Consider the following 72,089-nt stretch of genomic DNA (forward strand, 5'->3'; position numbering starts at 1 on the left):
CCTATTTTGGCAGAAACCAGAGAGAAGACAGACCCCCATTATAGTCTAAGTCGTCCCTGGGTATCTGCTTTTTTTTTTTAAGCAGATTAAGTTTTGTTTGGGATTCCATTTGGGGACCCCCCCCCCCCCCCTAACCCAAAGGCATGTGTGAACCCAGTGTTACCTGCATGACACTACTGCCCACCTGATAATACAGAGCCTAAATGGCACCAAACCTAGATCACATTTATTTATCAGTAACAATGAGAGCTAGAGAAAAATTCCAATTATGCCAGAATTCGTGGAGGAAGTGCTTGGAATTGGACTTGGTGGAGGTAGTGAAAAGTCTTTAAGGCCGGGGCCCTCATGTGGTGTAAACAAAAAAACGCAGCGCTTTAGACTCTCTGCAAAGTGGATGTATTCTGGTGTTATCGCTCAACCCCACAAAATTTGTCGCTATAAAGATGGGAAATTGGGATGGACTGGTCATTCAGGAAAATTATTTTCTTTTGGTGGAAACATTACAATCAGAGAAGCTTGACTTAACACAAACTAGACCAGATATTTTTGTATAATATTTTTATTAAAATTTTAATAAGTTACAAACCTTTCTAGATTTCACATAATAAGTAAACAAATAGAATATTCACTGATAATAAAACAAGTATTTGTAAAAATGTCTGGTGGAATTTTCCCAAGATAAAAAGGATGTTAAAAAAAAAAAAAAAATAATAATTAGCTAGAAGTAGGGGATTAAAGGGATGTTGCTCATGGGGTAAGTTAAATTAGGCCGCTCCAGGTTGGTCTAAACTTCACCTGTATCCTAGAACATGGAGCTCATTTTTATCTTATATTTTTATTATTTTATTTATCACATATAAGGGAAAGAAGAATCTAGATGTTAGAAAAGTCCAAAGTTGTTTTTTTCCAGGCAGCTACTATAGTTTGTTTGCCCTCATGAATCACCTGTTAGCAGCAGACGATACTGATTTTACAGAGTGCCCGAAAATTACATTTTTTTCACCTCCCAGTCATTTCAATGGGAGTTATCAGGTACAATCCACCTGAGGAATGAGCAGGACTTGGGGACGGTTTGCATATGGTCAGTTTAAAAACCTCTCATTTCAATGGGTATTTAAACCAAACCGCCAGTGTTTGCATGCAGCCTCTGCACCTTGAAACGGGCTTTCTTGCATGGAAACAAAGTCCTGCATGTCTGACTGTGCAAAGAGAAAAAAGGTTTTACAGGGGGAGGTTGCATATGAACACTGGCGGTTTGCTTTAAAACCCCCTTAAACGCTCAATTTGCTTTGAGGAAGGGCACATCAGATGCATTAGCAGCAGGAGGATGGCTTAAATACAGAGTAAGGGTTGATTCACATCTGCATTCCGTCCTGGGGAGTCCAGTTATTCAAGTTTTATGAGTCTATAGGAGGGCACCAAGAGACCAGCTCTGTGTCCTCAGTGAGGAGGAGGACAAGGTGGATCTTGTGCAGGACCTTATTTCAATACAATGTGGCAGCCATCATTGGTTTCAGCTGTAACAAGAAAAAAAAAAAAAACAACTAAATATTTAATAAAATTTTTTATATATAATATATATATTCCGTATTTTTCGGACTATAAGACGCACTGACTATAAGACACACCCAGGTTTTAGAGGAGAAAAATAGGGAAAAAAAATTTTCAGGCAAAAAAATGGTAAAATATTTAATATATGGGAGTTGTAGTTTTGGAACAGCTGCAAGGCCACATTGACAGGTGACCCTGCAGCTGTACGGGGATGTATAGAGCGTTTTTTTGTGGGGCCCGGTGTACTTTTTAGATACCATTTTGGGAAATGTTTATTGCTTAGATCACCTTTTATTTAATTCAGAGGCAAAACAGAGAAAAACCCGGCAGTTTAGCACTTTTGATTTTGACGTTCACTGTACATAAAAATATTAGTAGACCGGGCATTTTCAGACACAGGGATACCTAATGTGTATGTTTCACAGTAATGTTATACTTTTATATGTATTCTAGGGAACTTTTATTTTATTTTTTATTATATTTTTTTGTGTTTTTTTTTTTTACTATTTTAAATATCCCCCGACTAGGGGGCTTGAACCTGCAATCATTTGATTGCAAGTCCCATAAACGGCAATACAAGTGTATTGCCGTCTATGGGAGACTCTATACATTACTATCGCGGAGGGTCATAGACCAGCCGCGATAGTAATATATATCTATGACAGGCCTGGGAGCCTTCATTAGGCTCCCGGCTGTCATCGGAACAGGTCGGCTCCTGCGGCCTCGCCGTGCAGGAGCCGGCCTGCATCACTAAAGGTATGGGGCCGGTGGGGGGGGGCTAACTGACTGCTGGGACCTGCGGAGGAGGAGTGGATTTGCAGCATGGCCGCGCTACTGCCACCACTGGTTTTCTTCAGCGGCAGTAGCGCGGCCCCGGCAGCTAAGACAGTCCCCGGCATCTGCTGTAATAGACCGGCGGATGCCGAGGAGTGTCTTAGCTGCCGGGGCCTGCAGTATTGTCACACTCCTGCCGCTGAAGAAAACCAGCGGTGGCAGTAGCGCGGCAATCTGCAGGCCCCGGCAGCTAAGACACTCCCCGGCATCCGCCGGTCTATTACAGCAGATGCCGGGGAGTGTCTTAGCTGCCGGGGCCTGCAGATTGCCGCGCTACTGCCGCTGAAGAAAACTAGCGGTGGCAGTAGCGCGGCCATGCTGCAAACCCACTCCTCCACCCACATTCAGACTATAAGACGCACCCTCATTTTCCTCCGAAATTTTGGGGAAAAAAAGTGCGTCTTATAGTCCGAAAAATACGGTAATTTTTTTCATTCTTAGGAGCAGTGGGGGTCTCAGCAGTCAGGCCCCACGATTGGAAATTTGTACTCAATCCATGAATAGAAAATTTTTTTGGCCCCTTTAAGTCACACCCCATAGCATGGATATATCCTCAGGGTTTTTTGCCACAAACTAAACCAGAATTCCAACACATTTAATATATGCTCGAGTATAAGCCGACCCTAATATAAGCTGAAGGCCCACATTTTACTATTTTACCATAAAAAAACTGGGGGGGGGGGGAAATTTAAAAAAAAAAACACATTAAAGTTCAATACACCAGCAATGTGTGCGAAAAGAATCTTATACAGAATTAAGCTGTAGTGGCTTACTACAAGAACAGGCCAAAATACAGTAATACAGGGACTGAGGCATTAACTAGAGCAGCATACTAATAAACTGCGACAGTGGGAATAAATAAAAAGGCAACTGATACAATGTGACTGGGCCTCCCTGTAAGATGACAAGCACAAGATATAGCACCACTGAGGCATTTATGAGGACTGCTGATCTTCCAGGAATGGCCACTAGGTTTATTACTAGAATGACAATACACAAGCACTCTCCTTCTAGCTGAGGGGCTTATTCGGACCTGTCATGCCCAAGCTGGATAACCTCTCCTTAAAAGGGTCTCCCAAGGAACTCAACCTATTCCCTAAGCCCTGGGTTCCTAACCTTTAGCTCACTGTGAGCTACATTAATCTTTGACAATAGTTGAGGGCCACATTAAAGGAAACATTTGCAATTTCATAATTTTTCTCCACATTTATATTAGTGGTATCCTATTATCCCATCTAAACTGGCACTGCTACGAGGATTGGATAGATATTCAATATTGCCAGCCATGTTTATGGCCATAATTGAGGGTTTGCATGAGCAACCACACAGACTGGGGCGAGACAAGAGCTACTGGTTGGGGGACCACAGTGATAAATGAATAAGCTTCTAATTGCTATAAATCCATCCCCCACAGGGCATGGGAGCCAAGCTAAAACAGCTCAGCACAGCCACCTAATAGGGATGGGCTATATCTAGATATGGGCTATATCAGTGGGAGACGCCATATACTAAGACTTAGGTAACTACAGAGAATTGTGTCCTACCTTGTATTGTTTCCAACACAAAGCATGCTTCATCCTGAAAATTTTGGATCATCTAGTAAAACAAAAGAAAACAAGATGTTGGCTATGAACATAAGATATTCCATGGATTCCACGGCTCAATACACACTCCTGTTTACGCCCATTAATTCAGGCCTAATCAGGAGCGGGTTACTGTGACGAAATGCCAATGTACTACATCGGCATCCCATCGTAGATGCCGTGCCAAAAAAAAACAAAAAAAACCATACAAGTGGCAGAAAGCTTTTGCACCATGTGAACTAGCCCTTAGGGTCCCAGTTACTGATTCTCACCAAGGAGACCCATTAAGTGCACGAAGACCTATATTCAGACAATACTCCGTGGAAAATGTATGCAATTAGTTCATGCCAGCCCAACCAGGGACAAATTACTAGCATAAACTATAACAGAAGAAACGAAACCTTACGTATCGTTTGCTCCCCTCTAGCGCTGTGCTCCAGTCCTCCCTGCAGATGTTTATAAGGTACAGTGATTGTGTATGACTGCAAGAGTGACATGGTGTATACCATCATTGGCCTCAGCACTAAGGCTTGGTTCACATCTGTGTTGGAGTCTCAGTTGGAGACTACATCAGAGTCCCGAATGAAGATTTTTTTCGTCCTCAGCCGCTTTCAATTTAACCGGTTAAAGACAAGGAATACCCGATAGACCCCATTACAGTCAAAGGGGTCTGTTGGGCTCAGTGTGTAACCGCCGTTCTAGCAGAGGCAGTTTTAGTGTGAACCTAGTGTAACATTTATTTTCCCCATTTTGACACCACTGTCTTTCAAGGTGTGTTATTTGTGAGACGAGTTCTGTTACCAGCATCCTTTCAGGGAACGGATAACGGATTAGCTTGACAAATTTTGCCCCATTCACTGCAGTATAAATAACACTAACTTTATTCTGCAGGCCGTATAATCATGGCAGTGCCCAACATGTATTTTTGGGTTACCATTTTTAAGAGACAATTTTAGGGCATATAGAATTTTTTTTTCTTCAAATTCTGTATTGTGGGTAATGGAATACAAAGATAGCAGTTTTGGTAGAAACCACTGTGAGGCTTAGTTAATGTGATTGCAAATGTTATTACAATGCAAACTAATATGCGTGATAATATGAAAAAAAAAAAAAAAAAAAAAAAAAGAGTTTGTGGTCAATGAGAACACTGGTCAGGATCATAGTCTCTGCATGGCAGTCAGTTATAGCTGGATCCCCCTGCAGTAATCACATGGGCACAGCTTCTATGCCGAAACAAGTCAGAATAATAATGTACATGTACAGCATTGTGCCAAGGTGTTACTAGGATTTGTACACAGTCTGGCACTAGCAGCACCAATTGAACAGTGAATGTGTAGGGACATACTGCCACAATGCAGAATGGAGGAAGAAAAAAAAAAAAAAAAAATCATATTTCTTATATGTATTTGTATTTCTGGCCCATCACAATATATAGCCACCTTTTCCAAGCCCATCTCATGGTTTATGCCCCCATTTCCTAGCCCATCACACGGTATGACTTAGCCCCTACACAGTGAAATTCCATAATACTACTACACTATATAGGCGTACATGAGTCTACTGTGACCCTATCCATTTCCTTCAGGGACAGAAAAACCAACACTAATGTGTGCAGGAGCTACACCACCAGTGCTCATGTCCTCTGCAGACTCCTAACAGTGCTTTGATATGTCAGAATAGGTTTATTTTTGGAACGTGTTGTGCTATTATAGGTCAGCATACAGGACCTGTCCACCCAGTGAACCAAGACAACTTTCACACGGCTGAGATTGGGCTGTGAGAATCGGCCCATATATCAATTGGAATTGGTTTCCTAAACCCTGCTTAGCCATGCTGAAATCTTCCAGATACATGAACAGAGTGTCTTATGTCAAACTCAGCCTAGGCAAGCAAAGATGTGAATTTACTCTAAGGCTTATAGCTAAAGGGTTTATATGAGATACACAAAAGTGATAAAGTTACTTACAAGCCCCCCCCCCCCCCCCCCATCTCTCATCCATCTGTGACTTACCTGATCAGTCATAATAACACGAATGCCTGTGGGCCCCTGCTTGTAAATCTGGTTAATCTGATGAGGAGAAATGTTGAAGAGTTGGGCAAGCTTTTCACTTAATTCCATACATGTCGGTTCTTCCAGGTAGATGGCATGATACACTGTTGAAAAAAAGGTCAGAAAATGTAACATGTACCAAAATGCATTGTAACAAATAAGTCATTGGCCTCAGGCATGGGTCAGTGCTGCAGAATCATATGTTACCATTACCTTGCTCGCTATTTTCACGGTTCTGCTGCTCATGTCCCCATAGCTGCTGTGACTCTTTGCAGACATAAATTGTGAGCCTGGACGGTATCACCCTATGGTGTAGAATGAGGAGATGAGGTCATGTGTGACAAACCTTAAACTGTATCTAATTTAGCCAAATGATTATCCCCCTGAGAAAACAAGCAGCTTCTGCGAATTTCAGTCATTTATGACTCATCATGTGATATCTTATTCCTTTAAGTTATTATTGCTTTCCCAAAGAAACCCTTTAAAGAGTAGCTGTCACTTTAGCAAACTTCTTAAGTGTCAGAACTTTGGATTGGTGGGGGTGTCCAGGTGCTCACGCACTTTAAAGGGTTGTTTCTTCCAAATACTTTAATTATTTAAAGGGATCCCATCAGTCAGACAATTTTTTTTTGTAGGTACCACGTCGGAATAGCCTTAAAAAAGGCCATTAGTCTCCTAGCTTTCGTAGTCTCCGTCGCGCCGCTGTTCACCTACAATCCCGGTTCTTGTCGGCATGCAAGTTAGTTCTTTCGCAGCACTGGGGGCATTCCCAATGCTGTGAGAGAACTCCAGCGCCGCCGCCTCCTCTTCAGCAGTGTCATCTTCAGCCTCTTCTTCCGGCGATGGCTTGTAACTTCAAGGCCTTGGGCAGAGCAGACTGCGCATGCCCACAGGCCACGAGAAATGGCCGCTTACAATACTGTGCAAGCTGCCATTTTCTCGTGGCCTGTGGGCATGCAGTCTGCTCTGCCCGAGGCCCAGAAGTTACAAACCATTGCCGGAAGAAGAGGCTGAAGAAGAGGCAACGCTGGAGAGTTCTCTCACAGCATTGGGGACGCCCCCAGTGCTGTCTGAGCGTTGGGGCCCACCCCAGTGCTGCAAAAGAACTCATTTACATACTGCCAAGAACTGGGATTGTAGGTGAACGGCGGCACGGAGAAGACTACAAAAGGTAGGAGACAAATAGCCTTTCTTAAGGCTATTCTGACATGGTACCTTTAAAAAAAAACAAAAAAACGGATATGATCCCTTTAATACTGTTAGTGGGGCCTTAAATAAACCACTAGTCTCTCCTCAGGCCTCCATTTTCAGTGATGGAAACTTTCTGTATCCACTTCACCAGTAGCATCAGTTTGTGCTAGCAGACCACTGCAGCCAAATCACAGGCATCAGCAGTAAATTCTTCAGTAATGGCACTGCCATTGTGAAGAGGTCACCGGTTACATGACTGCTGAGAACTGATTTGCTGCAGTGGTCACCTGGCACAAAGACAAAATGAAGTGACAACACTGGAAACAGACCTGGGGATGAGAGAGTACTAGTTTATGTGGCTAGATCTTGAGTATGAAGATTTGATATGGTGCAAGAATACCCCAGCAGAACTATTAAAATGCTAAAAAAAAAAAAAAAAAAAAAAAAAAAAAAAACACAGACAACCCCTTTTAACAAAAGGGGCAGAATTCCTTAACAGCACTGCCCTTTCAGCTCTGTCCTGCCTTCAGTGGCAGCTGAAGATGTCCTCAATCACTTCCTTAGACCCATCTTCAGCTGCCAAGTAAAGCCAATTGGAGCTGAATGGGTCTCAATTTGAGACATCAGCTGAACAGCCACCCTATTGAGGGAGAATAAGCCATTTGGTCAGGTAAAACACCCAATGCTAAAGCCAAGGACATTAGTTCACCTTTCTTTCAGTGCGTTGAACAGCCGAATCCCATCTGCAGGGCCACAGATCTGAATTACATCATCCTTAGTTAGCTTTAATAAGTCTGTCCCTGAAACAAATGGAAAATGTTACATTGGCTTAGCATCTTTAGCAGTTGGTAGGATTAGATTTAGTGGCTAAAGGTATTGGATCCATCATCTACAAACCTATATACAAAAAAAAAAAAGGGACTAATGCCAAGAATAAAACACTAAGCCAACCACATATTAGGCTGCCGGTCTGTTGAGTCATGGACACAGATGTGAAACTCAGCTTAAGAAGAAATAATGCATATTTTAGGCCAATTTTTATACATTTCTTGTTTTACTTCTATGGCTTGTCAATTAGAATCAATGTGAACAGGACCATTGGGAAACAGATAAATGCAAGCGCTGACTGCAGATCTACTCTATATAGTGGCGGTGTGACTGTCCAGCCGAGGACTCGAGCCTGAACCCCATCTACCACACAGTTTATAACTTGTCTAATTGATAGGTCACAAAAGTAAATCCTTTAAGGGTACATCCGCACAAGACTATTTTGTTGCTAATTTTTTAGTCACAGAAAATCAGCAGCGAATTCTTGTGAAGGATCAGTTTTTGCAACGCCATTGCCTTTACTCTGAAAAAGTTTGCAAGCTGTGACTTAAACCCACAAAATAAATTGACATGCTAAGGGTTAAAATCCTGCAGGACAGGTCAGAGTAGGTTTTAGTCACAGAATGAGGGAGAGATTAGGTAAACTAATCCACTATACTATGCCAGTACGGTACAAAGCTGAGGATAGTCGCCAAGACTAGACTGGCGGGTAACCTGCTGTAAATCTTGTGTGGATGAAGCCCGAAGAGAAAATGTGGGCAAGTTAATTTCCCATACTGACAACTGGATTCATTTTGTTTAGTGGAGCTCTGTCCGGTTTTCCTTGTTAAACATTATTTAATATCTATAAATCTCTATCTCCAAGCACAGCCTAATTTCCATCGCTGGGCTTTGAGGACTGCCCCCTTCAAGGGTCCATCCAGGCATATACCCAATCTATCCATACAGAGATGCAATTATGCAGTTTTATACAGAGATCCTATTACAATTATTAGGAACTGGCACAATACTCGCTGAGCACCATACAGTTGTAGGGGGAGCTGCTCTGCCCAATGTGCAAGAGCATCTCTCCATGTCCGATATCAGGTTGGATGAAAAAGCATTGCTGCAAGGACACTTTAAAAAGGTATTCTTAAAAGGAGTAAGCAAGAGAGATCCGCTACTTCTCCATTCAACTTGCTGGTCTTTGGCAGCCTCATAGAAAAGAAAGGGGCAGAAGCACACGACTGCTGCTCCATAGACACTGGAGGACCTGGGACCCTCCCACTATTATAGGGACCCTCAGTGGTCAGATACTCATGCCTATATCGTGCAACATAAACCATAACTTGGTATTTGAGGAGTCTTCAAATCTGACTGGGGGGGGGGGAATAAAAACTGAGGAGTGATCATAAAGGGCTTTATGACTTTATGGGGGGGGGGGGGGTGAATAAAAATAAAGTCATCATAAAGGCCAGTCAGATTTGATGACTCCTCAAATAACTGGCAGTTTATATGTATATGTATAGCAATCCTGCCAAGGTCTGGGACAGTGAGGAATGACTTGCTAGGATTAACAGGAGCTGCCTCTGCTTATAGTAAAGTGTGTCTAGAGCATTTGCCTTTCCACCCAGAACGCAGTATTTTATGCTCAGACATTTTTCACCCATGTGAGAGAGAAGTATACACAAGTCTATTGAGCAGGGGAGGGAGAGAACAGGTTGCGGGAACGTGAGACAGCACTGCATTAACACTTTTCCTCCTAAGGAGTTACCTGAGAAACCTGTGAATAGCCACGAGAATGCAGAAAATCTATTTCTATGTAGCCACTGTTGTGCCTCCTCAGGGGTTGATGTAGGCAAGAGACTCTGCAAGACAAATACATCGAGAGCTCCAAACTCTATTCTGTACATTACGCAACAAAACCAGTGTCTCACTGAGAACGGCATTTTCTCTTTTAGAAGATTTTGTTCAACCTGCAATAAGGTTCAACTCTAAGGCAAATATTATTTTGGTAAAACTGCTCAACCTGACCTTAGGAGTAGAGAAAGCTGCACACCAGACAGGTTATCAGCACAGGAGGTGTGCACAACACTAGCCGTGTGTCAGATCATTGAACAACCCTTTTCATGCGATACATCAGGTTTGTAATTCTGCAATAGACCATACCCATAATGGTAGATAGGTGGACAAGCAGGACTGTAATCTCACTCCTGTAATATATTAGTATCCCTGGACTTCATCTCTCCTAACACCCATTGTGCTATTTCTGCTATTCCTCCAAGAAACTTATACATAAAGCTTGGTCTATGTGCCAACATGTGTTGAGCAACAAAGTCACACAAATGTCAGAAGGAAAAGTGTTGGCTGTAAAAACAGTCAAGACGCATGCAACTTCCATGTCTATGGTATAAATAAAAAATTCATGTGACTATTAGAGATGAGCAAACACTGTTCGGATCAGCTGATCCAGACAGCACGCTCCCATAGAAATGAATGGAAGCACCTGTGACGCCGGCAAAGTCAGCGTCACAGGTGCTTCCATTCTTTTCTATGGGAGTGTGCTGTTCGGATCGGCTGATCCGAACAGTGTTCGCTCATCTCTAGTGACTATCAGTCAGAATCAAACACATTCCAGTCTGCTGAGATTGTTACAGCACATGGTACAAAATAGCACTAGAGAGATACACTGAACTTTTTGAACACAACATGTGTCGCTGTGCAGTCCGGGGCTAAACCGACAGCGTAGGGTGTGCCCCTGACATCTCACACTATCCTGTCAGACCTTACAGCCCTTTGGCAAGGTGAACAATAATACCCAGTAGTCAGTTTATTCACTGAATTCTAGGAGGAAGAACAGAGAAACAGCACAACATAGTTATGAGAGAATTGAAAGTTGCAAGCAGAGGACCTCTATTGATCCTGTGTGTTTTAGTAAAGAAGATCCCACTCGTAACTGGATCTTGGCCAGAGAAGCGAGTAATATCCCATGGGCTTTAAAAAAGTTATATAATCTCAACACCCTTTTAGCTGTTCGTAATAGGCATTCATCATGCAAACTGTAGTAACTGTTACTTTGCTCACACATTCTCCATATGACAACTACAGAAAAATATAAAATTGACTAGCGCCATAAATGCAGTGTAAGGCTGCCTTCACACAGTAACACTCCGCTCAGACACGTATACACGTTCACAGTGTGAGTGCTCAAAACAGATCCCATTCACTTCAATGTGTGCCAGCTTATGTGTGCTACACAGTGAAAGCAATGGGAGGCTTTTTAACCCATTGATTTCAGTGTGTAGCATGCGTAAGCCAGCACACATTGAAGTGAATAGGATCTGTTTTGAGCGCTCATACTGTGAACGTGTATACATGTCCACCACCCACGTCCAAATCTTACAGAAATGAAATCAGTACCTGAACAGCGGTCATTCCTGAACTTACATCCACCATAGGTGTGGGTGGCTCAGGTAGATTCAGAGAACAGCTACTGGAAAACAAAAAAGAAACTGACCTTACTACCATGTTACATACAGGATCATCATACTGGATATATAGGAGCGTTTCAACACTAAGCATGAAGGAAAAAAAAAAAAAAAAAAAAAAAAGAAATGGATGACCATAAAACCTTTTAGCTTACATAGCATGAACTCACTGTAGCCTAATGCTGGGTATGATTTACTGTATCTTCTGGACTATAATATACACTTTTTGGCAAGGGGGGGGGTTGGGAACCCTTCTAAAAAGGGCCTTATAATCCAAGGTCAGGAAACTCCTGCAATGGCAGACTACCATGACTGCTTACACAATGATCAGAAATAACGCTGATAAATCGTTTTAGCTGATCAACAGCAATCGGTCAGATCAGTGCAGGAGAGGAGGCTGCATATTCCATTCAGCATGGAGGACTGCATGAGGACCACAGCCCCACCAACATGTAGGTCCTAACACCGGACAAGAAGCAGAGACAGGAAAATGAGGTGGAAGATGTGAAGAAAATTAGTTGATGTAATAAGCATGTGATCTATCATTTGCACATGACATTATGATAGGCCCCTTAGACATTCATCTTGTTTTGCTGCTTCTTCTGACTAGCATGCTGAGAGGGGCTGTTGGAGTAGAGAATATATATATATATATATATATATATATATATATATATATATATATATATATATATATATATATATATACAAAAATCCACCCTCTATAATATGTAGTAAGGCTTTGTATAATGTGTGCTACAGAGCATTTTATTCGCCTAGTGTCAGGGAAATTTTTATTTATTTTTTTAATACAACAGTCACCACCACCAACTTACCTATCCTAGACTACCAAAAATAAGGCAATAGACCAAAGGATAGTTATACTGACCCCTCCACTTCCTTTAACCACCAAAGAAGTTTTAAAAAGTAATTTATTTTTTTTTTATCTATATGTGGTGTCTCCTCTAGGAGTTTTGAAAAATGCGATAAAGACAACATCTGCAAGGCGTTTGTATGTTCTCCCTGTCTTTGCATGGTTTCCTCCGGGTACTTCAGTTTCCTCCCACACTCCAAAGACGTACTGATAGGGAATATAGATTGTGAGCCCTATAGTGACTCAACACGTTTGTAAACGCTGCAGAATATGATGGCGCCATACAAGTATGGAAAATATTTATAAAGGAAATGTCAAATGGTATATTACATAACATATATTGCATAACTTAACAGACATTAAAATGGTCAGAAAGTACCGTTATGTGAGAGCTATGAAGAGGAGAATATTGTGGTTGGCTAGTCTTAGGTTAGTGTTTATGAGCAGCTATACAATTCCCTCCCATATATAGGTCAGTGTACGTTCACAAGGATTTAGAGGTGAAAAAAAAAAAAAAAAAAAAAAAATCAGCATCATGTGAAATGAGCTGCAGATCTGTCCTTTTCAGATGAAGCCTGGACAGTAGTGCCATCGAGCACATGTACAGACTGGGCATCTGCACGACAGCTCAGCAGAATTTTCTCAGCTTATGAAGAGCTCAGCACAGTCTAAATTCACTAGATTCCATGAAAGACAAAGCTACGACAGACATAGCCCTGTAGAGATCAAGAATAGAAGGATAATACAAGTATAGACTGCAAGCTTAGCTAAGCAATTTATGCCCAAAATAAATTGTGATGTCTCTTATTTAAGGGGGTTGTCCCCTTACCTGGTCCAGGGATTGCTTATGGTTGGTTGACCTGGGGAGTACTGACGACATCACAACCCCCAGGTCAAATAATCTGAAGCAGCATTTTCTTGGACTAAATAGGTTGAATAATTTGGCACAGGGAGAGCCACTCATTTTATGTAGGTGCCCCATCCTACCACCTAACTGCCAACTACAGGGAAGAAACTGTTGATCATAGAAAGGACAAAGTATGCATGGAAGATATCAGACTCCAGGGAAAGGTTAACAGTGATCTCATGATTCTGATAAAAATCCTAATGACTGAAATAAATTTATCAAATTCCATTACAAGCACAGCCCTACAGTAAACAGTGATTTTTTAAATTTATTTATGTAAAGGTTACAGTTTGAACATTGCTATAATATCTATGTGTAAGGCTCCTGCACACAGAACACAACTTACCCTTCGCCAACTGTAAAACTACTGTGTGCACTATTAAATCTAGGGGAGAGAGCATTTGGGACAAATGCGGTATCAGGCCACGGTGAGCACTGCAAACACAGAAGTAATATATAAGAATACTGAAAACCTTTTCATAAAAAAAACAAAAAAAAAAAAAACATTCTTTGCTAACACTGTACTAACCCATCACCTCCAGGTTTGCACCTAGTCTTTCTGCTGCATGAGGCAAGAGCGAAGGAATCCCCTTCCCCCTCAATTAAGCTCAGTTCATACTAAAAATTTCACCCAACACAGAGGACTCGGGAAGTGGTAGTGTACACTGCCCATAAACCCAAAGTAATAGATACTGAGAATTATATCAAGCATATAGCATAAGAGGTGGTACAGTGGAGCGTCCATGTATACAGAATAAGACCAGATACTGAGAATTAAACCCAGCATAAAGAACAAGAGAAGTAGTACTGTGCAGTGCCCATACAGGGGAAAAGTAGTACTGTGCAGTGCCCATACAGGGGAAAAGTAGTACTGTGCAGTGCCCATACAGGGGAAAAGTAGTACTGTGCAGTGCCCATACAGGGGAAAAGTAGTACTGTGCAGTGCCCATACAGGGCAAGAGAAGTAGTACTGTGCAGTGCCCATACAAGGCAAGAGAAGTAGTACTGTGCAGTGCCCATACAGGGGAAAAGTAGTACTGTGCAGTGCCCATACAGGGGAAGAGAAGTAGTACTAATAATCAGGACTAGAAAAGTGGTACTGTATACAATGCATTACACAGAATAAGAGCAGATACTGAGTTACCCCCAGCATACAGGACTAGATAAGTGGTACTGTGCAGTGCCCAAATATATAAACAAAGAAACACAACACAGATAAGAGATCAAGAATTACACCCAGCATGCAGGACTAGTGGCAGTGTGTAGTGACTATATCCAGGGCACTATGAGTGCTATGCCATTGTGCATCAGTTGTAAATACAGGACAACAGAAATAGTACTGTACATTGTCTACATAAAGGACCGACATACTGTACACAACACATACAGTTCATAACATACATGCAGTACATAGTAATGTGCATGGTCTAGAGACATCATACTGTAGACAACAAACAGCCCACAACACACATACACTCAGGACTTCGGGCAGAAACAGGTGCGTGTTCCATCTTTGACTCAAGGCCCGTTTTGGTCATGTGACATTATCACAAAGTGTTCCATAAAGGTCGTTCAGGCTACCAGACAGAAGGCTCCAGCACACCAGTGTACGTGGGGGATTTCTATAGATTACAGTTATGTATAGTTTTCCCAACATACACAGATATGTGCAGGGTAGCAAGTTTAACTGCAGCCCCCGCAGTATACTTTGCTGAACCTTAGTGTGATGTCCCACACTTCAGAATCCTTAATCAATACTTCTGGCACATTCACAGGGAGGAACATGGAGCCAATTCTGTGGAGGTTGCCAATTCCTGAAATCTGTGCAGATAGACGTGACTGTCACAGTGTCCTGCTTGATCTTGCCAAGGTTTCCGTGGCTGAATCACAAGGATTGCACTTGATCAGCGTCATATACATTGGGACTAATAATCATGGAAGCCTGCAACAAAGCCGACTCTAGGCTTCAGATATGCACCATGGGACAGTTTTTGTAGAGGAATTTGAGGTGAAAGATCACCACAAATTCCTCTGTTGAAATTGCCCCTAGGGGCCTTTTACTTATGACATAACATATCTTCTCAGTCCAATTTTTAGATTTACTGTCCCGTGGCAGCTATAAACTGGATAGGGATAGTATTACTATTTTGATTTAAGCAACCATTCACCTCTGTTAAAATTGTGGTGTCATAAGAAGGCTGATATTTCTCCTTCTCTTGTGGTGTTCGCTTTGCCATCTTTTCTCGATCCATTCTCTGCCTTCGGTCTGCTCCTTTAGGCTGCAGAGTAATAAGACAAAAAGAACAGCAATAAAACAAATGTGTTGATTCAGACAAGGCGGTCACTGATGGGGGCCCAGAAATTAAGATGGGCAACGAAGTTCTGAAGGACTAGAGCCCAACACTTACTGTCAACATGGACATTATAGATACCAGTGAGACACCATGAATTGTGGGAGTCAAAAAAAAAAAAAAAAAAAAACACCTTACTGTCAAAAATCTTGTTTCAATATTCCCAACGTTACCATAAGAGGAGTTAAAGGAGCTCTATCATTGGGAAAAGTCATTTTTAGCTAAGCAAATTCTTGCATAGCCGTTAGAAAGGCTATTCCACACCTACCTTTTGTATGTAAATTGCCTCAGTCTTTGAATAAGCCCGTTTTTTACTCATATGCTAATTAGCCTTCTCCATGCACCAGCAGTCTCACATATGAGTGTGTTGTTGGCGCCAATCTGCATGCTCCAGCGTTTTGGCAGCTCTCAAGCTGGCCTGCCGCTGAACTTTTTTCTTGCGCTGTGCCTGTGATTGTTCCGGCATCTCAGCACCACGATGAAACATCATATAATGAGCGTGTTGGTGTTGATGATCCGCCTGCTCCGGCGTTTTGCCAGCTAGCCTGCTGCTGAACTCTTTCCTCACGCTGTGATTGTTCCGGCACATCAGCAGCTCGCTGGGACGCCATATAATGTGTGTGTTGTTGAGTCGATCCCCCTCAGCTCCACGTGGAGAGCTCTGTGACTTCTGGCTACCTTCATCGCTTGCAACAAACTAGATTTTCTTAATCCAAGCATGTTTAAAATTGACAAACTGCCAACGTGGATTAAAGGCGTTTGCCCATGTCTTTTTGTCAGCACCGGAGCAGATCAGATAATATGCAAATGTGCATACACACTGTGGGTTAGCATGTGTTTACACAGAGATAACAGCCCTGGCTTTCTCAGAAGCTGAGATCAGAGCTGTGTAATAGAAGGATAATAAAGTGAATGATATATATATATATATATATATATATATATATATATATATATATATATATATATATATATATATATATATATATATATATATATATATATATATATATATATATATATATATATATATATATATATATATATAATTTCACTGTCCTTACACAAACATCTGCCAAAACAGCCATTTTCACCTGATCTCCACAACCTCTGAAAAACATTTGTAGGATGTACTGAAGTGAATTTTTCAGTAGCAAGGCTGCACTTCGTAGCACAGTGAATTATTATTATTATTGTCTTTGTACGGGTTTAGAAAATATTCTGTGGTGACAGACCCAGTTTAAGATAAAGCTAAGGGTATGTTCACATGGTGAAATATGGATTACATGTGTGAACATACTACGCGGCATTCCACTCCGGATTAGGTCTGAATGAATGGGCCTAATCAGCCTGCTGTGTAAGTGGCCATTTTCTTGTGGCCAGCAGGCATGCACAGTGAGCTTTGCCCGAGGCCTAGAAGTTTGAAGCCAATGCGTGAAGATCCAGTTGCTGAAGATGGAAGCGGTGCTGAGAGTTCTCTTGCAGCATCGGGGACGCCCCCAGTGCTGCGGGAAAGCTAATTTGCATGGTGGCAAAAAACAGGATTTTACCCCATCAGCAGCCTGGAGAAGACATCTAAAGGTAGGAAAAGAATAGCCTGTTTTAAGGCTATTCCTACATGCTAGGCAGAAAAAAATAAAACAAAAAAAATTTGAGTTTAAATGATAGGATCCCTTTAAGAATAAAACACTGAAGATAGGGGAGAATTACACTCCTTTGGGAGTGTGTACTTTTGCAATCATATGGAGTCTTACAAAGCCTTTTTTGCTCCACTGGGAGATTATGGGAAAAATATGAAAATAAGATCTAGGGCTTGGTTCACACATACTTGACTAGAAGACAAGACGACTTGACTAGAGGACAGATAAGGGATTTAAAGTAGAAAATTGTAAACAGTAGAGATAAGGACATTATATGTCTCTTAATCTCTGAGAAGACTTGACTAGAGGACAGATAACGGGATTAAGAGAAAAGAAAAAAAAAAAAAAAAAAAAACTAAAGCAAACTGACATTTTAACCCCTTAGTGACCAGCCTGTTTTGGACCTTAATGACCAAGCCAAATTTTTGAAATTTGCCCTGTGTGACTTTATCAATGAATAATTCTGTAACAGTATATTGCATCCAAGCGATTCTGATATTGTTTTTTCGTGACATGTTGTACTTTACTGAGAAGGTAAAATTAGACTGATATAACTTGTGTAAATTTATTAAAAAAAACTCAAATGCTGAAAATTTTGAAAATTTTTCAATGTTTTCCATTTTTAGCTGCGATATCTCACATATACACAATAATACAGGGCAAAAAAAGTTAGTAGTTATATATTTCCAAATGTTCCTTTTGTGTTTCAAGCATATTTGAGATAATTTTAGCATATTTGAGTAACTTAGACAATTTACAAGTTTATCAAGTTTATAAGCAAATTTTGGAAATTTTGAGTGTGTGATTTTTTCCTGTACCAAGCTCTGTTTGCAGACAGGAATAGGTGGCATAATGACAAACTCCCATTAAATGACCCAATTTGGAAAACTAGACCCCTTCAGGTATTCTTTGAGGGGTATAGTGAGCATTTTGATCAAACAAATATTGTTTTGCAAGAATTACTACAAATGATGAAAAAAATTTCATTTTCATTTTCTTCAAATATGTGTCATATTAAAGCCAGTTTTTTTGCACACAACACATCAAAAAGAAGAAACACACCCCAAAATATATCACCCCACTTCTCCCGTGTTAAAAAATGTTCACTTTGTGGCCTTAGTCCTATGTACGCACATATAGTAGGGCCTAAGAGGTAGGGAGGGCCAAATGGATTTCAAAACACAAATTTTGCTTGCAGATATTTTATGTCCATTGCACATTCAAACAAGATTTGAGTTACCAAAGCAATTGAAAACACCCATAAATGACACTTTTATAAACTAGACCCCTTAGGGTATTCATTGAGGGGTATAGAGAGTACTTTGACCCTATAAGTTTTGAGAAAATTTGCGTCAAACAAAAAAAATTTCATATTTTTTACACAAGTGTCATTTTATAGGACGTTTTTTTTTTGCACATAACACAAGAAAATGAAGAAAAACACCCCAAAATAGATGACCCCATTTCTCCCGTGGTCAAAAATGTACACTTTGTGGCCTTAATCCCATGTACGGACGCACAGTAGGGCCCAAAAAGAAGGGAGCACCAACTGGATTTCAAGACACAATTTTTGCTTCTAAATGTTTCAGGCCCATTGCGCATTCAAACAAGATTTGAGTTACCAAAACAATTGAAAACCCCAATAAATGACACCATTTTATAAACTAGACCCCTTGAGGTATTCATTGAGGGGTATAGTGAGTATTTTGACCCCATAGGTTTTAAAAGAATTTGCGTCAAACAAAAAATTCTCATTTTTTTACACAAGAGTAATTTTAAAGGCAGTTTTTTGCACATAACACATGAAAATGAAGAAAAACACCCCAAAATAGATGGCCCCATTTCTCCAGTGTTCAAAAATGTACACTTTGGGGCCTTAATTCTATGTACGGACGCACAGTAGGGCCCAAAAAGAAGGGATCACCAACTGGATTTCAAGACACAAATTTTGCTTGCAGATATTTCAGGCCCATTGCACATTCAAACAAGATTTGAGTTACCAAAACACTTGAAACCCCTCATAAATGACCCCATTTTATAAACTAGACCCCTTAAGGTATTCATTGAGGGGTATAGTGAACATTTTGACCCTATAGCCGTTTCACAGATTTTACTAACTTAGGGATGTGTAGGTTAAAAATTAGTAAAATGTCCCTTTATCCCCAAAGTTTTCATTTTCACAAGGGGTTAAAGGAGAGAAAGCCCCCCACAGTTTGTTACACAATTTCTCCTGAACATGGCAATACCCCATATGTGGCCATAATCTGCTCTATGGGGACATGGTGGGGCTCAGAATGGAATGAGCGCTATTTGGATTTTGGAGGGCAGATGTTGCTGGAATAGTTTTCAGGTGCCATGTCGCATTTGCTGAACCCCTAAAGTACCAATACAATGGAAACCCCTCAAATGTGACTCCATTTTAAAAACTACACCCATCAAGGAATGTATCAAGGGGTATCATTTTGAGCCTAAAAATGCTTCCCAAAAATTAATGTACAAAATGAAAATTGAAATTTTTAAAGAAATATGCCATTTCGGTGCCCAATACGTTGCACCCACTTTGTGTTGTCAGAGACCTGCACTCCTAAAACTATTAAGGGGCCATCCCGAGGGTCAAAAAATTATATATGTGGGTGTAAACTGCAGCTTGGGCACACAGCAGGGCTCAGAAGAGAAGGAGCAGTGCGCTTTTTAGCTATTGGGGTACAGTGTTAGAGGGACTTTCGGGGCGCCATGTTGCTTTTGCAGAGCCCTGAAGGTGCCAGTAAACTGGAATTCGCCAAGAAGTGACCCCATTTTGTAGGGGAAATTTTAGGGTCTCGGCAAATATGACATGGTGTCCAAAAACCAACAATCTAAATCTGCACTCCAAAAGCACATAGCGCTCCTTCACATCTGCGCCCTGCTGTGTACCCAAATGGCGGTGTATGCCCACATGTATGACACTGGTGTACCCCGGATAACGGACTTAATGCCATATGTAGGTAGAAAGGCTGTTTGGGCACAGAAGGAAAGGAGCGCTATATTGGTTTTTGGAGCACAGTTTGGTTTTAGGACACCATGCCACTTTTGCAGAGCCCCTGAAGTGGAATCTGCAGACATCTCACCCCATTTTGGACACTACCCCACTGATGGCATTTATCAAGCGGTGTAGCGAGCATTTTAACCCTTGAGGGTTGCATTTATTTGGTTTCCAGAAATGAAATTGCGGCTGATAATGAGAAGTTAAAAATGAAGTTTTCCAGAGATTCGCCATTTCAGTATCTGATATGTTGTGCCCAACTTATGTCAGCAGAGATACACACTCCAAAAACTGTTAAGTGGGTATCCCGGGCATAACAGCTTTCAGAGCGTTCATCTCTGATACGAGTCGGACACAACATATTACGCACTGAAATGACCGATTCTTGGAAAAATTGGCATTTTCACTTCTCACAATCAGCTTTGTATTCATTTATGGATAATGTTATAGCAACACTTGGGGGTTAAAAATGCTCTCTGTACCCCTGGATAAATCCTTCAGGGGTGTAGTTTCCAAAATAAGGTCACATATCAGGGGATTCCACTTTACTGGCGCTTCAGCTCTGCAAAAGTGTCATGGCATCCAAAAACCAAACCGTCTGCGCTCCAAAAACCCAATAACCCTTCTGTGTCCGGCTGTGCCCTAATATCAGTTTATACCCACATATGACATTACGTCCGTTATCCTGGGTACACCAGTGTCATACATGTGGCATAAACTGCAGTTTGGGCGCACAGCAGGGCGCAGAAGGGAAGGAGCGCTATGCGACTTTTAGAGTACAGATTCAGATGTTTGGTATCCGGACGCCATGTCATGTTTGTAGAGCCTATAACGTACCAGAAAACTGGATTCCCCAAAGGAGTGACCCCATTTTGAAAACTGCACCCCTGAAAGAATATATCAGGGGGTGTAGTGAGTATTAGTACCCCGGATGTGATTGCAGAGGGGATGGCGAAGAGGGAATATATAAGCGGTGTGGAGGACATTGCAAACACCAAATTCCCTACTATGTCCCATGATTGGGGGAGTCACTCTGGGGTCACTTAGGGGGTCACTTCCGGTGTCTTTTCCCTCGTAAGCTGTAAATCTGGGGTGTCCCTTGATATCCGCTTGCACAGCTTATATATTCCCTACCTGACGCCGCCAGTGGTATTCTAATGATTTGGCGATTTTGGGGTTGTTTGTCTTCACATTACTAGATGCTATATTTTCTTTATTTTTCTGGTGACGTGGCCATATAAGGGCTTGTTGTTTGCGGGATGTGATGCATTTTGTAATGACACCATTTTTGGGTGCCTACAACTTATTGAATACATTAACCCTTTTTTGCAGGATTTTTTAAAGAAAAATCAATCCTGGCATTGCATTCTACCTTTTAAATTTTTCGCCATGCAGCGTACAATATAAGTAACATGTTCCCTTTATTCTGCGGGTCGGTACGCTTACGGCGATACCTCATTTATAGTATTTTTTTATGCGATACTAATTCTGTAGAATAAAAACACATTTAGGGACATAAAGCAATGTTTTTTGCATCGCCATCTTCTGAGAAGCGTAACATTTTTATTTTTTGGTTGACAGTGTTGGTTGAGGGCTTAATTTTTGCGGGACAATGTGTGCTTTTTATTGGTACTGTTGTGGGGTGTATATGACTTTTTGATCACTTTTTATAGCATATTTTGTAAGGTGAGATGGCAAAAAATCACTACTTCCGGCTGGTTTTTTTTTTTCGACGTTCACCGTATACATTAAATATTGTTGGAGTTTTATTGTTCAGATTGTTACGGACGCGACGATACCAAATATGTATTGTTTTTATTAAGTTAGTTTTTTTAATATAATTCATTTTTTATAGAAAAAAGGAAGTTTTGGGGCTTTATAAGTTTATTCATTTTTATCAGACACACAGCTGTCAGTGTCTTGCAGCGTCTGGAGGAAGTCAGACGCAGGGGCTGCCTGCGTCTGACTTCCTCTTAAAGCGGCAGGATCAACCAGGTATTGGGGGTCTTTTGGAGCGTGGGGTCACTGGCCAGACCCCAGGCTCCATGTTAGAGACATCGGCACCCCTCGATCTCGCCGCGGGGGGGGGGGGGGGGGTGCCGATTCGGCCGGCACCGTCACGGAACCGCTTCAGTTCCGTGATCATGTTTGATCACGGAACTGAAGGGGTTAAAACCCCCCGATCGGAGCCCCCTCCGATGGGGGTAATGGAGCAGGGTCTTAGCTGTCAGATACAGCTAAGATCCGCTCCAATTACATCGGCACTGACAGGGAATCCTTCCCTGACTGCCCGACGTAATTTTACTATAGGGCAGTCAGGAAGGACCTGTCAGTGCCGACGTAATTTTACTATGGGCCGGTCGTTAAGGGGTTAATAGACAGCTTTTGCCATCAGGATAAAAGGTGTCAGTTTGCAATAAGTATGTGAATTCAGTTTGAGACTAAAAATGACTGATGCAAACGAACTGATCACATAAGCATGTGTGAACCAAGCCTAAATAGGAAAACCGTGCCTCTGCTTGCTGCCCTCTAGTGGCAGCCCCCTTAAACATCAAGTACGATTTTTTTCAACAAGTCTTTATGCTATGATGCAATGTAAATGTTCTCTACAGTTGCTGCAGGCTATAAAAACCAACATACCTTGAACACTCTGATCTGACAGCTCGCTGAGTGTAAGTGCTCTATATATTCTCCATTCTCATTCTCTTTGAAAGTATCAATTTGGATTCGGAAAGGTACACCTTTCTCACCCCCGTGCTTCTTCATTGTAAATTCTGTACTAATGCAATGAACCTAACCATAGAAAATACAGAAAATCCCATATAATGCTACAATTATTCTTAAATGGTTTGATTTTCTGGTAGTATTTGTGTCAGTAACAAATTTTGTAATACACCTTATTAAGATTTTGGTTGTTTCCATAAAATCTGCTCTGTCCCTTATGCATTCCTTCTCCAGGCCCTGACTGCTGTACAGCTTTGGTATAACACAGGGAAGCCGAGTCTGGGGACTATTTCAAACATTTATACCTCAGGCAATATAAAACATAGAACTGTGGTTATTGTGTCATATTAAAGAGGAGAATCTTTCACATGACACAAACAGCACAGATTTCCCTTGGATTCCAGAGATATCAGTTGAAGACAATTGGGATTGACATTTCTATACAGCTGCTCCCAATCCAGGCTTTGTGATCAACTGGTGATAACTCCAGAAATAAGGGTTAAACTGTGATCTGAGTCCGATGACTGAAGAGAATCTCATTTACTAGAGCCACAGTTCTAGATTTTATAACCCCTGTATTACTCCTGCACTCACAGAAGAAGGAGTGAGGATTGCTGCAACTAAGAACATAGAAGGGACAGAGTGGGTTTCAGTGAAAAATATCCCATAAAGGAGCCAAAATGTACTTTACAAAATTTATTTATGACACAAATATGCAATGTTTGAAGGTTTAGGTCCAATAACATGTACAGTAAGCAGTTCTGTGGGGAGAAAAAAAAAAATAAAGTCAGTAAATCCGTGTTGCACTTTGCAAAAAGCCAGATCGAGAAGCAAGAGGACCTCCCATCCACTCTTGGTTGACATCTCCAGGGGATCTGTACACTATAGCAGTTGTGTCAGGGAGGTGCAGTTCTACTAGTCGATTTAATAGAAGAATTGCTTCTGTCCAAGAACACTATATACACCTGAGAACAGCCGATTGACACAGGGCTTGGGGAGGACGTCGTGTGGCACAAAAGATATCAACCAAGATTGGAAAGGTTGTTGCCAAGAACTCAAGGCGCTTCCTGGGTGAAGGAAAGCATCTGCATATGGCGCAAGTGATTAAAAATTCACTTTCATCATAAGGTTATCAAAGTGACATCAGTATGCCTAAACAAATATGCATAGTGTTACACATGCTATGTACTAAAAACCCTTACCTGTATAAAGACAGATGTACTCTTGGAAGGGTTCCAGAGAAGTTCAACAGTGTTGAGCTGAGATGGATTCGCTCTTGCGTCAAAAATACCCACAGACATGGGAATATCTGAGAAAAAATAAAAAAAATAAACCACCTTTAAAAACAGGGATAAAAGAATAACATACATGAGGGATATTGTACGGGACCTCCTACTCACAATGAAGGGACTGAGTCGTGATTTCTTATGAATGGATAAATGGAATGCATGGCAAAGATGTGAACAAAGATGTGTTGTCTGTTACCTGTGTCTTTGGTACTATTTATATTGCTGAATTAATTATCTTGTTATGCCATTTAAGACCCTTTATTAAACAAAAAGTCCTTTACACATGTCATTGAAAAAAAAAATCTCTGATCAAAATTAATTTTTTTTGTTTTGGTCAAAGATGTGAACAAAGTCTTTGGTTAAAAGGGGATTTCTGGGCAAATTAAAGAACAGAACAAGTAGTAAGCACAACCAAATACCTTGAGCAGTGTTTTGACCACTTTGTGAGAGGTCCTGGCATCTTCTGCATTTGTTTACAGGAGTAGCTTCCAGTTATTTTATCCTATAACAACGACTTCACTAAGAGCTGACTCGTACCATTTCCCCCTCTCACTCCTCTTTCCCTAGCTAGTCTACCCACTACTAGCCCTTCCCAGCTAACTAACCTTCATTCCATCATACTTACCAGTCTTCCTGTCCAGATATTCTAGGCTCAGATCACTTCTTTCTGCCCCCTCAGAAGGAAGTGATGTTCTGTGCCCAGAAGATCCAGACTGGAAGACAGGCATGTATGGATGGGGAAGGGTTAGTATTGGTGACGTTCATCTGAAAAGTTGCCTGGGACACCTTGTAAGCTAAGCAAGTTAAAGTTTAACTTAAAATGTTATCCACATTAGCAGAAATTTTCTTCATGGAAATATTTTACCCCTTCGATAAACAGGTAAGACTCATAGCGCAATCCCCATGTAACAAATTTTGCTGTGGAATAGTCAGATTTGCTGAGAGCTCTACCATTTGTGGCCTTACTCTTACAAAAGTTAAAAAAAAAAAAAAATATTGGAGGAGTTGCCCATATGAACACAGGTATTAAGCAGCGCCATTTGTATCATTACCAATATCAAGTATTCTGTCTCCAGGCCTGTTCCACCTCCAGCCTTCCAGCTGCTCTTGCTCCGTGTACTGCAGACGCCGGTCATGAAACACCACTCTAAAGATACTCTGAAAAGGAAGAAACAAGGAAACTATGTGACGTCCACACACTAGTAAAGCTGGGTTCTCACACACAGATTTCTGATCAACTCCACTGAGCTAACAGATACTGAAGTGAGCATGACGTGACCAGTTTGTAAGGAGAGGAGCAAATTTCTTCCTAATCTATATGAAACCCCCCCCCCCCCACACACACAAACTTTCCATTTACAACAGAGTTGTCTTTCAGATGTCAATTCCATTTGCATGAACGTAGTCAAGCCAGAAGATATGAACCATACACATATGGAGTGTCAAGGTCATGAACCCTAGGGTCCATTCACACGGAAGAAAATGGTGAGTAATTTGGGAGGCTTTTTTGGAGGCTGATTTTGAGGCGGATTCTTAACCAAATCCTGACCAAAAATGTCCATGTGAACTCAGTCTTAGGCAAGACCGATCAGTTTCCTGAAAGCTTGCCCATCACACAAGTCCATTATAGGAAATGGAAATATATTGACAGAAGAGCATGATGAGAGTTCTTGTATCCCAGTATATCAATTTTATTATCTATACAATACGTCTGATTGATCAGCAGGGTTTACACACAAGGCTTCTGAACACATTTTTCTTATAAGCACTTCACATCCCTCAGTACGTCTACACTTTTCTCAGTCTGTCACATGTATCCATAAGTCTCACAAACTACACAAGATATAGTCTGCCTGTTGAGAGTTTTTTTTGTTCCCCCCCCCCCCCCCCATGTTTCTATTAAAATTAGCAATACAACATCCACTACTGTAGAATGTGTTTTCTTATATGACCTTCCCATGGTGAAAATAAGGCAGTCTGCCAAAAATGGGCCCATAATCAGTCTGGACATCAACATAACCTGCCTTAAAGGAGCTGTTCAAAACACCAAGTTTCAGATACTGATTACTTTTCTACCACATAGGTCATTAATATCTGATCGGTGGAGGTCCAACATCCAGCCCTGTATCAATCAGCTGATCCCAGGTGTATATAGTGTACTTTGGCAAAATAAATTCTTCACCTATTAAACTGAAGGGAGTAGAATTGCAGTCCTCTGACAACTGCTACAGTGTACTGATCTGTAGCGGTTACACAAGTGAACTGCAACTCTGTTTCCATTCACCTGTAGAGGAGCAGAGCTGCTACTGTCCTACAGAAGGCCCTGGACAAGCTTCAGGCATCTTGGATCAACTGATCAGAGCAGGATCCAGAAGTCAGACCACCATTGATCAGGTACTGATGACATTCTGTGGATAGGTCATCAGTATCCAAAACACATGGGGTTTTGGACAACCCCTTTAAGCTGGCCATAGACAATATGTTTATATTTGCCAATGATCTGCAGATTAATATCTTGTGCGTGACCAACTATAGTACGTGGCTATATTCCAACTGGAAGAGAACCAAATAACCCATGTGGAATACAACGCCTTGGGCTAAGCTGGGTGTTTGCGGAGTGTAACTAAGCCTTAACTAGAATTATGCATTTAGAGCACTTACCTTAACTAGTTTGCCATTTAACTCGGGCAATTGTCCTAGTTTTCTATTGTCCAACATCCTGATTTCATAGGACTGGCCTGTAGGTAGTAAATGGTTTAGGATTAAGTCTTAGCAATCCGGTAAAAGGGTTACTGGAAACATTCCCAAAAAGGCTTTAGGTAAAAACAAGAAAGTAAACCCCAAGAAAAAAAAAAAAAAAAAAAAAAAAAGGAATATTCCAGTTACAGACATTTATGGAATTGGCTAGGTTCAGGTCCTACCCATCTATTGAACAGCTTTCCTGATCTTTATTCCACCTACAGCAATCTCCATTAATTTCTGTGGAGTTATGGAAACAGTCAAGTGTGCCAAGGATACGCTATGAATGTATAGTCCCCTATGATGTGGACCTACTCCATCTGTTCAGCAGATAGGGATCTAATGGGTCTTTTTTGTCTGAGAATTAAAGGGGTTTTCAAGTAACCAGTTGTTTACACTGATGACTAGAGATGAGCGAACACTAAAATGTTCGAGGTTCGAAATTCGATTCGAACAGCCGCTCACTGTTCGAGTGTTCGAATGGGTTTCGAACCCCATTATAGTCTATGGGGAACATAAACTCGTTAAGGGGGAAACCCAAATTCGTGTCTGGAGGGTCACCAAGTCCACTATGACACCCCAGGAAATGATACCAACACCCTGGAATGACACTGGGACAGCAGGGGAAGCATGTCTGGGGGCATAAAAGTCACTTTATTTCATGGAAATCCCTGTCAGTTTGCGATTTTCGCAAGCTAACTTTTCCCCATAGAAATGCATTGGCCAGTGCTGATTGGCCAGAGTACGGAACTCGACCAATCAGCGCTGGCTCTGCTGGAGGAGGCGGAGTCTAAGATAGCTCCACACCAGTCTCCATTCAGGTCCGACCTTAGACTCCGCCTCCTCCGGCAGAGCCAGCGCTGATTGGCCGAAGGCTGGCCAATGCATTCCTATGCGAATGCAGACTTAGCAGTGCTGAGTCAGTTTTGCTCAACTACACATCTGATGCACACTCGGCACTGCTACATCAGATGTAGCAATCTGATGTAGCAGAGCCGAGGGTGCACTAGAACCCCTGTGCAAACTCAGTTCACGCTAATAGAATGCATTGGCCAGCGCTGATTGGCCAATGCATTCTATTAGCCCGATGAAGTAGAGCTGAATGTGTGTGCTAAGCACACACATTCAGCACTGCTTCATCAAGCCAATACAATGCATTAGCCAGTGCTGATTGGCCAGAGTACGGAATTCGGCCAATCAGCGCTGGCCAATGCATTCTATTAGCCCGATGAAGTAGAGCTGAATGTGTGTGCTAAGCACACACATTCAGCTCTACTTCATCGGGCTAATAGAATGCATTGGCCAGCGCTGATTGGCCAGAGTACGGAACTCGACCAATCAGCGCTGGCTCTGCTGGAGGAGGCGGAGTCTAAGGTCGGACCTGAATGGAGACTGGTGTGGAGCGATCTTAGACTCCGCCTCCTCCAGCAGAGCCAGCGCTGATTGGCCGAATTCCGTACTCTGGCCAATCAGCACTGGCTAATGCATTGTATTGGCTTGATGAAGCAGTGCTGAATGTGTGTGCTTAGCACACACATTCAGCTCTACTTCATCGGGCTAATAGAATGCATTGGCCAATCAGCGCTGGCCAATGCATTCTATTAGCGTGAACTGAGTTTGCACAGGGGTTCTAGTGCACCCTCGGCTCTGCTACATCAGATTGCTACATCTGATGTAGCAGTGCCGAGTGTGCATCAGATGTGTAGTTGAGCAAAACTGACTCAGCACTGCTAAGTATGCATTCGCATAGGAATGCATTGGCCAGCCTTCGGCCAATCAGCGCTGGCTCTGCCGGAGGAGGCGGAGTCTAAGGTCGGACCTGAATGGAGACTGGTGTGGAGCGATCTTAGACTCCGCCTCCTCCAGCAGAGCCAGCGCTGATTGGTCGAGTTCCGTACTCTGGCCAATCAGCGCTGGCCAATGCATTCTATTAGCCCGATGAAGTAGAGCTGAATGTGTGTGCTTAGCACACACATTCAGCTCTACTTCATCAGGCTAATAGAATACATTGGCCAATCAGCGCTGGCCAATGCATTCTATTAGCTTGATGAAGCAGAGTGTGCACAAGGGTTCAAGCGCACCCTCGGCTCTCCTACATCAGAGCCGAGGGTGCGCTTGAACCCTTGTGCAGCCTCGGCTCTGCTACATCAGAGCCGAGGGTGCGCTTGAACCCTTGTGCACACTCTGCTTCATCAAGCTAATAGAATGCATTGGCCAGCACTGATTGGCCAGAGTACGGAATTCGGCCAATCAGCGCTGGCCAATGCATCCCTATGGGAAAAAGTTTATCTCACAAAAATCACAATTACACACCCGATAGAGCCCCAAAAAGTTATTTTTAATAACATTCCCCCCTAAATAAAGGTTATCCCTAGCTATCCCTGCCTGTACAGCTATCCCTGTCTCATAGTCACAAAGTTCACATTCTCATATGACCCGGATTTGAAATCCACTATTCGTCTAAAATGGAGGTCACCTGATTTCGGCAGCCAATGACTTTTTCCAATTTTTTTCAATGCCCCCAGTGTCGTAGTTCCTGTCCCACCTCCCCTGCGCTGTTATTGGTGCAAAAAAGGCGCCAGGGAAGGTGGGAGGGGAATCGAATTTTGGCGCACTTTACCACGTGGTGTTCGATTCGATTCGAACATGGCGAACACCCTGATATCCGATCGAACATGTGTTCGATAGAACACTGTTCGCTCATCTCTACTGATGACCTATCCTCACACAAATTCATTAGAATCCAATCGGAGAGGGTGTGACAATCCAATCTTGCGGCCTTCTGGTGCTGGAAGCTACTGCAGTGAATGGAGCCGGGAGCAGCTCTACTGCTATTTAAGAAATAGATACAGATATAGTACTCTGCCACAACCACATACAGTGGATGGCCCAGCAGCTGTGGCCCTATTACTGGATAAGGAACAAAGCCAACTGGTATGAGGTCCAAGGGTCAAACCCCCGTTGTTCAGCTCTAAGATAAGCCATCAGTATGAAATCTATACTGTGGACCCAGATACCCCTGAAAGAAATATAAGGGGATAAATTGTGATTCTCGGTTAAACATCATAATAACCCTCTCCCTTGCTTGGAGTAAGACTAACATTCACTAGGATTGGGCTGTACATTTTCTAAAAATCAATCAGGGAACACTACATAGAAGTCAGTCAACACGTTAGCCCCACTTCAGATGACTGACAGTGATAACCATGTGCAGAGAAGTAGAGGAGGATGTCTGTACTAGGTGAAGGGAAGAAATAATTCATACACAAGAATTCAGATTTACCCATAATGGCTTACAGGCTGGGATTCCCTAGTAAGAAAGATTGTGACAGATCCTGCATCATGACATGTGCACACAAGGCAGCCCCTGCTTGTCAGTAACTCATTAACCAAGTCATGAGCAACCCAGGGTAAAGGAATCCCTTCAGCAATACAGTTAGTTCCTAGACTCGCTAGAATAGAGTAATAGAATAGAGGAAAAAAACTTTACAGCACCCAATACTAATGGGATTCTACAGTCTGTAAGAGCATTCATGAACAGCTTCATAAATATATATATACCTGTGTCAGGCAAGCACAAATGTATAGCATTACAAAAATATAGAATAAAGAGAACCTTTCATCAGATTGGGCACAGGCAGTTCTATATACTGCTGGAAAGCCGACAGTGCGCTGAATTCAGCGCACTGTCGGCTTTCCCGATTTGTGCCCGGTGTAAAGAGCTATCGGTCCCGGTACCGTAGCACTTTACAGTCAGAAGGGTGTTTCTGACAGTTAGCCAGGGACACCCATCTGCCCAGCAGTGCCTAACTGTCAGAAACGCCCTTCTGACTGTAAAGCGCTACGGTACCGGGACCGATCGCGCTTTACCCAGGGCACAGATCAGGAAAGCCGACAGTGCACTGAATTCAGCGCACTGTCAGCTTTCCAGCAGTATATAGAACTGCCTGTGCCCAATCTGATGAAAGGTCCTCTTTAAATTTAATGTCATTTACCTGGTTTATCAAATCATTGCCCTCAGCTGTTTTGCTTACAAGCTCACCACCCCGCCTTTTGAGCAATTCAGCCAGCAAATGAAACATTACAGCAGCACATGACCTCTCTGCTGCTTGTAGCCACATACTGACCTAGGACGTGATAGTGATTTATTATTGTTTATGTGCATGATGCTGTACCAACTCAACAGATCACATTATGTCAAAAGAAGGATCAGGTATATGGCTGGGTGATTTTTGCCTAAAACTAGAAACCTAAATTTTTAAGATTTTAGGGACAATTCTCAATTTTAATGCTTTTGCTTGAAGAATCTGTCACAAAGTAGAAAATGCAATTGAACTACACCAATTCATTCTTACTGTGCCAGAAACAATTTTTTAAATAGCAAATTACAGGTAATTTCATTATTTAAACCGGTCTACTCAGGCATATTGAATTTCATCATGCCTGATCCTTTCCAGTACATGAGCCACTGCCAGAGATGTCTGGAGGTAACACTTAACGCTCCATTGAGAACACATTTTGTCTTACCAAGCTTATGTGCATGGGGGAGCCGGAGGGGGAATAGCTATGGGCCACTCAAGGTTTCCCCCAAAACACGTTTCAGGTATGTGGGCACCTTTAGGGGTATCCATCAACTGGCCTAATGTTTTACTATTTGGGCTTTTTTTTCCCCCTAAATTTTGGAGAGGATAGGAGAGCAGCAGGTTCTATTCACATTGTGGTGCAGAAGAAAGACTGACCAGAGGAGAAAAGGGGCATCACTGCAAGTAGTACAGTTCATTACTATATCGTACAAGAAGAAATAAGTGTATCAAACATAACCCAGACTTATTCTTAATAAGGTTGTATCACAGTAGTGGAAATAAGACAACATGCAACAGTGTGAGCAAATCCAAAAACAAACTGTAGGCCAACAAGTCGCTCAATAGCCAGATCTACGTAGACAGAAAGTGTACAGGCAGGCTAGTCCTGGAAGGTCACCTTGATTGAGATAGGTAAGGGTCTCTTCGTGAAGCTTCATGGCGGGGGAGGTAGCTGCATACAGAACATACTGGAAAGGTAGGCTTTTGTTTTCATCTTCTGAAGGCAGACTTAACTCTTTTTGCTTGAAGATAGGAAGGGCAAGTACATCACTAGAACAAAAACAAACAAGGTTTAGCTAGCAAGACAAGAAATGGCACAAGTCAGGGTAACATTGCTTTCTAATGACCATAATAGGGTGCTTTTTGAAGGTGTCGTAGAGTCGGAGTTGGGACCAGTTTTGGATGGGGGGGGGGGGTCGTAAAAAGTTTAGACAAAATTATTTTTTTATTACGATTATTAATATTGTATAATGCGATGTATAGTGTGTGCTACATATTTACTTTCATAGGAATCAGTCACTAAGTTTCAAAACAATAGAAGATCTTTAGTTGTTTTTTTTTTAGACCATTATGGAGTGTGGACTGCACTGGCTTTCTTCTTAGGACCATTATTAGGGATCCAGTCCTAGAATTCAGCAAAACTGAAGGTATATCTCCCCAGGCCAGGATGGCAAACCTTTTAGAGAGAGTATCCAAACTGCATCCAAAACCCACTAAATTATCACAAAGTGCCAACATGGCAATTTAACCTAAAGTTTACACACACACACGTGCAGTACAGACTTCTCCCTATAACCTCTATTCAGCACATTAAAGGCTCTTCTCCATATGCCCAGGGAGTTGTGGGAAAGGAGCACCACATTGACCTGTTGAGAATCTTTGACATGATGCACAACTCAGCACAAGTTGCCAGCACATGAAGAAACAGAAGTAAAGAAACAATAAGCCATCTTATGAATGTCTAGTATGACAAACTGACAACTTATACACTGAATAGGTGATATGTGACTGACAGATGGATGTCCATATGTTGGGAATCCCTTCAATCATGAGAAAGGGGGTTCCTTGTACCCCCCCCCCCATCTGTATGAAGCAGCAGGCACAGCAGATCCACTCATTTCTATGGGAGAGGTAGCCTGCAGCGCGACTCTGCTCCTCTTCAAAAGTCCCAGAAGAACAGAGCGGCAGTGAACTTGCATGGCTACTGCTCCAATACACATGGGTACAAGATCTTGTGATTAGTGGGGGTCCCAGCAGACACAGCTGATACTTATCCTCTATAGGAGTCAATAATCATTTAGCATATCCCACAAGTAAGTCAAAATCACATGTAATACACAGAGTTTTCCCCTCTGTTCGTTATTTATCTTGCAAATTAGATCTGTGGAGTAGTGAGGACATTGACGCTTACTTCTTTGCAGCAATAATAATGTCCTGATTGCTACAAAGAGTTCATTTGCACACTGACAAAACCAGTGATCTCAGCAACAGCGATTTACAAGAGAAAGAGGATGAGTCAGGTGACCATAAATGGTCTATCTTTAGGGCTGGGTTGATAAATGAAGTGGGTAAGATAAGAGGACTCCTGGGACTTTTTGTATCAGGCTCCACATGCTGTGTCCATGTCAAACTAGGCAGGTTAAGGTTGCATTTAGGAGAGGCATTGATAGCCTCTACTCCAACAATGCAACACCCAAAAAATTTTTTTTGGGGGGGGGGGTATAGATGTCTGCACTCGGCCACCTGGATGATTCCTACCATAGGCGATTGCAGTGGAGCAACCTAGCTATTCCTGCCACCCTAATCTATATTAGTAGACTATCCCTACACTTCCTTCCCTAACACCAACACAACAGCTAGTCATCTAAATTGCCATCCTGTATCATGTATAGGGTGCCCTCCCTACACGTTTGTCCATATAAACTGACACGAAGGTGGCCACCAGCCAGTGACACCAGCCATCCGCCTAGCTTCAGTGCTGTGATGACCGCACTCGCAGCTGTCTAAAATGCACTTGATATATAGATTAGCACATGAGTAAACAAGCCCATTTTGAGCAATGGACCTTGAGATCATAGTAGACTCCACACTATACCGCTTTAGCCATCAACCCTTCCCTCACTATGGGGCCAAAGACTATGGCCTTTTATCAGCACAGTGCTCGTGGTACACAATTTAACTAATATGTTATTATAGCCATCAATATACACGTACAACATTTAGAGTACCTAGTAATATCGCAGTACTCAAAAAAAAATAAAAAATTGTGCGGGCATCCTGAGCAGTTCACATGAATAGTAGTAGACACCAGAGATACTAAAATAAGAGCGGGGTTTTTACTAATTCCCACATTATGGCCTCTCTCCAGGGTCAATGTTATCACCTGATGTATGGTCAACATAATCTAGTGTTTTTACTAATGCCGGTAACTTAATGGCTTTTTCTATTTTCACTAAATGTTACGCACCCCAAATAAAATAAGCGCTTTTTCCATTTGTTCACCATTTATTTTTTTATTATTTTATTTGTTATTTCTTGTGGCCAATCCAGTCTCAGGGAGCCTTCACACGGAGTAAACGCGGGTATTTTTGCAAAATACAAGTGTAAAAATAAGACTCCGATTGATTTCAATGATATTTTTTACGCCTGTAAAAAGCCATTGAAGTAAACGGGAGTCTTATTTTTACACGTGTATTTTGCAAAAATACACATGCGTTTACTCCGTGTGAAGGCTCCCTCAGGGTTAAAACATGTTCAGAATCAGCGCGTATAAAGCAGATCCCATTCATTTCAATGGGAGCCGGCAAACGAGCTCTCCCCATTGAAATGAATGGGCTGCTTTTTCCTCTATGGGCCCCTTCACACAGCGTAAGCGCTTGGCTCATTCCGAGTCATACACGCGAGCGCTTCCCATTCACTTCAATGGGAGCGCTCGTAGAGAAGAAAAAAAAAAAAAAGCCCATTCATTTCAATGCGGAGTGCTCATATGCCAGCTCCCATTGAAATGAAGGGGATCTGCTTTATACGCGCTGATTCTGAACGTGTTTTAACGTTCAGAATCAGTCACTGTATCCGAAGTGTGAATGCACCCTATTGAGATTTTTTGGTTCTTTTGGTTTCTGCATGAAAAAAATGCAGACAAGTGTTGCTTGCAGCGCTTTTTCCTCCGCATTTTTCATGTGTAGAGGGGAACGGAATGACCTGAATGTGAACCGAGACTAACTCCTTTACAACTAAATGTCGCTAAATTTTTCCTTCTGTTTTTCAGTGTTACACAAATCATTTACAACACATAGAAACAATATACAAGTGTCAGAGCAAATCACAGATTTCATTTATATGGCTGCGTTCCAGAGTAGTGGAGGCCGCACGCTGATGAAACAGCGGTATTTACCTGGATAATCATGTGACCACTGGCGGCAGCTTGTAGGCTAGGATTGGGCACCATGTGGCTACCACTACATTGGAGCACGGCCTAAACATTGTCTGATAAGACTGGTCATGGGACCAATATCTGTCATGTACAGCTCCCAAACACATATACGTACCTCATGCAGTAGGCGCCAGCACCCAGCTCTTGCCCAATCCCAGATAAACTGGAATCACAATCTTGCTCCAAGTCAGGCTCATCTGCCTGTGATGACATTAACGCCCTGGCCATGCTTGTAGGAGGTGGTGGTGGAGGAGGGGGTCACCTGTCTGGCATCAAAAATGTTAGAAAGACAGATGTGGTGAGTGGAGACACAAGAGTGCTACTACAACAGTGTCCTTATTATCCCCTAAGACCCGGAGCAGCCCCCAGTGTATTATGTGATAATATATCGGACATGCCAGGGCTGAGTCCGATCACAGGTTGGCTGGAGCCCATGGTGAGCGCTGGAGGAGGCATCACAAGGAGAGCTGCAATGTGCTCCAGCAGCCGTCCCGGTATACTGAGTGCCCAGCACTGGCGGCACAGCTCACGGACATGCAGCAGGTACCTGTGGGCGGGCTCCTCTCCGCGGACTCCCCCTGGACACAGGTGACAGCTGGAGCGGCACAACAAGGCAACATAGAGGTGAGGTCAGGTCAGGGCTAAATACTATACTGGGTAATGACCGTCTGACGTCATAAGGTCACATGGCAGGGTGGGCGTGTCTTTACTTGTAAGAAGGTCCACATGAAGAAGACCTGTGTCCCGGGCAGTGGAGTAGCGGTGGCGGCTAGAATGGAGATGTTCCTGGTAGGTCCTCTCTGCAGTAACTCCAGTCTAGTCACCTCAGTACAGGAGCAGCTGGAGTGGAGCGTCTATAGGGAGGAGGCATAACCGGCCAAGAGAGACATTGTATATGTATATGATTATCAATAAGACTATAGGAAAAACACATTCCTGGTCATATATATACATATGGCACTAATATATATATATATATATATATATATATATATATATATATATATATATATATATATAAATTACATATGTATAGATGCATATACCTATAGATATCACATATATAGTTTATAAATATATAATATATTTGCCATATGCTCTTTACAGGGCGGTGACGCCGCAGCCTTACGTGTTTATTATCACTTGCGCCACTTTCTTGTAAGTGATAATGGAAATATATGGCAATTAATAACTGATATAGAGCTAAATTCTGACGTATCGCTGTGCGCCTGATTTATCAGTATATAGTTACTGCAGGTAGGCTCATGATGGTCTCGGTATATTCTGTAGTTACTATAGGTAACGCCGATAGGCCAGTATTACTGCTACTGGCGTCAGGGGCCCGGCCAAATTGAAAAATGGGGGGGGGGGCCCAGTTTTGGCCTGCCACTATGTGCCGGCCCCCTGGCGCCCGCAGCAGTCATTGTGCCTAGTGAGCAGCACCGAGCTCCAGCTCCTCACACAGGCGCAGTACTACCCGTATTGAAGCCGGCGAGCGGGTAGTACTGCACCTGTGGGAGGAGCTGGAGCTTGGCGCTGCTCACTGGCCTGGGCACAAATTATGACTGCTGCGGCGGGCACCTGGGGACAGGGCTGGCGTCAGCGCACGGCATAGTTGGGCAAGTGCCGGGGCCCACAGAGCCTCTGGGGGCCCCCCGGCACTTGCCCACCCAGGCACTTGCCTGTCCCGATTTCAGCTCATCGGCATCCGACAGACGCCGATGAGCTGAATACATAGGCGATTAAAGCAGGAACTGTGAGCTCAGCTCCTGCTTTAACGCTGCGGGCCGGCTTCGGTGTGTGAATGGAATGAGAGAGCAGAGAGAGGAGCGGCGGGGGAGCAATGGAAGGTGAGTGTGTTTGTTTTGTATTAAACATTAAGGTGGAACATAATGAAGGGGGCCCATGAAACTGGGGGGCAAATGGAGGGGGGGGGGGAAACGGCATGACACTGGGGCAGATGGGGGGGGGGGACAGCATGACACTGGGGAAGATGAAGGGGAGAACGGCATGACACTGGGGCAGATGAAGGGGGGAGAACGGCATGACACTGGGGCAGATGGGGAGGGGTGGAACAGCATGACACTGGGGCAGATGAAGGGGGGAGAACGGCATGACACTGGGGCAGATGGGGGGGGTGGAACAGCATGACACTGGGGCAGAGACGGAGAACATGAAACTGGGCAGATGAAGGGGGAGAGCGACATGAAACTGGGGACAGAGATGGAGGGGAGGACATGAAACTGGGGCAGAGGAAGGGTGTATATGAAACTGGGGGAGAGATGGAGGGGGGCATATAATTTACGGGTGACTGTAGGAGGATTATACTGTGTGGGAGCACATGAAAAATGAATGAGAATGGGAGGAGTCAACACAAAAGTGGGTGGAGCTAAATTTGCTTCAGCGCACTGCACATTTTGCCCCTCTTTCTACTCTTCAGAAGTCGGGAGGTATGGCGTTGGTGACGCCACACTCCTGCATGACGTCACCTTCATCTGCGATGCAGTGTCTCGACTCCCCTGCCTCCTTTACAAGGGGGCCCACTGAGGCTCTGTTGCCCAAGGGCCCATAAAAACCTGGAGCTGGCCCTGCCAGGGGACATCATTTATAGATACAGGGGGCAATGGAAAGATGTTAGAAGGTGGTAAAAGTAGTTTTAAAATGGCTGGGGGGGGGAAGCAGACACTTAGGCTGTATGGGGCCCCAAAATTCCTGATGGCAGCCCTGGGTAGGTCCTCCTTACAGCAACTTCATTCTAGCTGTCTCACTACAGAACTGACTAGAATGGAGTTGCTGCAGGTAGGTTCATGGTCTCGGTATATTCTGTATAGGTTATTCAGTATAGAGCCTATATCTTATGATAAGTTCCACCTAGAGTAATATTACTAAAATAAACATACATTTTAAAAAATATATATTTTATTGATGAAATAAAACCATCCGCACAATCCTCATTATCCATTTAAAAAAAGCAACAACATAAAAACACCTCCACTAGTTACCAACGTAGTCTATCACCCCCCCCCCCTTCCACCCACTTAACTGTCCTGGTCTAGTATTATCTGCTTTCATGGAATAAACCAGCCTCTGTCGTCTCATGTGATGGGGTTACTAGAGTAAAGACAGGATCACATGTGCGCCAGGTTCTACATTGTTTAACCCCTTCCCGCCAATGACATTTTTTGATTTTCGTTTTTTATTCCCCTCCTTCTAAACCCAATAACTTTTTTTATTTCTCCGCTCCCAGAGCCATATGAGGTCTTAATCTTTGCGGGACAAATTTTTCTTCATGGTGCCTTTAGTTATTCTGTATAATATACTGGGAAGCTGGGAAAAAATTCAGAATGGGGTGGATTTGAAGAAAAAATGCATTTCTACGACTTTCTTACGGGCTTCGGTTTTACGGTGTTCACTGTGCAGCCAAAATTACATGTCCCCTGTATTCTGTGTTTCGGTACGATTCCGGGGATACCAAATTTATATGGTTTTATTTACATTTTAACCCCTTTAAAAAAAATTCAAAATTATGTTAAAAAATTTTTTTTCTAAAAGTCGCCATATTGTGACAGCCATACTTTTTTATACGTCAGTGTACGGGGATGTATAGGGCATCTTTTTTTGCAGAGCCGAGTGTACTTTTTAGTTCTACCATTTTCGGGAAATGTTATTGCTTTGATCACTTTTTATTAAAATTTTTATCACAATCAAAACAGTGAAAAAACGGCGGTTTGGCACTTTTCACTATTTTTCCCGCTACGGCATTTACCGTACAGGAAAAATATTTTTATAGATTTGTAGAGCGGGCGATTTCAGAAATGAGGATACCTAACGTGTATGTGTTTCACAGTATTTAACTACTTTTATATGTGTTCTAGGGAAAGGGGGTGATTTGAAGTTTTAATACTTTTTACATTTTTTAATATTTTTTTTAACTTTTTTTTTTATTTATTTTTTTGCATTTATTAGCCCCCTCCTAGAGGTCTTGAACCCCAGGGGGTCTGATCACTAATGCAATGCATTACAATGCTAATGCATTGCAAAAAAATCATCATTTCTTTTGCAGGCTGCATAGACCAGCCTGCAAAAGAAAGAGACTGCAGACCGGCCGGGGAGCTTTTACAAGGCTCCTAGCTGTCATGGAAACGGGACATTGGCCATGACAATATTGGGAAAGGGTTAAAGAAGACCTTTCACCTCCTGGGGCACAGCAGTGTAATACACCGCTAGAAAGCCGACAGTGCGGTGAATTCAGCGCACTATTGGCTTTCCCGTTCTGTGCCCCCGGTTAAGAGCTATCGGTGCCGGTACCGTAGCTCTTCACTGTCAGAAGGGCATTTCTGACAGTCAGTCAGAAATGCCCTTCTTCACAGTAGTGTCTATTGCGTTGTACTGTGACAGGGGGCGTTGCTTACTGCCCGGTGATGACGTCTATGGACGAGCACTATCAGGAGGGGTGGGGACATTCCTCCCCCAAGGGAGCTACTTTGAGGAAGGGTGTTCCTGACTGACTGTCAGAAAAGCCCTAATGATGGTGAAGGGCTACGGTATCGGCACTTCACCCGGGGTACAGAACATGAAAGCCGACAGTGCGCTGAATTCAGTCGGCTTTCTAGCGGTATATAAAACCGCGTGTGCTCCAGGAGGTGAAGGGTCCTCTTTAAATCGGTCAGGTGACCTGAATGATGAAGAGCCAGACCGCTAAAACATTGGTTACTCATGGACACCAGTGGACTCCATTAACTTAATGGGGTCAGCCGCTTCCATACTGAAAGGGGCAGAAAGAACAATCCTCCATGCAGGAGTTTTCTCTCTGACGATTTCTGCGGCCAATGTGAATCTGACCACAAATTAAGTCTAGTGACCTTCTTTTTTATTTAATTGAGAACCAGAATGTGAGGCCTCCTCCTACTGAAAGTATAGTAACTCAGGATAGGCCATCAGTATTAGATGTGCGGGGGGATAGTGGTGAGTGTACAGTCATGGCCAAAAGTTTTGAGAATGATACAAATATTAATTTTTACAAAGTCTAGTGCTTCAGTTTTCCTAATGGCAATTTGCATATACTCCAGAATGTTATAAAGAGTGATTAGCTTAACAGCAATTACTTGCAAAGTCAATATTTGCCTAGAAAATGAACTTTATCCCCCAAAACACATTTCAACATCATTGCAGCCCTGCTTAAAAGGACCAGCTAACATCGTTTCAGTGATTGCTCCATTATCACAGGTGTGGGTGTTGATGAGGACAGGGCTGGAGATCAATCTTTCATGATTAAGTAAGAATGACACCACTGGACACTTTAAAAGGAGGCTGGTGCTTGGCATCATTGTTTCTCTTCTGTTAACCATGGTTATCTCTAAAGAAACACGTGCAGTCATCATTGCACTGCACAAAAATGGCCTAACAGGGAAGAGTATCGCAGCTAGAAAGATTGCACCTCAGTCAACAATCTATCGCATCATCAAGAACTTCAAGGAGAGAGGTTCCATTGTTGGCAAAAAGGCTCCAGGGCGCCCAAGAAAGAACAGCAAGTGCCAGGACCGTCTCTTAAAAGTTTTTCAGCTGCGGGATCGGGCTACCAGCAGTGCAGAGCTTGCTCAGGAATGGCAGCAGGCACGTGTGAGTGCATCTGCACGCACTGTGAGGCGGAGACTCTTGGAGCAAGGCCTGGTCTCAAGGAGGGCAGTAAAGAAGCCACTTCTCTCCAGAAAAAAACATCAGGGACAGACTGATATTCTGCAAAAGGTACAGGGAGTGGACTGCTGAGGACTGGGGTAAAGTCATTTTCTCTGATGAATCCCCTTTTCGATTGTTTGGGACATCTGGAAAACAGCTTATTCGGAGAAGACGAGGTGAGCACTACCACCAGTCTTGTCTCATGCCAACTGTAAAGCATCCTGAAACCATTCATGTGTGGGGTTGCTTCTCAGCCAAGGGAATCGACTCTCTCACAGTCTTGCCTAAAAACACAGCCATGAATAAAGAATGGTACCAGAATGTCCTCCAAGATCAACTTCTCCCAACCGTCCAAGAGCAGTTTGGCGATCAACAATGCCTTTTCCAGCATGATAGAGCACCTTGCCATAAAGCAAAGGTGATAACTAAATGGCTCAGGGAACAAAACATAGAGATTTTGGGTCCATGGCCTGGAAACTCTCCAGATCTTAATCCCATTGAGAACTTGTGGTCAATCATCAAGAGATGGGTGGACAAATAAAAACCTACAAATTCTGACAAAATGCAAGCATTGATTGTGCAAGAATGGACTGCTATCAGTCAGGATTTGGTCCAGAAGTTGATTGAGAGCATGCCATGGAGAATTGAAGAGGTCCTGAAGAAGAAGGGTCAACACTGCAAATATTGACTTGCTGCATTAACTCATTCTGTCAATATAAGCTTTTGTTACTCATAATATGATTGCAATTATATTTCTGTATGTGATAAAAACATCTGACAAACACACATAAAAACCAGAGGGCAGCAGATCATGTGAAAATATAAGATTTGTGTCATTCTCAAAACTTGGCCATGATTGTAGGTACCGCAGCAATGCGACATTACAATCTCTGTAGCGGGGAACTGCAGGGGTTTCACGTGTTGGGGTTCCCCTGCAGGTCTAATATTGATGGCCTATCCTGAGAAAGTGGATAACTCCTTGAGGCAGGCGCCCACATCACTTAAACACCGTGGAAGAAACGTGGCAGAAAAAAAAAAACCCAATCTCATCCCCATTTTATGGTAAAATACATGCAGCAGATACGCTGCAATTTCAAAAACTGACCTGGCCCGATGAGACACGGGGCCAGTGGCCAGCTGTAGATAGCCGGGGTCCAGTACCACTATGACAGCGGTCGGGGAAAGCCTGGTTATAAATATATATATATATATATATATATATACTAGAGGGAGGACCCGGCTTCGCACGGGTATATTACAATTTATGTTTGTGTAGTGGCCCCATAAGAATTGTCCAATTTTGCACTGGTGTATTTTGTATGTGCTTTGTGTGTATGTCCATAAGCGTCATGTGATTATGTGTATCTCATTTTGGATGTCAGTGAAAAACCTGTGATCAGTTGTTATGGATACCTGGAGTAAAGCTGTATCTAATCCTTCCCCGTGTAGTACTGTGTTTAGATGCAAGTGTCTAATTCTTGTTGGTGTGGTACTTTGTGCAGATCCACATATCTAATCCTCCCCATGTGATATTGTGTGAAGAGGCGCGTATCTAATCCTCCAGTAAGTGAAACTGTGTGCAGACGCGCGTATCTAATGACTCTGGCGTGTGGTACTGTGTGCAGATGCGCGTATCTAATCCTCCCCCATGTGGAACTGTGTGCTGAGACGCGTATCTAATTCTCTGGCATGTGGTACTGTATGCAGAGGCCTGTATCTAATCCTCCCCTGTGTGGTATTGTGTGAAGAGGTGCGTATCTAATCCTCCCCCGTGTGATACTGTGTGCTGAGACGCGTATCTAATTCTCTGGCTTGTGGTACTGTGTGCAGAGGCATGTATCTAATCCTCCAAAGTGTGATACTGTGTGCACACACGTATCTAATCCTCCCCTGTGTGGTACTGTGTGAAGAGTCGCGTATCTAATCCTACTGCATGTGGTACTGTGTGCAGACGCGTGTATCTAATTCTATGCCGTGTACAACTGTGTGCAGACGCGCGTATCTAATCCTCTGGAGTGTGGAACTGTGTGTAGACGTGTGTATCTAATCCTACGGCATGTGGTACTCTGTGCAGACGTGTGTATCTAATCCTATGGCGTGTACAACTGTGTGCAGACGCGCATATCTAATCCTCTGGAGTGTGGAACTGTGTGTAGCTGCGCGTATCTAATTCTACGGCATGTGGTACTGTGTGCAGACGCGCGTATCTAATCCTCCCCCATGTGGTACTGTGTGTAGACGCGCGTATCTAATCCTACGGCATGTGGTACTGTGTGCAGACGCGTGTATCTAATCCTATGGCGTGTACAACTGTGTGAAGACACGTGTATCTAATCCTCCCCTGTGTGGTATTATGTGAAGAGGTGCGTACCTAATCCTACAGTGTGTGGAACTGTGTGTAGAAGCATGTATCCAATCCCCCGGCATGTGGTACTCTGTGCAGACGTGCGTATATAATCCTATGGCATGTGGTACTGTGTGTAGATGAGCGTATCTAATCCTCCCCCGTGTGATACTCTGTGCTGAGACGCGTACCTAATTCTCTGGCTTGTGGTACTGTGTGCAGAGGCATGTATCTAATCCTCCAAAGTGTGGTACTGTGTGCACACACACATATCTAATCCTCCCCTGTGTGGTATTGTGTGAAGAGGCGCGTATCTAATCCTTTGGCGTGTGGAACTGTGTGTAGACGCGCGTATCTAATCCTACTGCATGTGGTACTGTGTGAAGACGCATGTATCTAATCCTATGGCGTGTACAACTGTGTGCAGACGCGCGTATCTAATCCTCTGGAGTGTGGAACTGTGTGAAGACGCGTGTATCTAATCCTATGGCGTGTACAAATGTGTGCAGACGCGCGTATCTAATCCTCTGAAGTGTGGAACTGTGTGTAGACGCCTGTATCTAATCCTTCGGTATGTGGAACCGTGTGCAGACGCGTGTATCAAATCCTTCAGTGTGTGGAACTGTGTGCAGAAGTGCGTATTTAATTCTCTGGTTTGTGGGACTGTGTGCAGACCCGTGTATCTAATCCTCTGGTGTGTGATACTGTGTGCTGATCTGTGTATCTAATCCTCTGATGCGTGTATCTCAGTTTGGATATCAGTGTTGTATTGTGCATGTGGAGTGACCGTGTGTATTGCAGTTGGAATATGAGTGAAAGTCTTGCAGGTTTGTATTGGCTAAGGGGGGGGGGGGGCACTGTGTTTGGAATGCTGTATCTCAGCAACGGTACGTCCGAGCGAGTTGGAGTCTCGTCTTAAACCTTCCCGGATATCTGAAGTATCTCTGTACCAAATTTGGTAAAGATCGGTCCAGTCGTTTGGTTCGCATTAGAGCACAGACAGACAGACAGACAGAAATTCATTTTTATAATATAGGGAGATATACAGTCCTATGAAAAAGTTTGGGCACCCCTATTAATCTTAATCATTTTTTGTTCTAAATATTTTGGTGTTTGCAACAGCCATTTCAGTTTGATATATCTAATAACTGATGGACACAGTAATATTTCAGGATTGAAATGAGGTTTATTGTACTAACATACTAACAGAAAATGTGCAATATGCATTAAACCAAAATTTGACCGGTGCAAAAGTATGGGCACCCTTATCATTTTATTGATTTGAATTCCCCTAACTACTTTTTACTGACTTACTGAAGCACAAAATTGGTTTTGTAACCTCAGTGAGCTTTGAACTTCATAGCCAGATGTATCCAATCATAAGAAAAGGTATTTAAGGTGGCCAATTGCAAGTTGATCTCCTATTTGAATCTCCTCTGAAGAGTGGCATCATGGGCTACTCAAAACAACTCTCAAATGATCTGAAAACAAAGATTGTTCAACATAGTTGTTCAGGGGAAGGATACAAAAAGTTGTCTCAGAGATTTAACCTGTCAGTTTCCACTGTGAGGAACATAGTAAGGAAATGGAAGACCACAGGGACAGTTCTTGTTAAGCCCAGAAGTGGCAGGCCAAGAAAAATATCAGAAAGGCAGAGAAGAAGAATGGTGAGAACAGTCAAGGACAATCCACAGACCACCTCCAAAGAGCTGCAGCATCATCTTGCTGCAGATGGTGTCACTGTGCATCGGTCAACTATACAGCGCACTTTGCACAAATAGAAGCTGTATGGGAGAGTGATGAGAAAGAAGCCGTTTCTGCACGTACGCCACAAATAGAGTTGCCTGAGGTATGAAAAAGCACATTTGGACAAGGCAGCTTCATTTTGGAAACAAAAATTGAGTTGTTTGGTTATAAAAAAAGGTGTTATGCATGGCGTCCAAAAAGAAACAGCATTCCAAGAAAAACACATGCTACCCACTGTAAAATTTGGTGGAGGTTCCATCATGCTTTGGGGCTGTGTGGCCAATGCCGGCATCGGGAATCTTGTTAAAGTTGAGAGTCGCATGGATTCCACTCAGTATCAGCAGATTCTTGAGAATAATGTTCAAGAATCAGTGACGAAGTTGAAGTTACGCCGGGGATGGATATTTCAGCAAGACAATGATCCAAAACACCGCTCCAAATCCTCAGGCATTCATGCAGAGGATAATTACAATGTTCTGGAATGGCCATCCCAGTCCCCAGACCTGAATATCATTGAACATCTGTGGGATGATTTGAAGCGGGCTGTCCATGCTCGGCGACCATCTAACTTAACTGAACTTGAATTGTTTGTCCAAAATACCTTTATCCAGGATCCAGGAACTGATTAAAAGCTACAGGAAGCGACTAGAGGCTGTTATCTTTGCAAAAGGAGGATGTACTAAATATTAATGTCACTTTTCTGTTGAGGTGCCCATACTTTTGCACCGGTCAAATTTTGGTTTAATGCATATTGCACATTTTCTGTTAGTACAATAAACCTCATTTCAATCCTGAAATATTACTGTGTCCATCAGTTATTAGATATATCAAACTGAAATGGCTGTTATAAACACCAAAATATTTAGAACTAAAAATGATTAAGATTAATAGGGGTGCCCAAACTTTTTCATAGGACTGTATATTGTAAATGAAAAGGGGCACCGGCATGTTGCCAGGCCCTTTTTCAATAGATACTAGCCCGGGGGAAATGACTTAAAATAAATAGATATACTCACCTCTCATGGGCTCTGCATCCTCTCCGGCGTCTTCTATCATGTGACTGAGGCCTGAGATAAGACCCCAGCAGTCAGATGGAGCGCAGCGGTGTAATGACGTCAGTCCCCCCCCCCCCCCCCCCACATGACTACTGAGGACCAATCACAGGCCTCAACAGAGACGTCGGGAAGATGCTGAAGACAGCCGGAGACAGAATGCCCAGGAAAGGCGAGTATTAGTGTTTGTTATTCACCTTCCCTGGGCCTCCGATTATTAGACTCTGGGGTCTGAGGAGACCACAGTGTAGAATAATATCACCAGAGCGGAGGGGGGCTGTTGGGAGCATATCATACTGTGGGGGGAGGCACTGCTGGAGATATAATACTGTATATGGGGGAGACACTGCTGGAGATATAATACTGTGGGGGGGGGGCTGCTGGGCATATAATACTGTATACGCAGTGACACTGCTGGGCATATAATACTGTATATGGGGGGGGGGACTGCTGGGCATACAATACTGTATATGGGGGACACTGCTGGGCATACAATACTGTAGATGGGGGTGACACTGCTGGACATGTAATACTGTACATGGGGGGACACACTGCTGGGCATATAATACTGTGTATTGGGGTGACACTGCTGGACATGTAATACTGTATATGGGGGGGTGACACTGCTGGGTATGTAATACTGTATATGGGGGGGGACTGCTAGGCATATAATACTGTATATGGGGGGTGACACTGCTAGGTATGTAATACTGTATATGGGGGTGACACTGCTGGGCATATAATACTGTATAGGGGGGGACACTGCTGGGCATGTAATACTGTATATGGGGGGGACACTGCTGGGCATATAATACTGTATATGGGGGTGACACTGCTGGGCATATAATACTGTATATGGGGGGGGACTGCTGGGCATACAATACTGTATATGGGGGACACTGCTGGGCATACAATACTGTAGATGGGGGTGACACTGCTGGACATGTAATACTGTACATGGGGGGACACACTGCTGGGCATATAATACTGTGTATTGGGGTGACACTGCTGGACATGTAATACTGTATATGGGGGGGTGACACTGCTGGGTATGTAATACTGTATATGGGGGGGGGGGACTGCTGGGCATATAATACTGTGTATTGGGGTGACACTGCTGGGCATATAATACTGTATATGGGGGGTGACACTGCTGGGCATATAATACTGTATAGGGGGGGACACTGCTGGGCATGTAATACTGTATATGGGGGGGACACTGCTGGGCATATAATACTGTATAGGGGGGGACACTGCTGGGCATGTAATACTGTATATGGGGGGGACACTGCTGGGCATATAATACTGTATATGGGGGTGACACTGCTGGGCATATAATACTGTATAGGGGGGACACTGCTGGGCATATAATACTGTATATGGGGGTGACACTGCTGGGCATATAATACTGTATATGGGGGTGACACTGCTGGGCATATAATACTGTATAGGGGGGACACTGCTGGGCATATAATACTGTATATGGGGGTGACACTGCTGGGCATATAATACTGTATAGGGGGGACACTGCTGGGCATATAATACTGTATATGGGGGGGAACTGCTGGGCATATAATACTGTATAGGGGGACACTGCTGGGCATATAATACTGTATATGGGGGGGAACTGCTGGGCATATAATACTGTATAGGGGGGACACTGCTGGGCATATAATACTGTATATGGGGGGGAACTGCTGGGCATATAATACTGTATAGGGGGGACACTGCTGGGCATATAATACTGTATATGGGGGTGACACTGCTGGGCATATAATACTGTATATGGGGGTGACACTGCTGGGCATATAATACTGTATATGGGGACACTGCTGGGCATATAATACTGTATAGGGGGGACACTGCTGGGCATATAATACTGTATAGGGGGGACACTGCTGGGCATATAATACTGTATATGGGGGTGACACTGCTGGGCATATAATACTGTATAGGGGTGACACTGCTGGGCATATAATACTGTATATGGGGGGGAACTGCTGGGCATATAATACTGTATAGGGGGGACACTGCTGGGCATATAATACTGTATATGGGGGGGAACTGCTGGGCATATAATACTGTATAGGGGGACACTGCTGGGCATATAATACTGTATATGGGGGGGAACTGCTGGGCATATAATACTGTATAGGGGGGACACTGCTGGGCATATAATACTGTATATGGGGGGGAACTGCTGGGCATATAATACTGTATAGGGGGGACACTGCTGGGCATATAATACTGTATATGGGGGTGACACTGCTGGGCATATAATACTGTATATGGGGGTGACACTGCTGGGCATATAATACTGTATATGGGGGTGACACTGCTGGGCATATAATACTGTATATGGGGGGGAACTGCTGGGCATATAATACTGTATAGGGGGGACACTGCTGGGCATATAATACTGTATATGGGGGGGGAACTGCTGGGCATATAATACTGTATAGGGGGGACACTGCTGGGCATATAATACTGTATATGGGGACACTGCTGGGCATATAATACTGTATATGGGGGTGACACTGCTGGGCATATAATACTGTATATGGGGGTGACACTGCTGGGCATATAATACTGTATAGGGGGGACACTGCTGGGCATATAATACTGTATATGGGGGTGACACTGCTGGGCATATAATACTGTATAGGGGGGACACTGCTGGGCATATAATACTGTATAGGGGGGACACTGCTGGGCATATAATACTGTATATGGGGGTGACACTGCTGGGCATATAATACTGTATAGGGGGGACACTGCTGGGCATATAATACTGTATATGGGGGTGACACTTCTGGGCATATAATACTGTATATGGGGGTGACACTGCTGGGCATATAATACTGTATATGGGGGTGACACTGCTGGGCATATAATACTGTATATGGGGGTGACACTGCTGGGCATATAATACTGTATATGGGGGTGACACTGCTGGGCATATAATAATGTGTAGGGGGGGGGACACTACTGGGCATGTAATACTGTATAGGGGGGGGAATGCTGGGCATATAACACTGTATATGGGGGGGGAGCACTGCTGGGCATATAATACTGTATATGGGGGGGGGGGGGTACACACTTTCCATATAATTCGCCATCACGGGTCTAAGGGATCTGTGGGTAACAGCTTTTTAAGCGGAATGGGTTTCCGTTTTCTCAGGTCTCCAAGCAGACCCAGACAATGGAACCCCAAATGCAGGTGTGAACCTAGAGTAATTCCGTTTGCATTTGATAAATGGATCTTCCAAACAGATATAAAAATGTGATCTGAATAGACCCTAATGTTATTATTTTCTTAAGGCCTCATGGGACATGTTACCAAAATTGACAGCAACAAAGTGAAGAACACAGTTATAATGTGGTATAGGTTAGTGAGTAGTGGGAATGACCAAAAACAAAAGTCATAATACAAATGTATAATCCTTTTGCATCCATGACAAATTTAATTCTCAAAATATGAGTCCAAAAAAGAACAGTAACAAAATTTATTTATACAGAAAAACAAAGTTCACAGAAAATAAAGTACATCCCAGTAATATGAGAAAGGCTTCATTAAATAATTCCAGAAATCGATGCCTGGTAACGGAGTATTACTTTAAGAAAGGCAGCATTTCCTATGGTGGACAGTGTTCTGAGCTCAGGCCTTTCAGTCTTTAATAATGGCTTCTGTCTGGTTCTCTGCTGCCGCTTTCAGTTGCTCCTGGCGCTTGAAGTACCTATATGCCCGAACACTGCACAGGTAGCCACCATACATTGTCAGCAGGATCATGGATCCAGAGAACAACTTATATCCTAGATCGGCCAAACGCTTGGAGGAAGCCATCCTTAACCTAGAAGAGCAAAACAGATATTGTCAGCTCCACTATGGTACACATGCAATAGCCACACAACATGAACTGTTAAAGGGGTTGTCCAGGATAAATTGACAATTCCTTGCTAAGTCTCCCCTCCAACTTTCTAATATATATTTTTTACCCATATTCTATAGTTTTTGAGTAATAAATGTAGGTCATGTGACCAACATATATTACATTTTTTACCTTTCCACTAATATAACAGGTCTTTGAACTAATCCAGATCCTGACCCGTGACATTAGTGTAAAGGCCTCACCCCCCAGCCCCATTATACTTACTATTTCCTGTGGACCCAGGCCTACACGTTATCAAGGAAAGGACGCTTCCTCTTCTTCTGTGTGCCAGCTCCCCAATGCACACGCAATAGTGCTTGAGAAGCTGGCACAGGATACTGACGCTAGGTTCACACCAGTGTTCGGGTGTCCATATCAGGTTTTCGTCTTCTGCCGACAGAAGACGGAAACCTGTCAGACTGTGAGCGCCGGTGAGCGTTTTATGCTCTCCGCGGCGAAACCAGTGTTTTCAAACTGGACACAAAGTCCTGCATGTTCGACTTTGTGTCCGGTTAGAAAAAAAAAATGCGGCGAGCATAAAACGCTCACAAGCGCTCACGGCCGGACACCTTTCAAACCCATTCAAATGAACAGGTATGAAACATAACTGCAGGTTTCTGTCTCCTGTCCTGTTTCGTGCAGGAAGCGGAAACCTGCATAATGTAGACCCCGGGCGCAGATGTGAACGAGCCCTTACCCATTTCCTCCTGCTTCTGGTCCGGAACGGAGCCGTGACATCACTTCTGGAAGTGATGTTGGGCCTGGCTCCAGACAGCATGGGAGGCCTCTAGTGCTCCAGGGCACATCGAGAAGAGGAGGAGACAGGAAGACAGGTAAGTTTTATGTGGTGGGGGGCTGAGTTAGTTGGAAAGGATAGAAGCACAGGAAGCTACACCAAGTAAACAAATGTAGAGGATACCAGGAGCTCCCAGAGAAACACAGAAATCACTGAAAGTTATATGGGTGTACTTATTAAACCGTTAATAACACTAACAGACCTTTTTTTAAAAAAAATAATTTTTGCCAGAAAAACCCCTTGTTCTTCAAGGATGTACTGGAACGTCCGAGCATATTTCAGCAGCTGCACGAAATCGGGAAATGGGGAGCCGGCTTTAACTTCAGCCAGAGGTCCCAGAGAGAAGGCAGGGAAGGATTATTACCTTATCTGACTTTCCGATCACTGTGTATACAGCGTTCAATGAGCACTGTATATACCGCTATGGGCACCGCCATGATGCAGCTGCCCTCTGATCCGACAGTCACATAATCCACTGGGATCAGCGGGTGTTAGAGATTCTGGTTCCTGTAGGACCCAGATCAGCTCTATAGTTCTGGGCAAGAGGCTGTATTCCTCCTGCAACTGGGGAAGGAACTAAATGTACCAGTTACAAGGGAATTCAGTCTCCCCCACAAAAAAAAAAAAAAAGTGGATCAGATGTCCATAAATAACTATTATGACCTTAAGGGGACACAATGTGAAAATAAAAAACAGAACAGTTAAAGTTAAAATGAATAAATTAAAAAATAAATAAAAGTAATACGCCAATAGAACGCCCTCATTAAAGGTTCTAGCCCCACCCCCGACGACACCATACATAATAAAAATTACAAACCATTTTATAGTTTTTTTTAGTAGCACTTTGTGCTATTTAAACACAAAAAAACAAAGTGAAAGACAGGTTTTCCCACCTCTTTTGCTTATAATTTACCAAATATTAAAAAAAATAATTAAAAACACATGCAAAAATAAAAACAACATACAAATAAAGCCCTATGTGTTACCGAAAAAAGACGCAGGGAATAGCTGAATAACGCAAATGATAAAAATGTTACCTAATATGTAACATCCTGTGTACCTTTTACATTACCTTCCTGTCACTGCTCCCCACTCCTCTCTCAGTTCATTACACCCCCCTCCCCCGACTCTCTAGCTAAGCTATCCTGCCCACTACTGCAGAAGAATGACACACCAATTCTCATGAAGATGGAGCAGCGATGCAGAACAAGAATGGCATATTCAGAGAAGGTAGACACAGCCCTACAAGGTACTGTACTGGTGGCTCAGTGGTTAGCACTGTTGCCTTGCAGCGCTGGACTCCTGGGTTGTGAGCCCTATATGGGACAGTAACTGACAATGTTCTGTAAAGCGCTGCAGAATATGATAGCGCTATATAATATAAGTAGGTAATATATACAGTAATACCCATTACGATAGTGTGCACTTCTAAGGTCTACAGAGGTTGGCCGCACTGCTCCAATGAATCCAGCAGGGGGCACCAGCATTCAAGTGCATTTGAAATATAATCATAGGCATTACAGGTTACAGCACAAGAAACCGGGACAACTCCAGGCAGACTATATGGGGTGACACTCTGGAGGAGGACACAGAAGCCCCATGGAAATATCATGGAGGACAGAACATCCAGTGAGCCTCTCTGACTATATAGTTACTGGTCTGATAAGTGCAGACAGGGAGCTGCAGGGAATCCATGTAGGACTATGCATGTTCTATGAAGCTTGCTCTAATCTTGTGTGCACAACAGCGCCCCCAGTAATATGTAATACAAGCCGCCATGTGTAAGCACAGAGGCTAATAACTCCCCCGCTCTGCACGTCCTCCCCTCACACTGACTCCTGTAACCCCTCCGCACAACACCCCACTTTACCTGTGACTTTCAGTCTCTGACTAATGTCATTTCCTCCAAGGCTCACGTGACTCCTCCGGATAACCATAGAGAGGAGCCTTTCTACCATAAGCCGTTATCTATAGTGAGAAGAAAGTACAGAGCGGTGCCTGTGAGAGCACGTGACTGGAATTCACCAATCAGCATGTAGTATTGTGCTGTGTGGGCGGTGCTTGGTAAAGTTTGCTAAGTGTGCTGCGCTGTGTTGTACGGACGGCTCGGCAGTGATGTCACGATATTATCGGAGATATTGGAGGGGAAATAGCGATATGGATAAAGTAATAAAGCTTATTACCGCGGCTGTGTAATACACAATGCGGGACCCGTCACGTGACAGAAGTCATCAACCTGTTACCAATGGCTGTCAGTTCTGGAGTATAGGACGCCTGAGGTCTCCTCTACGAAGGGCAAATATTACCTTTGAAACACTGAGGATTTTCTGCCGTGTTTTTTTATTTGTGTTACTTTTCCATTAACGCTGTGCTCAGCCGCACTTCTAGTACCTTCTAGTACATCCCAAAAATTGAGCGCCATGGATCCCAGAAACAATGGACAGCAGCAGAGCCCATTGACTAGAACAGAGCCCATTGACTAGAACAGTCCATTGACTAGAACAGAGTCCATCGGGTGTTATTTATTTAATCTTTTTCTGAAATCGCTGGCCGAACATGTCAGGCTTGCAGGATTTTTTGGTCCAGCCATTTCTGACGGAAACTGCGATGTAGACTGCTGCAGGTGTGAACACAGTCTAAGATTACGTTCCCACAACTGAGTGTCAGCCATGTGTTCGCCAGATTTACTGACACCTGCTGGGAAAGTGACTCCTAGCTGTATAGTTATCTATGATGTCTCCATGTGGCATACTGTCCTGTACCTGTCCTATATCAGTAGGGGACAATATCCCATAAGGTGCAGGCTGGGTAAATCCACCCAACACACGGCCCACGTTTCATGGCTGACACTCTGCTGTGTAAATGTGACATAACACGTCATGTTTTTTTTGTGTGGCTTCTACCTTACCATGGCACCACCTATCATTCCATAGGATGTACTGCAAAGCTGAGGAAAAAAATCAGAATGGAATGAAATTGGATAGTAAACACAACTGCACCAGTCTTTGGCACGTTTAGTTGTTACAGTTCACTGTGGTAAAAATAACATGTTAATTATATTCTGCAGGTTGCCATCTTGTGACAGCCATAACTTTTTTTTTTTATATTTACACATACAAGGCTCTATAAGGCTTTGTTTTTAAGGGTATGTTCACACAGAGTTTTTTGCAGGCAGATTTTGACACGGAACACACCTGCAAACTGCCTCCCATTCATTTCAGTGGGCGTCTCTGGCAGGTTTTTCCCGCTAAGCAATTTTTTTAACTAGCGGGAAAAAAGCAACATGCCCTATTTTTAGGCGGATCCTGCGGCTGAGTCAGCCACGGCTCGAGACTCACTCCTGAGTAGGCCCAATCAACCGGGCCCAATCAAGAGCGGGATGACGCGACTGAATGCCAATGCACTCCATCGGCATATCGTCGCATCTAGCCACGTGAAAAAGTCACACAGCGGAAACCTTTTCTGAATTTACCCTAAGAGATCTGTTGAGCTTTTGTTGGTACCCATTGGGGGGTGTATGATGATTTGATCATCTTGTATTCAATATTTTTAAAGTGCACCTTCAGTTCTAAAGAGCTTTGCCTAAATAAATAGTGCAGGTGAATAGAAGAAACCTTGTAACGTCTTATTTAACAAATATGTTTTCTTCATTTTTCTTGCTAAACTACAATAATTTAGATGTATGACATACTCCATTCACAGGTCCAAGAATAAGAATCCGCATCCAATGTTCTGATGCCATGAAATAATCCTTCTGGAAGGGGATAACATTGCAAAAAAAATGTATAAAAATCCAGTATAAAAAAAATTGGTAGTAGGTAAAACATAACTTTTAATTTATGTAAAAAATATCATAAAAAATGGGTGGGAAGGCAGCACACATAACTGCTTATGCTAGGTTCACACTGACGTTTGGACTGCTGTTCTTTGGGTCCACTTGAGGACCTGAAAAATTTAAACCTTATCCACTGAAAAAGTGGTTACCCGCGGACCCCATAGACTATAATAGAGTCCGATGAAGTCCACTTGCAGGACTTTTCTCCCGGCATATTATAAGCAGAATGGGGCATGGAGTCTCCGATTGCTAGTGTGACTGCAGCTTACGCGTTTCGAGGCATTAGCCCTTTAGTTACAGCATCCTATTATGCTATGACTAAGAGGCTAATGCCCTGTAAAGTGTAAATAGTTTGTACTGCTTTCCCATTCCATATTTTCATTTTCCAAATGAATTAAAAGTTATTTAAATACTTGCAATTTTTTGGTGCTTATATATCGTGTTACATGTCTTACAGAGTCTACCAAAGGTCATGGGACCAAAACTTCACATTTGCTACTTATGATGCTGCTGAATAAATTACACCATAATTACAAGGAGTGTGAGGTCCTTATTTTGACAGTTCACTGCAGTCACCACCGTATTGGTGGCTTCAATGCAAATGCAGCAATTTTCATGGTTTTCAGTAGTATCTTGCGACCGCGTCCTTACATAGGGCTGGTCCTCTCAGTGAGTAGCCTGCTGAATGGCTTTTGTCCTGTATTCTCACTTTTGTGAGTATAGGGTATATGTGCACACAGCAGAAGGGCTCTGGCAGCAGTAAAGTGTTAAGATAAGATAATCCTTTAATATTCCCACCATGAGGAAATTCAATGTGTTACAGCTGCATGGATAATACTAAGTTCCCAGGTGGAGGCATTGCAGTGACAGTAGGTACAGATAAATAGATAAAGGTAGAGGTGAAAAATAGTAGAAGGGATATCACAACTTAAGGATTTCAGTTCTCTGTATAGACTGATCTCCGCTTAGCTCAATGTTGGTTGTACAGCCTAACTCCAGTGGGGAGGAAAGACTTCCGAAGATGATTGGAGCTCCTGTAGTGATATTGAGAAGGCAGGGCTCAGGGAGCAAAGATACTGGTCAGTCTGCTGTGCTGTACAATGCTGATAAATGCATTGGAGATCCACCCTAGCTCAACAGTCCACCAGGAGATACATCTTTTCCTCTGTGGGCTTATCAAAACGGGCCTTAAAGGAATCCTATCATTGGATACCCTTTTTTTCTGACTAATACATAGGAATAGCCTTAAAAAGACTATTCATCTCCTACCTTTCGCTGTCTTCTCTGCGCCGCCGTTCGGTAGAAATCCAGGTTTTCTTCTGTATGCAAATGAGTTCTCTCACAGCACTAGGGGCAGTCCCCAGCACTCAAACAGCACTGGGGGCGTTTCAAATGCTGCAAGAAAAATCTCCAGCAATGCTTTTATCTTTTTCTCTATCTGCACTGGCTTCAAACTTCTAGGCATGCGCAGTTGGCTCTGCCATTGGGCCTCGGGCAGAGCCGACTGTGCATGCCCGCCTGGTGTAAGCGGCCATTTTCTTGTGGCCGCGGGCATGTGCCGGATGGCAGAGCTGACTGCGCATACCTGGAGGATTGAAACCCAGGACGGAAGAAGACGCAAGGAGAGGGTGTTCCAGAAGAAGATGGAGGCGGTGCTGGAGAGTTCTCCGTCAGCATTGGAGACGCTCCCAGTGCTGTTTGAGCGCTGGGGACTGCCTTCAGTGCTGAGAGAGAACTCATTTGCATACAGGACAAAAATGGGATTTCTACCGAACGGCTGCGTGGAGAAGACATCTAAAGCTAGGAGAAGAATAGCTGTTCTTAAGGCTATTCCTACTTGTTAGTCAGAAAAAAATCCTATCCAATGATAGGATCCCTTTAATGTGTCACAAAATGTTAAATTTTTAGCGGATGTTCATATTATCATTAAAAATGGGCATTAATGCAAATAATGTGACGGGTGCACATAGAGCTGACTTCCATCATTTTTGTTCGCAGGAGTAAAAGTCTCTTCCGTCAGAAAAATAAAAAACGTGATAGAAAAAAGCTAGTGTCATGTTTTTAACGTTAGCATGAATGCAGGTGGATGGTGCTCTGTGTGCATCTGTCACTTTGTTGCCGTCATTGTCCGTGTCTCTGATCTGATGATGGATAGTAGCAACAGACATTAATGATAGTAGTGTGAACTTACTTTTAGCCATTTGCAAATGGGTAAATGCAACATTTTACTGAAAATTTCTATGATTATTGAGTCTTTAAGGCCAGTTATATACACACTGCTAATTCTGGTTCTGTACGGATAAAAAGAGTTTGCGCCTTGCAAAAAACCTATGGTAATAATAACCTGTGTGTATAACATGGTGTGGAATAACTGCTGGCATTTTATAAGTACTGTAAGGGTGTGAACCTAGAGGGCGCTATAGAGCGGCCCAAAACAGAGTTAAAAAGGACTCTGACCACACCCATAACTCCAGAGAGAGGGGCTCCACTGCAGAGTGAGTTCACACAGCAAGACAGTGCTGTTAGTGGCCTGCAGGGAGCAGGTGCACTGTGGACCAGTTGGACACGGGCAGGTGGCCTGTGCCAAGAAGACTGGATTCCAGAAGGAGCCTAACTCCAGAGAGAGAGAGTACAGATTGTGACCTGCAGACACAGGTGGACCTTGGACCAGTTAGAGACAGACAGACGGTCTGTCCCAAGAGGACTGGATTCCAGAAAGGACTTTGAACCAGACTGGTGAGATGAAACCTCAGCAAAGTATCTTGCCCTTGGTAGAATAGATAGGGTTCAAGAAGTGAGGTAGTGCCCTGTGTGCGGGCTAGGCTGTTTGTTGTTTTGTTCCTGTGTAAGCTGAATAAAGCCACTTATTTTGGGTAGTACCACCTGATCTGCTGTTTATTTGGCACCCAGCGCCACCAACACCTCTGTAAACCCAGGAACACTGCTTACCTTTGCTGCTAAATAACCTCAACTATCACAGTACGTGTAATAAATTTAGAGATGTCATCGGTAGTTTCTGGTCAAGGTCTTAGAATATGATGTCATTTACAAGCTTCACTTATCTTTATGGGTTGGCTGAATTACCCGCGCTAGTTTCCCGCACTTTTTTCAAATCAGAAGCAAATCAATGGAAATTTCCCTGCAACATCATCTGTGGAAAACTACACTATATCATGTACTACAAATAAAGGATTATAATAGGAGAAACAGCAGATCATCATAAATTCTTCATAGGGATGGCATCTGTGGTATTGTCCTGCACTTTTTTTTTCATTCATGATTTGCTAAGAAACAATTATTGGAAGTTTTCTTACTGCTTGTATGAAAATCTACTGTATGTCCTTGTACAACAAATCAATAATTTTGTGAGGTTTTTCATGCCTTGTTTTACTGAGTAAAACTGTCACCATATTGTAGCCGCTGTGTCTTTTTATTATTTCCTATGACTTCATATTGTTCTGTATGGATAGAGTATTTTGCATCCCTTTTTTCTTTAGCAGGGTCTGGAGGCAGGAAGAAAGAAATGTTCCACTGTTTCAGCGTTGCAGTTTTGGGTAGGCACAGGATGACTTCTTATAGGGGCTCTGTCATTGGGAAAAGTCATTTTTAGATAAGCACATCCTTGCATAGCCTTTAGAAAGACTATTCCACACCTACCTTTTGTATATAAATCGCCTCAGTAGATTTGGAATAAGTCCGTTTTATCCATATGCTAATGAGCTTCCACAGTGCATCGGAAGTGTCACTGTGTGCACTGTGTGTTCTATGTGTATGTATAGCAGAGGCTGCTGTGCTGATGACTCGTCTCTACTATACATACACATGGAGCAGACTGGATCACAGACACTTCTGGTGCACAGTGGGAGCTCATTAAAATATGAATAACAACAGACTTATTCCAAATCTACTGAGTCAATTTACATACAAAAGGTAGGTGTGAAATAGCTTTTCTAAAGGCTATGCAAGGATGAGCTTATCTAAAAATGATTTTTCACAATGATACAGCCCCTTTAAAGTTGAGTATTTTTCCAACCTCCAACTTATTGCATCTTTCAATAGGAAATGTTCCACTGGTTCCAGCACAGCTGGCATTTTTATAATATACAGGTACAAAGAGGGCTGCAAGGGGTTAATAATACAGAATGACATCTTCTGCTGCTGGCAACAGACCCTCTTACTTTAAGAGCTGGGTCCACTCTGCTTAGGGGGTTCTACCTGTGGGGTGCCTATTGTTGTAGCCATTACTACTGTGCACCAGGTCCTAGACAGAAGTCCAGAAGGATTTATAGTGTTTAATGTTAGTTATATGAAGCCAATGATGGAAGGTTGTGGACTCTAAAAATAAAGGAAGACACTAATTTCACTATAAAACAGTTTCTTCATTTCCCCCTACGCCCAACAGCAGCACAACTGGGGTATTCCTGCCCTTAATGAGCTGTTAGGACAGGTGGAATTTTTAATTACCTAACAGCTTTTGACCCCTATAAGAGGCCGGAAGACATGCTCCTCCCTTGTGTTTTTTTTCTGTCCTGTGGGACAGGACAGGTGGTAGGGAGAGCAGGGGTTCTGACCTCTCATAGGGGTCTGCTACTCTCTCTCCCCCCTCCTTCTTACCTGACAAGCGGAAGACTTTGCTATATTTTTCCTTTCTTTTTGCTCTTCTGAGCCTCTGCTGCTTCCTCCCCCGCCGGGGGAGCCCGCCGGCTCATGCGTGCGCCTGGAGTGCTGCCGTGCCGGAGCCGGGCTTCCCTGCGCGGCTAGGACCCTTTCTCCTGGGAACCGTTTTTTTTTTTGGTTCCCCGGGTCCGCCACCCTACTCGTCTGCCGCACATGCGCGGTATGCGGTTTGCGCGGCGGGCGAATGAAACCCCCTGGAGACGAGCGGATGCCGGGGTTCTGGGGATCCTGTCAGTATTGAGGGGCCCCCCTCTGTGAGTTTTTGCCTTTGCCCCCCCCCCCAAGAAAAAAAAAAAAAGAGTGCCCTTTTTTAGTCCCGCCCCCTGGCCTTTATCCCCTCCAAAACCATCTTTCAGTGCCTGTTGCTTCGGTTACTGGCACCTCAACTAGAGAAGCTCCTTGGTCAATTTGTCCTAGAAAGCAGCTCCGTTGATTCAGGTTTAGGGGAGGCGGCCAGGGGGAAGGGGTGGTAGCGGTTCCCACTATGGGAGGGCAAAGGTTGTTAGTATTCTTTTTCTTTGTTCCTTCTCAGAATGTCTTCTTCTTCCGCCTCTACTGTTCCTCCTCGGAGGAAGGCCGTGGCAAAGAGGAAACATCTTTCATGCGCTACCTGCAGAGTCCCACTGCCTGACGACTCCCAGTTTCGTTTTTGTCCAGGATGTAGAGCCCCCCCTTCTGAGGCAACCCCCATGCGGGAGATGGTATCCTGGGTGAAGGGCTTCGTCTAGGACTCCATGAAAAGGATGGAGTCCTCAGCCAAAAGACCACGGCTGGACTGCAAGTTGTCCCTTCCGCCCCTGGAGAACCTGCGCCTTAGGGACGTGGAGTCATCATCCGATTCTGAGGAGGAAAAGGAGATCTTCCCCTTAGAGAAGATGTCCAGGGTGTTCAAGACACTTAGGATCAGAGACCGGGAAGGTGGTGAAGGCCCAAGTAGAAGGTCTCGTACCTTGAGGCCGTCCTCGGAAATGCTTCGCCTGATGGAGAGTGAATGGAGGCACCCGGAAAAACCCTTTGCGCCATCCAAGCGATTTAAGACCTTATTCCCGGTCTCTGAGGGTCAGCTAAAGGCGTGGGGTCCTCCGCCGAAGGTTGACGTCGCTGTGGCGAAGCTGTCAAGGCGCACTGTCCTCCCGACAGAGGACGGGTCGAGTCTCAAGGATCCGATGGATCGTCAGGTGGAAGGATCACCGAGACGAGTCTATTCGGCCTCCTCGTCTCAGGCCTCCCTGGGCATGGTTGCGAACGAGGTGGCCACTGGTCTGCGGGCAGAGCTCTCGTCACTTGCCAAGGACATAGATTCCGGAGTGGATCGAGATGACCTCCTAGCAACAATGTCGGACATCTCTCTGCTGGTGGATCATCTGACGGAGGCGACCCATTTTCAGACCCGTCTGGCCGCCAGATCTATGGCACTGGTTACTGCTGCTCGCAAGCCCTTGTGGCTGAAGCCCTGGAAGGCTGACCTCACCTCCAAGAATAGCCTGTGTGGTCTCCCCTTTGAGCCGGGACGGCTGTTCGGGAGGGAGCTCGACCGGATTATGGAATCTCTGGCCGACTCCAAAGGCAATAATTTGCCACAGCCCCTTGAAGGTCAGAGTCCCTCCTTTCGAGGAAGAGGCACCTCCAGAAGAGGAACTAGAGGCCAGCGACGATCCGGCAGAGGTAGAGGTCGGGCTCCTCTCGTAAACGTAAGGGCACCTCCTTCTAATCCTTCCACCCTACCTCCCCTCTCCTCGCCCCCGGGGTGGGCGGCCGTCTTTCCCACTATGTGGATGCCTGGCGCCAGAATATTCGGGACCCCTGGGTCATCCAGACGATCCAGGAAGGCTATAAAATTAATTTTGTTGCCCAGCCACCAGAGAAGATGGTAAGAACCCGCCCTCTTCAGGGCCCCAAACAACTTCATCTGGAGAAATTGATTCAGGAGTACGTGGACAAAGCCGCGCTGGAGGTGGTTCCTTGCGCAGATCAAGGCACAGGCATCTATTCTCCAGTCTTCTTGGTCCCCAAGTCATCAGGCGAGTGGCGTATGATCATCGATCTCAGGTATCTGAATAGCTTTATCCGCAGGCTGCGGTTTCGCATGGAGACCATCAGGTCAGTGCTACCTTTCATGCGCTCTGGAGATCACTTCGTCACTCTGGACCTGAAGGATGCCTACCTCCACGTACCCATCTTTCCGGCACACCGAAAGTTCCTAAGGATTGCCGTATACATAGAAGGGAAAGAGGCGCACTTCCAGTTCGCAGCCCTCCCGTTCGGCATATCCTCCGCCCCCCACACCTTCACAAAGGTCATAGCTCCGGTCGCTGCCGCCCTGCGCCTTCAAGGCATATTCATAGTCCCGTACCTGGACGACTGGCTTCTGAAGGCTCATTCAAAGGAGGTTCTTACCACGCAGGTGCAGACCGTCATAGCTCTACTAGACAAGCTGGGGTGGCTGGTAAACTGGCAGAAGTCAGTAATGGTGCCATCAACATGAGTTCAGTTCCTGGGACTTTATTCTAGACTCTCTCAACATGACGGTCTCTCTACCCTCTCCTCGCAAAAGGAAAATTGCTCGGGCAGCACATCATTTGTCTTCTACACGGAAGGTCACCATCAGGACGGCTATGAAGGTCCTTGGATTGATGTCCGCTACCCTAGATGCAGTTCCTTGGGCCCTATGGCATATGCGCCCTCTACAGAACGAGATCTTGAGAGTCTGGAATCACAGTCCTTCAGGTTTACAGAAGCCAATCCAGTTAACCATCAGCACCCGGCAAACCTTGCCCTGGTGGACCCATCTGCGAGATGGGAAGTCCTCGGTCCAGCCCGCCTGGACCCTGTTGACTACAGATGCCTCCCTCACAGGCTGGGGAGCTCATCTGGGGGAGACCCCGGTTCAAGGTACATGGAATCAGCGGGAGAGGACGCACTCATCCAACTGGCGCGAGCTTACCGCAGTTCATCGAGCCCTTCTGTCATTTGCACCACTTCTACGAGGGAAAGCGGTCAAAGTAAGATCAGACAATCTGACGACAGTCCACTATATCAACAAGCAGGGAGGAACCAGGTCCCCCTCACTCCTGCAAGTCACCAACCTGATCTTCTCCTGGGCAGAACGGAACCTCTCCCAGCTGGCCACGGTACATATCCAGGGCTGCCTGAACATCCTAGCAGATCAACTCAGCAGAGGCCGCCCGACCGCAGGCGAATGTTCCTTGAATCAGGACATCTTCCACTACCTGACCAGGAGGTGGGGTCTCCCTGAGGTGGATCTGATGGCCACCCAACACAATGCCAAAGTAGAAAGGTTTTGCTCCCTGTACCGGGAAGACAACCCTTTGGCTGTGGATGCCCTGTCAATACCATGGAGGTTCGAACTGGTATACGTGTTCCCTCCCATCCTGATGATCCCAAAGGTATTGGCGAAACTCAGGCAGGACCAGACTTCGGCAATAGTGATCATGCCGTTCTGGCCAAAAAGGGCATGGTTCACCGACCTTATCCTTATGAGTCAGGGGAACTACTGGAGGCTTCCACCAGTCAGGAACCTGGTGTCACTGAACAGTCGGCCATGCCTGGGCCTAGACAAATTCAACCTCACTGCCTGGAGGCTAACCGCACCATACGCGCAGACAGAGGATTGTCCCAGGGAGTGCTAAGTACCTTAGCCCATTCAAGAGCGGAGGCAACCAATCAGAGCTACCAAAGGATCGCCCGGATATTCCGAGATTGGTGTACAGGCAGCCACCGCGATCCAGACAGAGATGCAGTCCTAGAGTTCTTACAGAACGGCCTGGAGAGAGGACTAGCACCTGCCACCCTCAAGGTTCAAGTGTCAGCTCTATCTGCTCTCCTGGAGACACGGTTATCACAAGATCCTCTTGTCAAACAGTTCCTTAGGGGGGCTGCCAGGCTCCGTCCCCAGGTACGGCCTCCTGTCCCCAGGTGGGACCTGGCCGCGGTTCTACAAGGGCTATGTGCGCCCCCCTTCAAACCATTATCTGAAGTGGACTGGAAGTACCTGTCATTTAAGGTGACTTTCCTGCTGGCAATAACCTCTGCCAAGAGGGTTGGCGAATTGCAGGCCCTAGCGGCCTCCGAACCTTTCATAACCTTCTTCCCTGACAGGGTACAGCTAAGGTTCGTTCCGGGATTTTTGCCAAAGGTACCAACACTTCAGAACACCAACCAAGTGATCACCCTACCGGGCTTCTTTCCCTCTCCTGCTACGGATCAGGAGGAGAAGCTACACACACTGGATCTGGTAAGAGCACTACGTATTTACCTAGACCGTACAGCACCATTCCGAAGATCAGAGAATCTTCTGGTTAATGTGTTTGGCCATAATAGAGGTGCTAAAGCATCAAAGGTAACCCTGTCTAGATGGATCAGAGAAGCTATCAGCTGTTCCCTTCGGGCCCAGAATCTTCCAGTTCCAGATTTCTTACGAGCCCATGCCACCCGAGCAGTGTCGACATCATGGGCAGAGACACGGTTCCTCTCTCTAGACCAGATATGTGCTGCAGCCTCATGGAGCTCACAGCTGACTTTTGCCAAACACTACAGATTGGACTGGCGTACGGCCGATGCTACAGCATTTGGGCACTCCGTCTTGGCATCAGCCTGCCAGGAGGACCCGCCCTAGGGGAAACAATACTTGCTAAATCCCCAGTTGTGCTGCTGTTGGGCGTAGGGGGAAAGAAAGATTATGAATGATAATCTGTTTTCCCTTAGCCCAAACAGCAGCACAAGGCTCCCTCCCTAGGAGGTACTGTTGTACAGATTTTGTGTATGTGTGTGTAGCTCTTGGCATAGATTGCTCTGTATATCATACTTGTTACTAACACAAGGGAGGAGCATGTCTTCCGGCCTCTTATAGGGGTCAAAAGCTGTTAGGACAGGTGGAATTTTTAATTACCTAACAGCTCATTAGGGGCAGGAATACCCCAGTTGTGCTGCTGTTTGGGCTAAGGGAAAACAGATTATCATTCATAATCTTTCTATCTGCCAAGCAGTGTTTACGCCCAGTATCATAAAACCGACAGAGTTTATTACTTAGTTACCATATCACTTATAGTCCAAAGTCATATATTATTCTTGTATGAATATTATTATACCCGTAGGTGTGCCTATATCATCTGTCATTTACCCAAACTTTTTCAAAATTATCATAAGTTTAAAAAAAAAAAAAAAAAACTTGTCTTAAAATTGTGAAGTTTATTATCCAGTAATATTTTACCTAAAACCATAGACAAAAACCACACAGAATCAGATTTCGATATTTATTTATTTATTTTATATAATTATTTCATATGACATTTAGGTCTTTCATTATTGAGGATTTTTTTTGTTGTAAACGATCAGTTTTGACATAGTCACAAGTTTCATTTCTACAGTGTATTTTACATGTTATTTCACCTAATATTTGGCTTACATATCAGATCAGAGTGTCACGCTATTCTGTCCTACAACTGAAATATATTATAATGTGGTCAGTATATATAACACGTATGATTCTTTTACATATTAATCTGGAATAATTAGCAGTATATTAATTAATTAGAGGTAAATTTACCAGGATTCCCTTACACTATTCATAGGTAGGCATATGAGTTGAGCAGACGTTCCTGTTAGGATTTCAGTTGATCTTTATTCGGTTTATTCATCATTGTCTCCATCATCCATATTCTCTATCCATTGATACTGTCTTCTTTTACACTCTATAATTTTTCCTGCTTCTATTTTTGTGGTTTTCGTGTCTCCCAGATATGGTGTTTCTGTTGCTTGGCAGGCAGACAGGTTCTCCAGAAGTTTTTCCCTTGGGATCTGAAGGTAGCTTCCTTCAGGAAAGTGAAAGGCAAATACTAAGTTGTTCCAGACACAGTATCGCTTAAAGTTTTCATGATGATGGAGATCAATAGAAGGAGAAGAGGATAAGAACACTGTCAACTCTTCAGATGTAGATTCAGGTCTCCAATACAAATTTTCATTGCTCCAGTAGACAGGGTAAGGGGATGAATATGAAGTAGTTTTATATCTGGGCACTTGTAGAAGATCATCAAATTTCTTAGAGTCAGGACTGTGGATAACAATGTAATGTGCAATCTCTTTTTTGAACAAGTCGGTGCCCAAATACTTGAACATTGGCATTTTGCCACCGCAGTGCTGCGCCTTGTATAAGCCTATAAGATCAGACAGCAAAAAGGAAAACACAAAATTTCCATATCGCGACTCATGATTCTTAAAGGCTGGGGAAGTTGCAAATTGTTTACGTATGTCTGAGTAGTAGAACATTAAATTGTAGTTTTCCTTCTGAGACTCGTAAACTTCCTCAAAGGCTGTGCTGACAACATCATCAGAAATATGTACGCTCCAGAAGGACAAGTCTTCAAATTCTTTTCTTCTGTTCCTTGCTCTGATACATTGTGATTCCAAAATATTAGACATGTGTTCTTCAGTGGTCACGTGTTGCACTTTTGTGATGGGAAATGATACTTGCATGCAATTGAAATCGTGAGTGAGGTCCATATATGAAAGCATAGCCTTTCCCCCTTTATTTAAATTCTGTTCCTTTCGAAGGATGGGGGGAATTTCATCTAATAACAATAATTCCTTTTTCTTGAAATACCCTTCTGATCCCTTACAGCCAATTATTTCTTGAAGATTGCTGGTCTGGTTTCCTGCCATAGCTTTGCCTGTGTATTCTCGCATTTGCAACACTGATCCATTTGTCAGATGAATATATAGAGGTAAGTCTACCACACCTGTTTAAACATTAATCTAACAGATGGACGTGTAAATGCGAGAAATGAAAGTGGAAGCTAAGTACATATATACTTTCCATAAATGGAAGTGATAAGGTCATAGTCGCGTTTATGACTAATTGACCAATAATCTCAGGTAACTGTCGTCATCCTAATTAATAAGGCTGAGGGCCGGCAGTCAAGAAATCACACCCAGGGCCGCCATCAGGAATTCTGGGGCCCCATACAGCCTAAGTGTCTGGGCCCCCACCATTTTAAAACTACTTTATTTTGCGACATACCAATTATTTATTGCATTTCCCTTTATTTAGCAGCATTACAAGGCTTAATCAGATTCTATTTGCAGGTAAAATCTGCTACGTGTGACAGCGCCTATAGAGAGCCAACACCATCTATAAGAGCTCAATATAAAATCCTCAGGGCTTTTTCACATTGCATTTTTGGCCTCCCTTGTCGGGATACGTTGGTAACCAGTCAGAATCAGCTGTCAACTTATCCCTGCACGAAGAACTGGCCATTAAAAAAAAAGGGGGGCCTGCAGTTCTCCGTGCAGGGATAAGTGGGTAGCTGATTGTGACAGGTTACCAACGTATCCCGGCAAGGGAGGCCAAAAACGCAATGTGAACACTCCTTTAAAGTGAAAGTCCCACCCTCAAACAGGCTGCTATGCTAGTAACATAGCAGTCTACATCATTATTAATACAAAGCACACATACCTTTGGAGGGATTGTGTGCTTTGTAGTTCTCCAGCTAAAAACTTATATATTATTGCCCCAGTTCCCTCTCCGCAGGGCAAATTTAGCCCCACCCACTTTTATGTTGACTCCGCCCATTTTCATTAATTTTTCATGTGCCCGCACACAGTATAATCCTCCTACAGTCACCCGTAAATTATATGTCCCCCCTCTATCTCTCCCCCAGCTTCATATACACCCTTCATCTGCCCCCAGTTTCATGTCCCCCTCCATCTCTGCCCCCAGTTTCATGTCCCCTCCATCTCTGCCCCCAGATTCATGTCCACTCCATCTCTGCCCCCAGATTCATGTCCACTCCATCTCTGCCCCCAGATTCATGTCCACACCATCTCTGCCCCCAGATTCATGTCCACTCCATCTCTGCCCCCAGATTCATGTCCACTCCATCTCTGCCCCCAGATTCATGTCCACTCCATCTCTGCCCCCAGATTCATGTCCACTCCATCTCTGCCCCCAGATTCATGTCCCCTCCATCTCTGCCCCTAGATTCATGTCCCCTCCATCTCTGCCCCTAGATTAATGTCCTCTCCACCTCTGCCCCCAGATTCATGTCTCCACATCTCTGCCCCCAGTGTCATGCCGTCCTCTCCATCTCTGCCCCAGTGTCATGCTGTCCTCTCCATCTCTGCCCCCAGTGTCATGCCGTCCTCTCCATCTCTGCCCCCAGTGTCATGCCGTCCTCTCCATCTCTGCCCCCAGTGTCATGCCGTCCTCTCCTTCATCTGCCCCCAGTTTCACGTTCCACCTCAGTACACATTACACTTACCTTCTTCCACGTTCCCCCACTGCACTCTGCGCGCCTCTCTCTCTCACTGGCGCACAGTTGTAGACGCGATGTGACGTCATCACATCGCGTTTACACAGCCAGTAGGCGGCGTTCAGCGGCGAAGAAACGAGCTGACCTGTTCAGCTCCTTGCTTCAGCCACGTATGTGTTCAACTCAGATCTGCGTCCTCTGGACGCAGATCTGAGTTGAAGTCGGACATATAATGACTGCTGCGGGCGCCAGGGGTCGGCACACGGTGCCGGTCCAAAACCGGGCCCCCCCCCTTATTTTTCAATTTGGCCGGGCCCCTGACGCCAGTAGCAGTAGTACTGGCCTATCGGCAGCCCTGATCACACCACTCTGTTGGTATTCATTCTTTTCTCAGCTTTAAATGTATACTGACGCACTTTTTATTGAGAACACAGAGTTAAATAGTATCAGAGAACGGAAGTGATACAACAACAACGTAAGTTTTCATATTAATTCCTGATCGGTATGATACATCTCAATCAAATAGTAAAAGTTTATGCAGTGCCATATATAGTCAGCTGGTCCCGCTTCTGCGTGGTGACCTTGGGGAGCTGTCTTGTGGCAGCAAGCCAAGCATTTGTTTTTCTTGCACCCATCTTGGATACAGGCGCCATCTTATGATATAACATTATAGCAGTTTCAAGCATAAGCAACTATATCTAGCATTCAGCTTTAAAGGATAACAATGTTTTTCATATATTACATAATTATAAACTTCACAGAAGCAAAGGCAATAGATCGCTTGTTCTATCCGTACATATGGAAAATTCTGTCTGGTTCAGTGCTTGTCAAATTATCAAATATTTACTGTAAACCAGGGTGTGAGAAAAAACACAGAAGGAATGAAATACAGTGAAAATCCAATAGCATGATCACCACAATGGCTCTGAAAAGTGTTTTTAAGTGGGTGGTCTTCTGAAAGAAGATGGCCAGTATGCATAATCTATAATGTAACTTCTGTCACATTATGGGGTCTGGTCCGGGATGGGATTTGTCTTCTCAAACAGGTGTTTTTTTTGTAGAGGTTTTTACGGTTTAACACTGATCCCTTTGTGTCCGATGATTTACATATATATAATTGTTAGGTTGTAGTTCATCCAACGATGTTATAAATCAGTGGCGTTACTAGGAATTGCAGGGCCCCAAGCCAAACATTTGACATGAGGCCCTCCCAACCCATGTAATAAACACAATAACAAAATATTACAATATATAGATATTAGGAAATTCAACACATACTGTAATTATGCTAAATTACATTATGTTCCAAATTAAAATAAAACAATGGTAGAATCCCTTTTATACCTTTGCCCATTGTATTAAAGAGGATCTTTCACCACTTGGGGCACATGCGGTTTTATATACCGCTAGAAAGCTCACAGTGCGCTGAATTCAGCGCACTATCGGCTTTCATGTTCTGTGCCCCGGGGGAAGAGCTATTGGTGCCGGTACTGTAGCTCTTCACCGTCAGAAGGGCGTTGCTGAAAGTCAGTCAGCAACGCCCTTCCTCACAATAGTGTCTATGGATGAGTACTATCAGGATGGGAGGGAGGCGTTCCTTCCCACTCTCACAGTTCAGCGCTATAGGCGCTACTGTGCGGAAGGGTGTTTCTGACAGTGAAGAGCTATGGTATCGGCATCGATAGCTCTTCACCCGGAGCACAGAACGTGAAAGCCGATAGTGCGCTGAATTCAGTGCATTTAGCTTTCTAGCAGTATATAAAACCGCATGTGCCCCAAGTGGTGAAGGGTCCTCTTTAAAGGGATTGTCCAGGATTTAAATTTCTATGGCCTATTGTTAGGATAGGCCATAAATATCTGATCAGTGCGCAAGCCCATGCTGTATAGAGCTGCTAGCAACCCCATTACTGTACAATACATGGGGCCAGTAAAGCAGCTCAGCTCCAGTTGCTCTCTATCAATCAGAGGTTGTCCAGCCCCAAATCGAATTTTCAATTTTTCACACGATAGGTTATTATGTGACTAGGGGCGGAGCTGCACACACACCAGTCCACCAGTAGTTAAAACAGGGGGGATTGTTACCTGTGAGGGGTACTGTTTGGGCACTGTTACCTATGTGGGGTACTAATACCCAGATGGGAGAAGAATTATTACCTGTGGGAGATATTATTACCTATAGTGAGGGGGAACTATTAGAGCACTATTACCTGTGTGGGAGGGGACGAATATCTGCAGTTTAACTATTATTTGTGGAGACACTATTGACTTGTGTTCACACTGAGTTTTTTGTAGGCAGATTTTGAGGCAGAATCTACCTAAAAAAAAAAAAAATCCCACCTCTCCCATTCAATGGGAGTCAAAAATGAATGGGAGGAAAATAATAAAATGCTAGTGGTGTTTTTCAACTGTTTTTGCAAAATCCACCTGAGGATAGGTCATGATTAGAGATGAGCGATTAGTATTTGATCAAATACCTCACTCCCATAGGAATGTGTGTAAGCGGCCGAACACCAAGGGGTTAAGCGCAGTGAATATTTGATGCGCTTAACCCCTTGGTGTTCGGTCACTTACACACATTCCTATGGGAGCAAGGTATTCAATCAAATACTACTCGCTCATCTCTAGTCATGATGTTTCTTTTTTTCATCTAGGTTTAGGCGGATTTTGCAAAACTCGCTGAAAAATACCACTAGTGTTTTTTTCTTCCTCCCATTCATTTCAATGGGGTTTGCAAGGCAGAATCCACCTGAAGACAGGTCATGATGGTTCTTTTTTTTTTCTCTAGCAGAAAAAATCAGCTAGAGGAAAAAATATGATTGACTCCCATTGAAATGAATAGCTTTAAAATCTGCCTGCAAAAACTCTGTGTGACCATACCCTTACTTTGTTGGGGACACTATTACCTTGTGGGAAGCACATTTGTGACCGATTAACTTGTGGGGGGCACAATTTACTTTCAGAGGCTTAATCCTGGCTGGCTGGTCCTTAATCCTGGTCCTGACTCTTACGGTGGCATCAATGGGTTATGGGTTGATGCAGGTGAAAGTTGGGCTACGACTACATGACAACTTTGCCTGTGACACCCATTGCGCTATGTCATCTTGTGACTCCTTCATTAATGTAAGTATATGGAGTTGCATTACTTGATTAGAAGTCGTAATTGCATCATCTGTCCAGTCACAATATGGCTCCATTTACTTACATTAGTGAAGGAGTCGAAGGGCAACCTGATGGCCTTTTGTCATGCAACAGGAATCATTGTCAAAGTCACCGTGAAAAATCTTATAAAGAGGCTAGGGGCTCAAGCCGAACTTTCACACCAATGCCAATAAGCCTTTACATTCTCCCCTGGCTGACATGTATTCTCTCCTACCGCAATACATCAGCAGCACATTGTTTCTGCCTCTAATAATACTGTGATTAAAGGGATTGTCCAAGAATTTTTCTTTATGACCTATCTTTATTTATTATGCTTACTTATATAGCGCCATCATATTCCGCAGCGCTTTACAGATATATTGTCAGTCACTGTCACATATAGGGCTGACAATGTACATTCCCTATCAGTATGTCTTTTGGTGTGTGGGAGGAAACCGGAGTACTCGGAGGAAACCCACACAAACACTGGGAGAACATACAACCTCCTTGCAGATGTTGCCCTTGGCAGGATTTGAATCTAAGACTCCAGCCCTACAAGGTTGTAGTGCTAACCACTGAGCCACCATACTATCCTTAAGCCGCCCCTTTGACAATGTAGTGATATCTGTAGCCGAAACTAACAGATTCGATATTTCTCTAACTAGTGGCTGATACTTGCAAAACTGAAAATGTGCCGAGTTCAGTGCACTTTCGGTCTTGATATGGTATATAACACGCCCTTTCTTAGAGGACACAAACAGTTTTATCTTATTCCCTGTTTCTAATGTCTATGCTGCATTTACTTTTGTTTTCAACTATCCCCACAATTCCACCATTGTCATTCCACCATTATCCGGTCTATTCAGGACGCACACACACCAGGTCACACACCATCTTCAAATAGATGTCATTACTATCATTCCCACAATTTTTTGGACTCACTATAAGTCTCTAGGCCGGGGCCCCCGATGGGCTAGAAACACCGCGATTTGGCCGTCGCAGCGTTGTACAGTACTTAGAAAGTGGATGGAATTCATGTGAATCCCATGCCCACTTTGCATTGCGGACATGCTGAGATTTCCAAAAGCATCGCGGTTTTGAAAATTGCAGCATGTCAATTATATCTACGAAAATGCCACCGGCTTCCCAATAGATACCGTATAACTGTAACAGAAAGTCTGTGGAGGAAAACTCAGTGAACTTTCTGTTCAAAGTGCTGCGGGGAGAACCGCAATGCGTTCACGCGGCGGTTGTTCCCGTTTCGCTTTAGCGTGGAGGTTCTGG

At 43.8% G+C, this 72,089-nt stretch overlaps 3 protein-coding genes across 3 annotated transcripts; all 3 read right to left on the reverse strand.

Annotated features, from left to right (window-relative positions):
- Positions 1–1,479: 1,479 nt before the first annotated feature.
- On the reverse strand, positions 1,480–35,573 carry LOC142196195 (transcription factor CP2-like). Its single transcript, XM_075266415.1, has 15 exons — positions 35,461–35,573; positions 32,031–32,182; positions 26,973–27,049; positions 25,364–25,469; positions 24,225–24,331; positions 22,939–23,091; positions 15,454–15,564; positions 13,632–13,720; positions 11,437–11,509; positions 9,791–9,884; positions 7,919–8,009; positions 6,226–6,323; positions 5,980–6,122; positions 3,930–3,981; positions 1,480–1,517 (listed from the first exon to the last, which is right to left on the reverse strand). The coding sequence occupies exons 1-15, from the start codon at positions 35,571–35,573 to the stop codon at positions 1,480–1,482; spliced, it is 1,497 nt and encodes a 498-aa protein (XP_075122516.1).
- A 14,043-nt stretch (positions 35,574–49,616) lies between these two features.
- On the reverse strand, positions 49,617–52,844 carry COX14 (cytochrome c oxidase assembly factor COX14). The gene is made up of 2 exons (XM_075262884.1): positions 52,759–52,844; positions 49,617–50,014 (listed from the first exon to the last, which is right to left on the reverse strand). Exon 2 carries the CDS (start codon positions 50,005–50,007, stop codon positions 49,831–49,833), a length of 177 nt encoding a protein of 58 aa, XP_075118985.1. The 5' UTR covers positions 50,008–50,014; positions 52,759–52,844; the 3' UTR covers positions 49,617–49,830.
- Positions 52,845–59,730: 6,886 nt separating this feature from the next.
- LOC142196197 (uncharacterized) lies at positions 59,731–66,078 on the reverse strand. Its single transcript, XM_075266416.1, has 3 exons — positions 65,128–66,078; positions 62,437–62,455; positions 59,731–59,855 (listed from the first exon to the last, which is right to left on the reverse strand). The coding sequence occupies exons 1-3, from the start codon at positions 66,076–66,078 to the stop codon at positions 59,731–59,733; spliced, it is 1,095 nt and encodes a 364-aa protein (XP_075122517.1).
- Between the last annotated feature and the right edge of the window lie 6,011 nt (positions 66,079–72,089).

Source organism: Leptodactylus fuscus, chromosome 2 (assembly GCF_031893055.1).
Source record: "Leptodactylus fuscus isolate aLepFus1 chromosome 2, aLepFus1.hap2, whole genome shotgun sequence".
Classification (NCBI taxonomy): Eukaryota; Metazoa; Chordata; class Amphibia; order Anura; family Leptodactylidae; genus Leptodactylus; species Leptodactylus fuscus.

Excerpts from the sequence above, each read along its gene's own strand:
- LOC142196195 (XM_075266415.1), bottom strand. The coding sequence starts at position 35,573 with ATGGCCAGGGCGTTAATGTCATCACAGGCAGATGAGCCTGACTTGGAG. Across the intron at positions 32,183-35,460 it reads GCTGGCGCCTACTGCATGAG|TGATGTACTTGCCCTTCCTA; the intron begins GTACGTATATGT and ends TTTTTGTTCTAG. Across the intron at positions 3,982-5,979 it reads GTGTTATTATGACTGATCAG|ATGATCCAAAATTTTCAGGA; the intron begins GTAAGTCACAGA and ends TTGTTTTACTAG.
- COX14 (XM_075262884.1), bottom strand. The coding sequence starts at position 50,007 with ATGGCTTCCTCCAAGCGTTTGGCCGATCTAGGATATAAGTTGTTCTCT.
- LOC142196197 (XM_075266416.1), bottom strand. The coding sequence starts at position 66,078 with ATGGCAGGAAACCAGACCAGCAATCTTCAAGAAATAATTGGCTGTAAG.